Source organism: Silene latifolia, chromosome X (assembly GCF_048544455.1).
Source record: "Silene latifolia isolate original U9 population chromosome X, ASM4854445v1, whole genome shotgun sequence".
Lineage (NCBI taxonomy): Eukaryota > Viridiplantae > Streptophyta > Magnoliopsida > Caryophyllales > Caryophyllaceae > Silene > Silene latifolia.
This window is the reverse complement of record NC_133537.1, coordinates 133160543-133232631: the sequence shown is the minus strand read 5'-3', so window position 1 is coordinate 133232631 and position 72089 is coordinate 133160543. Positions and strand designations below refer to the sequence as shown.

At 38.4% G+C, this 72089-nt stretch overlaps 1 protein-coding gene and 1 non-coding gene across 2 annotated transcripts; both read left to right on the top strand.

The window, feature by feature from the left end:
• Window positions 1–30338: 30338 nt before the first annotated feature.
• LOC141624008 (small nucleolar RNA R71) lies at window positions 30339–30445 on the top strand. The gene has a single exon (XR_012533820.1). It is a non-coding gene; the product is annotated as a small nucleolar RNA R71 (small nucleolar RNA).
• An 18653-nt stretch (window positions 30446–49098) lies between these two features.
• Window positions 49099–50446, top strand: LOC141618369 (uncharacterized). Its single transcript, XM_074435468.1, has 3 exons — window positions 49099–49303; window positions 49415–49719; window positions 50432–50446. The coding sequence occupies exons 1-3, from the start codon at window positions 49099–49101 to the stop codon at window positions 50444–50446; spliced, it is 525 nt and encodes a 174-aa protein (XP_074291569.1).
• The last annotated feature ends 21643 nt before the right edge of the window (window positions 50447–72089 follow it).

Genomic DNA, 72089 nt, shown 5'->3' with positions numbered 1-72089 from the left:
TTTTATCCGTCAAATGCTTTCTATTCTACTTTCCTAGTGCATTTCGTATGTTTTGTAGGAAGGAAGATAATTAGGTGGAAATTCCCGTCTCCCGTGCATATTTAGAAGCTTTTTGATGATATTGGATGGACTGGTATGAAGAGGAGGCAAGAATGATGACCAAGGATGAAGAATAAAAGAGTATATAGAAGGATCATAGGCTTAAAAGCAAGGATGACGAGAAGGAAGCCATTGCAAGAAGAAATTACTCGGAACCCAAACCAAGAGTTGCCCCTTTGGCTCTGAAAGTATGCTAGATGAAACGACGTCAAAAAAATCAAGTGGTCTAGGCTTTTGAATCACTCCAATAGGAGTCCGGATGAGGAAATGACGTCCGTTTTACAATCCGAGCTCAAATAGACAAGTTGTCCGCCAATCCGCTCGTCCCGAGACTCAAGACGCTCGTCTCCTGCAAGAAGACGCTCAACCCAAATCAATTATGACACTAGCATAAATTGAGATAGATAGACTTAGAACCCAAAGCACACCGTCCCATGGATCGACCTCGACTTAACCACTAGCTAGTTGTTTGTTGAGAATGTAAATGTGTTTGATTGGGAGACACGACGACAATCTCTTCCATCAAAATGGCAAAAATCGTTGCCGGGGACGGTGTTATGTGATTAAGTTCTTACTTGTTTGTCTATTTTAATTGTGCTTTAACCTTGAGGAACTTGTTTCTCAAGGTTCGTTTTTACCATTTTATTGTAGTTTTCATGTTTGTAGTTGTATCTTTTTCTTGGTTATGATGATGACCCAAGACTTGACATATGGAGTATGTGGTGGATCTTTTGTGTATGACTATGGGTATGGGGAGTTTAAGGATCAAGTCAACATAAACCTACCTTACAACTCATACAATAAAAATCCTAAGTACTACCCCAAATTTTCCCACCAAAATCACCACATCCAATATCCACAACAACCACCCTCCCAATACCCACTTTACAACCAATTCCAAATACCACAATATGACCATTTTCACACCCACCCACAATAAGATGATGAACCCATTCAAAATGTGATTCTCCAAATGATGGGAGATCAATAAAACTTCTTCAAACAAGTGCTAGAGGAAAGCCGAAATAGGGACAATGTTCTTCAATTCATTATTACCCAAGGTGAGGAGTTGGAGATTCAAATTGCCCAAATGAAATAAGCCCAAGTAACTACTCCTTACCATTCCTTAGACATTGATCATGAATGTGAATTTGAGGTAATGACCTTTGATGAAGAAGATGAGAAGTGGGAAGAGCCAATCTCTTTGAGCTCTTCTGAGTATGAAAGTGTTGTATTTGATGAAGAAGACATGAGGTTGAGTAGGCCAAATACTCTTAGCCTTTATGAGTATGAGGGTGTGTCTTTTGACGTGAATATTGAGATGGTGGAGGAAGAATTATTGAAGAAGAATGAAGCCCCTACCTATGATTCGTATGAAGATAGCGAAAATGACAAGCCTAAGGAAGGAGCTTATGCGGAATATGTGTCTTGCAAGGAGTTATGGAATGAAGAAGAGGAAAGGAGTTGTGAAATTGCCTCACTTGAGGACCCCATCCTTGAGAAGTTTGAGGTATGCTTCCAGGAGGAAGATGAATGTCTCTTTCCTATTGACCATGAAGACCTTTTCGCACCCACCATGGAACCTATAATTATTGGAGATGATATGGTAGACCTTCTCCAAAAGGTCAAAACATCATATAAAGGGTACTTGGTGGAAAAGCTCAAAAACAAACTTGCGAATAAACTTACTTGTGGAGATTTGGCACCCATAATTTCAACTCCAAAGGTACCCCGTCATCAATGCCATGAGAATTCTCCTTCTACTCTTGAAGGATTGATAAATCCAAATGCTATCATCATCACAAAAATTGAAGGAGAAGGTGGTGAGTGGAAGTCTCCGGACGAATATGAACCATACCTTATGTTGACAAGAATCATGGTCTTGCCGGTTTGAAGCATTGCAAAGACTCAAGTACCAAGGGCAAAGTGAAAGAGAGAGTAAGTGACAAGCTCCCTTGGCCAAGTTTTATTTTGAATTGGAACAAACCGTATTCATGCTTGTTTGAAGATTGTGCTCAAGCCTTTGACCGATTATTGAGAGCATTGAGCAACATGGACAACATCAATAACCATGGCAACAAGGAATGAGTTTGGTGGAGTCCTCCCTCAAACCACCATTTGTAAGATACCCTTTCCTTTGACTTTGCATTCACTACAAAAAAAACGTCTCGATGCGACGGACACGATGCGACGGAATAATAATCCGTAGCAAATTTAAACCTGCGACGGACGCTGCGACGGGCCTTATAACCTGCGACGGACTTGCGACGGACTTTCCGTTGCAGCCTATTTTCCCATACCGCCAAATTTTCTGACATGGCGGGAAGGTCTGCGACGGAATTTCCGTCGCTATATTAAAATAATATTAAAATCTGCGACGGAAATTCCGTCGCTATATTAAAATAATATTTTTCCTGCGACGGAATTTCCGTCGCAGACTTTCTAAAGTGTCCAAATTTGCACGTCTAAACAGCCGGAAAAAAATATTTTTATTCTGCGACGGAATTTCCGTCGCAAAATTTAATATTATTTTAATTTTGCGACGGAAATTCCGTCGCAGAATTATTTATACGGGCTGCAAAATAAATCCTCCTTCTTCATTATCACTCTTCAATTATTCGTCTCCCTCAAAAAATCCGTCTCCCTCAAAAACTCCCACCACCACTCCCACCACCACCACTACTCCTACCACCACTCCTACCACCACCCTACTTCCCAAATCACTCCTATTTCTCCTTTCCCTTTTCCCTTTTCCCCTTTCTTCTTTCTTTCCCTTTCTTCTCCTTTCCCCTTTCTCTTTTTTTTTTTTTTTCCACCCCGCCGCCGCTTCATCTCTTTGCCGCCGCCTTCCCTTCCTCCCCGTTCCTTCCTGCCACCGCCACTCCCTTCCTTTGTCTCCTTCTCTTAATTAATATAAGGTTTGTTTAATTAATTTTACTTTTGATTAATTAGGGTTTATGGTTATTGTTTTGATTAATTATGATTAGTTTAGGATGCTTAGTATTATTAGGATTGTTTAGTTTAGTTGAAAGCCAATTTAGGATATTTAGAATTGTTTAGTTTAGTTGAAAGCCAATTTAGGATGTTTAGGATTGTTAAGTTTAGTGAAATTTAGTTAAAAGCCAATTTAGGATGTTTAAATCAATTTTATAATGCTTAATTATGTTTTAGGGAATTATATTTTTGGTTTGCATGAAGTGAGCTAAGTATTTCAAAACTCTTTTAAATCGATTATAGTTGATGGTAGTGAAATTTTGATGTAAATAATTAAATAAAATGAGGCTACTCGACATTGAAGCAATTTTGAATTCATCTATTGCTCATAATAATAGAGAAATAGTTTAGTTGTCATGTTTATTTTTTTTACAAATATTAATTCATCTTATGCTTGTGTTGTGATTGTTAATATATTTATGACCTAGTACCCGTTCAGGGATTACACATTAGGTGTAATTCTTGAATAGTCCCCGTTTTGGGACTGTCTTTGAATCTTTTATGCCATTTAGGTGGTAAATACTCAATTTTTTTCTTGATTATTATGAGACAAAATTTGATTGACATTTCCTTTAATGTTCTCCGAATACATATGTAGAGTGAGAATTCATTCTAAATAATGTATTTGGAGAACTGTAAGGAAGTGCTGCCGAATTTTTGTCTCATTACAATCAAGAAAAAAAATTGGGTATTTACTAATGGTATGAAAGATTCAAAGATGGGTTTAGGTTGGAGAGATAAGGACCCCAGTACTGAAAGTATTTTTTTGCAGGTTGTGGTTGTTGTTGTTGTTGTTGTTGTTGTTTTTGTTGTTGTTGTTGTTGTTGTTGTATGAAAAATTCAAAGATAAATTTATGAATAATGCTCTTACCATTTTTATTAATAATTTTTATTTACTAATATATATGTAGATTTGCAATGAAGAGATTAGAACGAAACTGGATGTATGAAAGGTTGGATTCGGTAAAAAAAATTAAGGAAGGAATTCGTAATAGGGGTTAATAAATTCATTGATTATGTTAAGCAACAAGACGAATTCATTAGAAATAAAGAAATTAGGTGTCCATGTAGTAAGTGCAAAAATAAAAAGTTTTTAGTTGAACAAGAAGTACGAAAACACCTTGGTCTAAAGGGTTTTTGTGACAACTATTATGATTGGGTGTGTCACGGAAAGAAATACCCCGTTGAGGAAGAGGAAATCGCAATGCCCTCTGACAATCCTTATAGGGATATGGTAGAGGATGCGTTGCGCGATAGCATTGATCAAATTAGGGAAGAAGCTCTTAATGCCGAGGTGGTTGATGAATCTCCAAATCCCAATGTATTAGCCTTTTTTCAAATGTTAAAACGTGTCGAGCAACCTGTCTACGAGGGATGTCGACTCTCATTGCTACAGTCGGCTGCAAGGCTTGTCGCTCTGAAATGTGAACACAACTTAGCCCATAAATGTGTAGATGGTTTCACGTCACTCATGGGAGACCTTCTTCCTCAAGATCATATTTTGATGCGTAACTTCTATGAAACTAAAAATGTTCTCAAAGCTCTTCAACTTCCTCATGAAAAGATAGATGCATGTTTTAATGGATGTATGCTTTTTTGGATGGACGACGCTCTTCTCGACAAGTGTAGAAAATGTGGTAGAGCTAGGTACAAAAGTGCAAAGAATGCAAATGGCAAAAGGGTCCCCGAAAATTTCTTAAATTATTTCCCAATAGGGCCACGTTTGCAACGAATTTATGCCACAAAAAACCTCGCGGAACAAATGCGTTGGCATTATGAAAACCCCCGAGTTAGTGGGACAATGTCTCATCCAAGTGACAGTGAGGCGTGGAAACATTTTGATCATCTTCATCCTTCTTTTGCATCTGAGCCTCGGAATGTTAGACTTGGACTTTGCACCGATGGTTTCTCGGCTTTTGGGCCATTCGGGAACACATATTCATGCTGGCCGGTGATGCTTACACCTTACAATTTACCACCCTGGCTATGCATGAAAAGACAATTTATGTTCTTAACATTAATTATTCCTGGACCAAAGAGTCCCAAACAAAACCTTGATGTCTATTTACAGCCTCTAATTCACGAGTTGAAGCAATTGTGGGACACGGGATTGTTTACATATGACGTGTCTAGGAAACAAAACTTCGACTTAAGAGCCGCACTCCTATGGACGATCAACGATTTTCCCGCTTATGGCATGTTATCCGGTTGGTCAACCTGCTGGTGAGAATGCATGTCCATGTTGTACGAAAAAAGAGACTAAATCGACTTGGCTTCAAAGATAGCGAGAAAATGGAGTTGGTTTGATTGTCATAGACAATATTTAGACACTGGTCATACTTTTCGCAAGGATAAAGTCCACTTTCGAAAAGGAAGAATAGAGAACGATGTTGCTGGAACGAGGTTATCGGGCGAACAAGTGTGGGAATGTGTGAAAGATTTACCAAAAATCGTGGATGCGTCTGACCATGAATTGAAGACGGTTAAAGCGAAACGAATTGGGTGGTGGAAACAAAGTATTTTTTGGGAGCTTCCATATTGGAGCACACTACTAATTCGACATAACCTTGATGTCATGCATATTGAGAAAAATTTTTTCGAACAACTAATTCACACGGTGATGGATAGAAAAGACAAGACAACCTTGAACCCAATTGCACAAAAATACATCTTACAACTTTGTTCAAGGTCGCGAAAGGTGGATTCAGTCGTTTTGAAAAAAGAGCAGAAGAAAGTCTTGTGTGATTGGATATGTAATTTAAAGTTTCCAGACGGCTATGCTTCAGATTTGAGAAGATGTGTCGATATGAATGAGTTGAAGCTACATGGCTTGAAAAGCCATGACATCATGTGTTTATGGAGCGTTTCACGGGTTGCTTTAAGGCACCTTCTCCCTAAAAATGAGTGGAATGCCATAACTGAGATTAGTCAATTTTTCAGAGACTTGTGCACTTCATCAGTACAAATTGAAAAAATAACAAGTCTCGAGAAAAATATTGTCGAGATAATCTGCAAATTGGAAAAAATACTTCCACCTTCATTTTTTAACTCAATGGAACATCTGCCAATTCATTTGCCATATGAAGTGAAAGTGGGTGGTCCTGTGCAATATAGGTGGATGTATCCTTTTGAGAGGTAATATTAATATCTTTTACGAAGCCTTGTAAGGTTATTACTTAATTTCATTCATTCTTAACCAATTTTTTTGTAGGTTCTTGAATCATCTGAAAAAAAAAATTGGAAATAAAGCTCGTGTTCAAGGGTCATTATGCAACGCATATTTGCTTGAAGAAATAGCAAATTTTTGTTCTTTTTACTTTGAAGATCATATAGACACAAAGGCAAAAGACCTTGACATAGGTCAGAAAAAGGCGAAGTATTCTACCTTGCCCGAACTATTTCAAGATCATGAGGGCACTACTTCTGGAAAATGTCGTGAAAGATTTTTGGAAGATAACGAATATGAACGTGCACACCTCTATGTTTTATCTAATTGTGATTCTGATGAGTTAAAACGTATGGAAAGGTAGGTGAAAAAATTTTTAATTTTAAACGTTGTTTCAAGTAAAACATGCAAAAATTAATTCAAATCTTAATTCGGCATTTTTGAATAGGTTGTTTGAGGATTACATCAAAAGAGAATATCCTGAGGTTTCTATGGCCGAGGATATTTGGAATAAATTTGAAACAAAATTCCTTAACTGGCTTAGAGGTCAAGTAAGTAAATAATATATATTCTATAATGCTTATTTAAATTATATTATTATTTGGTAAATAATTGGTTCATTATCATTAATTTTAGGTAAATAATTTAAAAGATCCAGTTGTAGTTGCCTTAGCAAATGGACCTTCAAAAAAAGTAAGAACATGGAAGCGTTATTCCATCAATGGATACAAATTTCGAGCTTTCATAGATGGGAAAGATTTGGAAAAGTCTACAATTAACAATGGAGTGTGTGTGAGTTCGACTGAAGGAGCTGACTACTATGGAACCCTAAATGAAGTTGTTGAGTTGTCTTATACTGGCGAGAAAAACCCTTACAACGTTATTTTATTCAAATGTAATTGGATAGATAACTCAGAAAGAGGAATGCAAGTACATAAGGAATATAAACTTGTGGATGTTAATCGGAGCAAAAAATTTCCAAAATATGACCCATTTGTATTAGCATATCAAGTGGAACAAGTTTGCTATGCTCCTTATCCAAACATCAAAAGAGATAAAGATCAGTGGTCAGCAGTATTTAAAATAAAGGCAAGATCACAAGTGGATGCTCCTACTGATGAATCTATCTTTCAAGAAGATGTTAATAATGGTGATACAACATTGACAATAATTAAAATAGAGGATGAGAATAAAAATGTGGAGGAGGAACAAGAAGAAACTCAAGGAGATGAAATGCAAGTACAGAATGATGATATGCAAAAGGAGGAAGATGAGGAAGAGTTAGGAGAGGAGGCTTTGAAGAAGTATTTAGAAGAAGATGATGATGAGGATTTTTTAGAATCGCTTTTTGAAAGCAACGAAAAGACTAATTTAAGTGATGATGATGATGATGATGATGATGATGATGTCTAGGATTTATATTAGTTGTAGATGTTTTGTACCCTTTCTTTCAATCTTATTACTTTGTTGGTACTATTAGTTGTAGATGCCGTATGGCTTAATTTAATGAAATCTAGTTTGTTTTCATTCAATCTTACTTTGCCAATTTCTTATTTGGTAGCTATTATTTGATTATTTGATTTCTTACTTTGCCAATTTCTTATTTTGTTGCTATTATTTGAAGCTTTGATTTCTTACTTTGCCAATTTCTTATTTTGTTGTTATTATTTGATTATTTGATTTCTTTCTTTCCCAATTTCTTACTTTGCTAATTTGTTATTTGGTTGCTATTATTTGATTTCTAACAATGTTGAAGAATTTAGTTGGTTTCTATGGCGTCGAGGAGACGAAGACATGGTAGTAATAGTAATGCAAGAAACCAAGGACAGGGAAACGAGAATGAAGAAATACCAGGCATTGACAAAATTCCTCTTGATTCTCTTGAGCAAGAAGGCGTTTGGTAAGTATGTTATTTTTTCGTAATTAATTATTTTTATAACGATTTATATATATATATATATATATAAATATTTATTATCTTGTCATTCTTTTTTTTCAGGTTCAGTAATGAAAAAGTTGTGAGCTTGATATCGGATAATATTGGATGCAACTACAAAGAACATGCTCCTAATTGGAAATCGGCGTCATCTACTCTAAAGAAGGATTGGTGGAATTGGTTTGAGGTATTAGCAATTGTCATTTAATTTAATACTAGGTATTTTATTTATTTATTTTATATTTATTTACAATAAAGTTTATTTTCTAACTTTATTTTTTATTGAACAGTGGCGTGTTAGTTACGATCCCCGTGACAAGGCAAGGGTTAAGAAGGCTTGGGAAGATGCCATGAAGACCCGTTTACGGCAAATGATTTATCGAGCTTATCATAAGGAAGAGCATGAAAATCCGGATTGGATTAGTGTTGACTTGCACCGTCAATTGAGGAATAGACCACTTGAAGATCCTACTTTCACGCCAAGATCGGAGCAGAATTCGGCCAACCGTAGGTCGGGAAGTGACGAGAAAGGGAAGGCGTTGGCTACTCACGTAATGGGTCGAAAAAACACTTTGCAATATATGGACTCAATGGTAATTTCTTCACTTTTTTTTTTAACTTAGTACCTTTTTTTTTCTTTAACTTTATTTAAAGTTACTAATTATATTTAACAAGTATCAAAATTGCAGATTGATAAAGATGGGAAAGGAGATATTCCGTCCGCTTTGCAAGTGTTGGAGAAGACAAGGAAGCATAGCACAAAAGGATGGTTATCCAAAAAAACTGGTCAACTCTTCGTAAGTTACTAAAATTATTTAATTTTTAACTCATTTTTTCAATCATGATTATTTAGTAGATGGTATCTAATCTTTCGTTTTTTATTGATATAGGGTAAGACCATCTCAAAGAAAACTCAGCTTCAGAGTCAAGGGGTCGAGAACATCGATGATAATGAGATTTATATTGAAGAACATGGAGGATTTGATAAGAAAGGTAGAGTACTTGGCGCGGGAAATGCAGCACCACAAATTTGGGAGCACCACCGCCGCTCGATTGGTAACCTCTTTTCTACTCCTCATACTCCGGGTTTTGTTGGTAGAGTAGCAAAAGAAAATGCCCGACTTAAGCAAGTCGAGGCCGAACAATCTCAAAGGCTTGCGGCAATAGAGGAGTTCTTGAGCCAACAAGGTTTTACCACTCAAACTTGTAACCCCGGAGGTCCATCTCAAACTAGGAATGACTTTGATGATGATGGTGGCGACAATGCTAGGCCTACTCCGACTCCCACTCCCGTGTATTGATGTAGTTGTTTGTTGATTAGTAGTTATCATTCCTATCCCGTAGTTTATGGACTTATTTGGCTTTCTTTGTTGAACAATTATTGTACTAAACGGTTGTAAACCTTTTATTTTAAGTTAATGCGAAGACGTTGTTTGGGAATCTCGTCTTGAACGAGTTGTGAATTTGTCAATTGCTGGATTTTCCGTATGTTTGCGGGACACCGGAGTAATGTAATTGCTTTCAAAGCAATTTGGGCGCTGAAAAGCGCTGTAAACCCACTGGGCATTTAATCCCTGCGACGGAATTAGCGACGGAAAATCCGTCGCAATGTTTGACTTCCTGTTTGACTTTTGGGACACGTGTCCCATATGAACAGTGCTATGCGACGGATTTTCCGTCGCAGGTTTGACCGCCTCTGTTTGACTTAATGACCACGTGGCCTTCAAAGATGAATGATGCTCTGCGACGATTTTCCGTCGCAAGTCACTATTTTGCGACGGGTATTTGCGACGATCGATCCGTCCGCAGTTTTCAAAACCAATGACGGAATTCCCGTCGCAAAAACAGAATTTGCGACGAAATAGAGCGACGGATTAAATCCGTCGCAATTCCGTCGCAAGATCTATTTTTGCGACGGGATTGACATATTTGCGACGGAGTTTTCCGTCGCTATGGAACCTTTTTTTTGTAGTGATTACATTTACGCTTGCATTTAGTTATATACATATATATTTAGCTTGCATTTGTATTATATTGCATTTACATTAGTTAGTTCATATAGTATAGTTGCATTGTAATATATCTCACATGATTCATGTAGATAGTTGCATATAGACTAGAATTCATGCATAGTCACTAATGACCAATCCTATTCTTTTCTACACTAGAAATAGTGCTTAAATCGGTTTGGGGAGATTTGATCATAGGTGACTTAAGCATTTAGCATGCATCATCTAGTATAGTGTAGATTGCATTCATTTGTTATATATGCCATATAGAATTGCATTTAGTTAGAGCATGCATTCATATCATATCATTGCATTTGTACTTCAATTTCCATAAAATCAAAAAATCCAAAAACATGTATTTCCTTTTCATTCCTACTCCTACATGTACATTGAGGACAATGTCCAAAATAAAGTGGGGGATGGGAATTTATATTCCAAAATGCATAAAAATTGAAAAATTTTTGAAAAATACAAAAACATGTCTTTTTGTTTCATAAACATAAAACCATAAAATTTGAAAAAAAAAATTGAAAAACTCAAAAACATGTTCATTTCCTTTGTAGTATAGTCTTGTGTATATATTATGTTTGTATATATTGTGTTTTTCCATCCTTTTTCACATTGATCGACTACGCCACATCCGAGACATGAGGATATTGAAGACCGCATGGAATGATCTTTCCAATCTCCTTTTTCCTCTTTATGTTAATGACTATGTGGCTTTATTTTGATTGATGCGGTATAAACAATGTGATTATAGGATTGCATTTAGATTATATGGCATACTAGTTGGTAGAAGCATACGCATTAGGATGTATATGTGATAGTGCATCATGGCATATAGTTGCATCTAGGAAAAATTTTGTGAAAGCATCTATTTGGAAAACTTGACAAGTGTATATAAGGCCCTTGTAGATACTTTTTCTTCTTAAGACTTTGCTTGTTAGAATACTTGTAAAACACCCTAGGATGTGTCATGCTAGTATCCTTTGACCCATGGATTAAGGCCTAGTCAAGAGTACCTTGTGGTGTGCTAACTCCTTGGCTACCGTTTATTCCAAGGTGACCCTTGAAACCATGCAACAATCATCCATATTCTACCACATTTTGTCATCAAAAAGGGATTGGGCACAAAAATTGTTCAAAATTTGAGTTCAACAATTGAAATGAAAGTCAAAAAGTTTGCAATTGCATCAAATAAAAAAAAGGAGCAAAAAAAGACTCCTAAGCTTCAAAAATAAGCACCCTCCCTACAAATGGGGTAGCTTTGAAAATGTTCAAATGAAAATACAAAAAGTTGAAAGTTGTCAAGTATTGAAATGCCAAGCATCAAAAGGAATGGCAAAAAGAAAGTGTTCTCAAATGTCAAATGCCATAAGAAATTGGGGGGAAACAACAAACTAAAGCAAACTCCCATATGAAACTCAAAACATATTGATCCCTTTTTCCATCGAATCCACTTTTGTGCGTGGTAGAGAGGGGATGACCCTTCTTCTTGTCTAGGCAAGAAGGGGAATTCCGCGATCCTCCAGTGTTTCTAACACCATAGGGAGTCTACTCTTGACGAAAGCATTTAACAATTGAGGACAAAGGTACCCTAGCTTGACACAACTTGGAGGTGATTTGTTGGTATCCTTCTAAGCTTGGTAGTTTGAAGAAAACATATCTATAATGGAGTGTGTACCCTTAGATTGCTTCCCCTTTAGATAATTTCTGCCACTTAGATGAGGAAAGTGGCTATTCTTTTGTAGATGCATCCATTACTTGTTTTGTGTGCTTTAATGCTTGGATGTATCGCCATTTTGGCAAGCCCCACCTTGCCTTACAAGAAGGCATCCTACCTCATGGTTGTCTTGTTGTGATTTGAAGGGGCGGAGTGAGACCCGCTATTTGTCTCACATCGGTTATATTATTAGGATAGCTTAAATAAAGGTCTAGTTTTAGTCACCTCTTTACTCGGGACGAGTAATGGTTCGGTTTAGGGATATTTGATGTGACTCATAATTGCGCATATTTAGTCCCCTAATTGAGCCCATTTTGCATACTATTATAACATTCCATAGCCATTTTATCCGTCAAATGCTTTCTATTCTACTTTCCTAGTGCATTTCGTATGTTTTGTAGGAAGGAAGATAATTAGGCGGAAATTCCTGTCTCCCGTGCATATTTAGAAGCTTTTTGACGATATTGGATGGACTAATATGAAGAGGAGGCAAGAATGATGACCAAGGATGAAGAATAAAAGAGTATATAGAAGGATCATAGGCTTAAAAGTAAGGATGACGAGAAGGAAGCCATTGCAAGAAGAAATTGCTCGGAACCCAAACCAATAGTTGCTCCTTTGGCTCTAAAAGTATGCTAGATGAAACGACGTCAAAAAATAAAGTGGTCTAGGCTTTTGAATCACTCCAATAGGAGTCCGGATGAGGAAATGACGTCCGTTTTACAATCCGAGCTCAAATAGACAAGCTGTCCGCCAATCCGCTCTTCCCGAGAGTCAAGACGCTCGTCCCCAGACTCAAGATGACCATATCCCCTCCAATACGCTCAGATTGTTTGGAAAACAAGAATGAAGAAGAACACTGTCTCAGATCCGAGCGTCTTGTGCTCGATCCGAGCGTCTCCAAGACCCGTGATCCGAGCGTCTTCTCCCAGAGACGCACGGATCCCTTGGCAGAACCGACCGTGCTTCAAGACGATCCGAGCATATTATGGCGGGACTAGCAACGTGATATGCGTATCTCCTTCGAGAGGAGCATTTATCTACTCAACACTTAGCAATGCTATTTACTAATCTACCTGAAAAGTTTATCGATCCGAAATACTCAAGAGGGGGGGGTGAATTGAGGATTTAAAACTTTTGAAAGCTTTTTCGATTGTATGAATGTAATTGATTATTTAAATTTTATTTATTAAACTTTAACTAATCAATTAATGAATGTAAACGAAATAAACAAACAAACGAAAGAACCAGGAGACACACGGTTTTTGAAGTGGTTCAGTTTCACAAGTCGAAACCTACGTCCACTATTCTCGATTAATAAATTTAGTACCTTTCTACGGATTACAAATTTACTAACGCAACTCGTACAACTAACTCTAGCTGTAACTCAATGAGTACCGTTAAATACTCGAGTGACTAACTTACGCAAATAAGAAAGCAATAGTGATTCTAACAAAGGTTCACGTTAATGAACAAGTTAAGAGATCAACTAAGCACTATTATCTTATAACGATAAAAATAAGAACGAGTATACGAATTTAAAACACACGACCTTTCAAAATAACAAATCGGTTTTTCTGCTTAATAACACACGGTTTGCTTTGTAAAATTAAAATCAATTTTTATGCTTAAGGTCTCTACTTTAAATGTTGTAAATAGCAAAGTATTTATAGGAAAGAAAGAGCAAGGCAATTCGGTTTATAGAAACCCTAATTGGCCGAATAGAGGAGATATGTTAACAAATCATATCTTCTATTATCTCTTTCCTAAAAGCCTTAAAAGATAATAAAAAATATTCCAAAAGATAGAATATAATCTATTCAATTATTATCTTTACTATAAATTCTAAGATATGATAAGATTTCCTAAAACAAGAATATCTTTTATCATAAACAAATATATTAAGTAAGATATATAAGATATGTAAAGATATTATTATAGAATAAAATCTTTATCAAATATACCCTAGGTAACACGAGATGTCACGGCTCATAAGCCTCGTGACTCGTGTAAACCCTAGCTCAATATATGGGTTTAGAATTTAGGTTTTAGGAGAGGCTTTGTTAAAAACCTAATCAGTAGCATAGTCCAACTCATAAGTTGACCCATCAAAACCATTGATCAACGCTTAACATAAAGTCAAACTCCGCACTAAATCGGGCTTAATTAAATAAATACTTTTATCAAAACATCTTAAAATAAATGTTAAACAATTTTCAAAACAATTTTTGAAACATTATAAGTCGTGTATAATAAACTCAGCATCTCAATGTTATAGTAGGAGAGCTATAACATTGAGCTCTTTTACTAGTAATGTTATAGCTGGAGAGCTATAACTTTACCAATTCAAGAAACTCATTCTTGGTTATCATTATGAGATAATCACCTATACTATTCTAGTCTTCATGGAGATCTTCGAGTATAGGCTACGTCATCATCCAAGCTTGATTAATCTTTAGACAGACTTCGTCTTCATATAACTCTTGAATGAATCTTTACACCGTTTGAATAGGAACTTGAGCGGGGGCTTGAGCACTTCATGCTATCATCACAATCTTCTTAGTTACTTGCTTGTAATAAGTTGATTCTAAAACACTTAGACAAAAGATTACACGCAACAAGTATATAAAATATAAAACACCTTGACATCATCAAAACATAAACATATAAGCTATATGGTTCAACAAATTCCCCCTTTTTGATGATGGCAAGCCTCCTAAAATTGTGACTAAGAATGTAAGTTCCCCTCAACATAATACCATCATCTTAATAATAAAGATCAACGCAAGATCAAAACGATTTATCAAAAACCGAAACTTTAAGGACTTTAAGAGACAATCGGTCTTGACAAGGAGCAAGCTTAGGTAGATGCTTACTATAGACGTTCTTTCCCCCTCTTGACATCATCGAAAAGCTAAGAACAAAACAAAAATGACTAGAATATTATAAGACGAGACAAGAGATAAAACATTATAAAAATTAATATTATCATACATAACTACAAGCATCAAGAAGTTTAATTATTAAACAAACTTAAGAAAACATGCTTAAAGCCGATGGGCCGAATAGAACACATGTTTAAAGAAATACTTGGACCATAATCCACAAGTGCATGCCAAAATTGGGCCGAATGATAAGTTTGTGAAACACACCATAAGAAAATAAAAAAGAAAGCTAAAAAACGACAGGGCTAGATATGGTGAGGCAAGGGTAGATCAAATGTTGCGGGTTCGGTAAGGGTTCACGTAGTAGGGCCGAATACGATGCTCTAAAGCATCGAGACGATCGAAAGAACTCCGCACAAGTTGAGAAAGAGTCTGAATACTCCTTTCAAAGTTGAGCACTTTCAGGGACAAAGCTTTCGTGGCCTCCAATGTAAGCGATTGATCACTTGCCATAGCCTTTCCGTGCATGACCAACGCTCCACCTTGACTCGTGAGGAAAGTAAGACGGTCACCATGTGAGAACACTTCCCCATGGATTGCCTTCAATTCCCGTTCAAAACCCTCTAACCTCTTATCCACCGCTTCCATCCAAGAATATACCCGAGAAGCATCCAAACCCGACTCTAAAGACCGAGATGGTCTAACCCGTGACAATACCGTAGCCAAGTTTGTTGAATGCTCCTCAAACTTCTCCATTAAACCACTCATAAACCATTCCAATTTCGCCTCCATAGCGCCCAAACCCGAATCACCCGGGCTTTTCTCAACATCCTTAACAAGAAGTAACTCTGGTCCATCAACAACAAGACCCATAAGCTTGATCAACCGATCACACATGCAATCCCGTGCACTTACACCGTAACTATCCCGTCCCACCACTTGCTTTATCTCCAATAACCGAGACACCCACATCCCATATGGTAAGTCGATTGTTGTACTCAACTTTTCCTTGGTAACCGTGAGACTCGTTTGAATGATACGATGCAACACAAGACTTGCCAAATTCACTTTTTGTCCCTCCAACCATCAATAGATTACAATAGCCTCATAACTCAAAACTTTATCACGACCTCCTCTTCTCGGCACAACCGTGTTCCAAAGAAAGTTCAAGAGGAACTTAATTTTTGCCGAGAAAGGACGAACCACAATATTACCTCCGTCCGTCCCAACCTCCTCAAAATACCTTTTAACTAACATCTCCTTTTCACTCGCCACATTAGACCATTCAAGACTCGGATTAACTTCAATTTCGTCATCGGGAACCGAAAAAGCAGAGCAAAAATCCAAAACAGAGACCGTCACATCAACCTCATTAACCACCGCATTCAAGACTCCCTTCTTAATTGAGACACTAGCAAAGAATTGAACCACTTCAACCGGATAAATAGGACCCGAAAACTGACTAATGTGACTCCACCCTTGAAAATCAAGAAAATCAACAAAGAACTTAAGAGCGGGAACATTAATCAACCAAGATTTCAGATAGTACCTTCCTCCATGAATAGAATACCTCAAAACACGATTAACAAGGATGCTTTCGTCATGAGTTAGCCGAACACGATTTAACCCTTCCTTTGTTGTGGCTTTCGAAACATCCCAAAGTAAGGTACGAGCAACACCGTTCCGAACAATAACCTCGGGTTCCTCCATATCTTCACCTTCATCAACAACTACCTTATTTTTCCCTTTAAAAAGACGGCGTCTTTTTCCTTCGGACATCGACTCGTCCCGACCACGAAACAGAGGCGTAGTTGGGTTTGGTTGAGGTGAAGGAAAATTAGTGGAATTATGATCATTAGATGGTAGTGGGGATGATGGTTTGTGAAAGTGGCGACTTTGTTGATGGCGGGTTGAGGATCGGGTTTTTGCATGGTTAGAATTCATTATGATGGTGATAGTTGAATAAAGGAAGTGATGGTGATGGTTGTGTAAAGAGGATGATGGTGATGATGGTAAATATTTTGAGAAGAGAAAAAGTAAGGCAAGTGGGTTGTGGGAATGGTTTACACGGCAAAGGGAGGGGTAATTATAGGACTAGGGTTAGATCAAATATGGCAAGTGGCATCCTAGTCTAGGATAATAAGGGTGTGATTAATATTGGTAAGTGGTAAATAGTGATAGGAGTTATGGTAGGTATAGGAGATTTAGGTGATAGAATTTATATAGTAAGGGATAAAATTTAGGAAGTAGAATTGTATATGGAAAGCTAGCCGTGTAACATGGAAGGTGATTTTAAGGAAATTTGTATGTGATTTGGAAAGATAAAAAATATGGTGTATCATATTTATTTTATAAGGAATTAAGTTTGTCTAGATAATAAAATTCTAAATGAGAAATAGAAATTTATAACAAATATATATTCCTACAAACGAAATTATTCATGCAACGCAATGTACGGACACAATCATACAATCTTAACTTAACTAGTCAGCCATAGGAAAATTGAACGTGTATAGAAACTTAGGTACCACTGATTAAACCAATTTCCAACCGTAAAGTCTCAAATCGTTCTCTAGCTAATGATTTTGTCAAAATGTCTGCCCATTGTTTTTCAGTACTACAAAATTCAAGTTTTATATTCCCCTTCTCAACATGGTCTCGAATAAAATGATGTCGTATTTCAATGTGTTTGGTACGTGAATGTTGTGAGGGATTTTTAGAAATAATGATTGCACTGGTATTATCACATAAAATAGGAATACATCCTACATCAATACCATAATCACGTAATTGTTGCTTAAGCCATAATAATTGAGTACATACCAGTCCTGCAGCGATGTATTCGGCTTCAGCAGTTGAGAGGGCAACCGAATTTTGCTTCTTCGAACCCCAAGTAATAATACACGGTCCGACAAATGTGGCGACACCCGACGTACTTTTTCTGTCTAGAGAACATCCTGCGTAGTCGACGTCAGAATAACCGACTAGATCAAAATTACACTCCAACGGATACCACAAATATAGATTGGCCGTTCCAATTAAATATCGTAAAATTCGTTTTACGGTCGTCATATGCGATTCTTTGGGAGATGATTGATATCTCGCACAAACGCATACGCTAAACATAATATCGGGTCTACTTGCGATCAAATATAACAGTGACCCAATCATCCCACGGTAAGTAGTTTTATCAACTGATTTACCGTCTTCATCCAATGTCAATTTCTTGTTCTCGGCCATTGGAGTAGGCATAGCATGAGAGTTTTCCATCCCGAATTTTCGAATTAATTCCTTAATATATTTCTGTTGATGGATTTTAATGTCTTCCTCAATTTGTTGTATTTGCAGACCTAAGAAGAATTTTAATTCTCCCATCATACTCATCTCGAACTCGGAGGTCATTAACTCAGAAAAGTATTTGCACAAGCTTCGGTTGGTATATCCAAAGATAATGTCATCGACGTATATTTGAACAACTAAAAGGTCAGATTCCTCGGATTTTAGAAATAGGGTTTTATCAATAGATCCTCTACTGAATCCACTGTCAAGTAGAAACTTGGATAACCTGTCGTACCAAGCCCTAGGTGCTTGTTTCAATCCATATAGGGCCTTATCCAACTTAAAGACGTGATATTCAAATTTGCTATTTTTAAATCCGGGAGGTTGTTCAGCGAAGACTTCTTCCTGTAAATACCCATTCTGAAATGCTGTCTTGACGTCCATCTGGAAGAGCTTCATTCCTTTATGTGCAGCGAAGGCTATTAGAAGTCTAATAGCTTCAAGACGAGCGACAGGTGCGAAGGTCTCGTCATAATCTATTCCTTCTTGTTGATTATAACCTTGGACCACCAATCTTGCTTTCTTTCTGACAATGACTCCGGCATCATCTAGTTTGTTCCTAAAGACCCACCTTGTTCCAATGACTAAACGATCTTTTGGTCTAGGAACTAAATGCCAAATCTTGTTTCTTTCGAACTGTTGTAGCTCTTCTTGCATAGCTATAATCCAATCAGATTCAGCAAGGGCTTCATTGATATTTTTTGGTTCGATCATGGATAGAAAAGAGTAGAAGGAGCAGAAGTTATTTAAGGATCATCTTGTTTGAACACCCTTCTTAATATTCCCTAGAATATTGTCCATAGGGTGTGAGCTCTTGTATTTCCACTTTGTTGAAGTACTTGGTTCTTCATCGTTGTTTGAGCTTGTCCCAACTACATTTGGATCGGAATTGGAGGAAGTTCCCCCTGAATCCAATCCGGGTGTTGTATTAGAGCCGATTATAACCTCGGACTCTACACCTTGATTTGGATTCAATGTTATAGTAACATCATCTATAACATTGGTTTGGGAATCCTTATTTTGAGTCAATGTTATAGTATCATCAACTATAACATTGGTTTTCTCCTTTTTATCTTTTGAGGAACGATCAATTTCATCATTCGTTCCCTCAATCTCATTATACTCCAATTCTAGTTCTGGGGGATCGTCTCTTGAGAGACGGAAGTCGGGTTCATCCAAGTCTTCTTCCTCATCCTAGGCAGGCTTATCAAACACATTATCCTCATCAAAGATGACATGTACACTTTCTTCAATACAAAGAGTTCTTTTATTGAAGACTTTGTAAGCCTTGCTATGATCTGAATATCCTATGAAAATAGCCTCATCACTCCTAGGGTCGAACTTACTTAATCGGTTTTTACCGTTATTATGAACAAAACATTTACTCCCAAAACAACGAAGATGAGAGATATTAGGTTTTCGACCTCTAAGGAGTTCGTAGGGGGTTTTCTTAAGAATAGGTCAAATCATAGCACGATTATGGATATAGCAAGAAGTACTAATGGCTTCAGCCCAAAAGTTACGAGGTAAACCACTACACAAAAGCACTGTACGAGCCATATCTTCAAAAGTCCTATTCATACGTTCAACGACACCATTTTGTTGAGGAGTTCTTGGTGCAGAAAAGTTATACCCTACACCATTAACTCTACAATATTCTATGAAAGCTTGATTGTCAAACTCGGTGCCATAATCCGTACGAATAGATACAAGATTAGTCTTATATTTATTTTGAACACATTTCATAAGACAATCAAATTCATCAAACGTTTCGTCTTTTGAATGAAGGAAGATAGGCCATACATACCTTGAATAATCGTCTACAAGAACAAAGACGTACCTGGAACCTCCTCTACTTCTTACCTTCATTGGTCCACATAAATCCATGTGTACTAATTCCAAGGCTTGATTTGTCCTTACTACTCTTTTTGCTTTGAACGATGATCTCACTTGTTTGCACCTAGCACACGTGTCACACATCCTTTCTTGGTCGAACTTGATCTTAGGTAACCCTTCAACCAAGTCCCACTTCTTGAGTTTGTTCAAGGTTAGTGAGCTAATGTGACCAAATCGTTTATGCTATAGACAAGGATCATCAAGAGTAACTTTCATGCATGAAAAAGAGTTAGTAGGCACAACATTTAAATCTACCATATAAACGTTTCTTTTCCTGTGGCCTTCAAGAATAACGTTGCTAGTTCCTTCAATAATAATGCGACAACTATCAGTATGAAAAACTACTTTGTTACCTTTGTCGCATAGTTGAGATATGCTTAGCAATTTATGTTTTAGACCATCCACGAGATAAACGTCACTGATCGCGTGAGATTTAGAGATTCCGATTTTGCCAACGCCAATTACTTTTCTCTTTTTGTTGTCCCCGAACGTCACTTTTCCTCCGTTGAAGGGCTTGAGTGAAAGAAACAGGTTCTTATCTCCGGTCATGTGTCTTGAACATCCACTATCAAGATACCATTGATTGTTTTCTTTCACTACTTCCTGCAGAAAGGATTAGATACAATTTTTAGGTACCCAAGCTAAGTTGGGTCCCTTATGATTAGTTACTCTATATACTAAATCCTTTCAAATCCACACTTGTCTAATAACCGTTTTCTAACCCTTGGTTTATTATGCTTGGGAGGAGTTCTTAGGTTAGGGTTTTCTCTTGATCTAGGAACTTCTCTAGGTCTTTCATGACTATTTCCCTTGTGAATAGGTTTACTAGGTTGAGATCGACAAGGGTTTTGTGAGGTGCTAGGTTTCTTGCTGTAGTCGAAGGCCATGTCATAGAACCAACGAAATTTATTGTTCCTTTCTTCGTTAGGTTCCTTAATGGGGGTTTCATCATTCTCGTCAACCGTGTCAACGGTTTTAGCATGGTCGGCATTTTTTCGTATATCATGAGCCTTTTTGACACAATTGATTTGGATGTGACCCGTATGACCACGGTAATTGCAAATCGTATTCAGAAGATCAAGATACTTCCTTTTTCTGAAATCAAAATCCGAAGGTGTTGATTTGCATTTAGAGTGATCTCTATGGCTGTAGCACTCATGTCCTAACCCCATCTTCATATTATTGTCAGATTGTTCGGTTAGGAAGTTTAGGACTTTTGTGCTACCTTCCCACTTATCATGGACCTTTCTAGCATGTAGAAGTAAGTCTTTTAGGTTTTTAATTTCCTCTTGACATTTCGTGTGATCTACATCATTGTCCTTTTTAAAGTTATCACGAAAGTCTTGGAATCGTTTGTTAAGAAAGAACACAACATCGGTGTATTGTTTCTTAACATTGATCATATCGGTCTTAGATTCCTTTAATTGCTTTGAAAGAGAATCTATCTCTTTCTTTTGGTCTAAGATCACTGCTTCATCAGATGTGACCTTAGTTTCCAAAAGTTCTTTGGCTTTTCTAAGTTCTAAAGTTATAGCTTCATTAGCTATAACTTTGGCTTGAAGGTGCTTGATGTTAAGCTTTAGTTCTGAAGTTATAGCTTCATTAGCTATAACTTTGGACTCTAATTCCTTCTTTTCAGCCATAGTAGAATCTAACGTTGTTGCTTTCTCAGCTATAACCTTAGATTTCAACTTCTTAGCTTTGGCCTTCAGAGTATGATTCTCTTCCGCAATTTCGAGAATCTATTCCTTTAGATCTTTTAATTCCAAGTCCTGTTCGTGACACTTATCAAGAGATTGTTCAAAGAATTCAATTAAAGCTGGTCGGTGTGATTCCCTCATGGGGTTTAGTTTTTCAGTACTTGTCGTTAGGAGCACCTAGACCAAAACACAATTTATAACTTCACAAACAACTCTACAATTAGTAAAGAGGCAAGTAAAGGTCAGATCCCAAGGGACGGGAATTGATATGAGATTTCTATTGCAACTAGCGGTGTCTAAGGGTGTCACAATTGGGGTTTGATGTAGAAGATCACTAAACTAAATAGCAATGAAAGTAAACAAGCAAGATGAATTAAAAGGGATATAAACAATTGATAAAAGGCACTAGGGTGTCATGGGGTCATAGGGGATTCATGGGAATTGATCATACAAACATATTCTCAAGTTATAAGCAAGCAATTATTGTTGTGATGGATCGAGTTGGTTTATATCTTACAATCCTAGGAAAAGTTGGGTCCCGGAGCCGAATCGATTAGATTGTACAACACCTACAAGTCGACTTAATCTTCCCTACTCAACAATATGCATGGTCTAATGAGACTCGAGTTGGTTTATGTCTTACAAGTCTCATTGAAAAGATAGGTGATGGGTAAAAAATGCAAGGATTCATAGGCTCACATTTCATCAAACATAACATGTGCATAAGTTGAGATCACAACAAGCAAGCAAATAAACTATGAAAGCATATTAATTTAAGCATGAATCATTCCCCATGTTGGTTTCCCCTAATTACCCATTAACCCTAGCTAAGGAAACTACTCACTCATTATCATGTTGAACATGCTAGCAAGGTTGTCAATCATACCAACAAAGTGAAACATGATGAATAAATGAAAGTGATTAACAATAATTAAAGAGGGATTAAGAGAATTATACCTACTAATGATTCCAATAATAAAGCAAAGAATAAAAGAAGTACTTGAATGCTTGATTGAGAGGTTGTCAATCTTCCAATAATAACCCAAATAATCTTCAATTACCCAAAATAAAGGATGAACAAGAGAGAGATTAAGGAAATAAAACTTGTATTAAAACTTGATTAAATGTTTGATTACAAGATTAAGGAGAGATTTGATTGATATTAACTACTCTAAAGATTGCTAAGAAGAACATCCTCTTCTAATTAGACTAATGGGGTATTTATAGTGGGGATTAGGTGCATGAATTAGGGTTAACTAAGGGCTTAAATGACGATTAAGTCCCTTGTTGAGGAATCGCCGGTCTCTTTAGGGAGACTCCGGTCTCTAAAAAAAGATGTGCATCCTTCCTTGAAGCTTGAAGAAGACGAAATGGGACTGTCTGGGAATCCGGGCGTCTTTAGCACGGGACGGGCGGATTTGGCAGCTTCTGGACGGGCGTCCAGAAGGGAAAGACAGGCGTCTTTGGGTGGTTTTGCCCGGGCATCCAGCTGAGGAAGATGCACGGGTTGTGGGTGAGGGACGGGCGTCTTCTGGGGAAGACGCACGGATTGTCAGGCAGTTTCTTTCCTTCTTCTTTTCTTCCTTTTTCTTCATAAAATCCTTGAGGATTTCCTCGGGGATGCAAGGATCTTTTCTCATCATTGCCCATCTACTATGGTATGTACAAAGGCCTTCTAATCATGTCTCTCCTTGATGCTTGGTCATTGAATTCAATCAATTTAGTCTCATTTTGCCATGAAAATGCAAGGTTTGCACTCCTTTCCTACCAAGGACATAAAACCTCAAACAATATGCAAAACAAAGAACTAAAGACAATAAATGACCCAAACATGCACTAAAAATCATGGGAACAAGGCTAATTCGGGGACTAAATATGCTCTAATTATAGTCACATCAAATATCCCCAAACCGAACCTTTGCTCGTCCCGAGTAAAGAGGTGACAAAGACTAGGACCATTATTTAAACTAACCTAATAACATAGCCGACATGAGACAATTAGCGGGTCTCACTCCTCCCCTTCAACTCACAACAAGATAACCATGAGGTAGGATGCCTTCTTGCAAGGCAAGGTGGGTCTTGCCAAAATGGCGACACATCCAAACATTAAGCACACAAAATCAAGTAATGGATGCATCTACAAAAGAATAGCCACTTTCCTCATCTAAGTGGCGGAAATTATCTACAAGGGAAGCAATTCAAGGGTACACATTCCTTCATAGATGCAATTTCTTCAAACTACTAAGCCTAGAAGGATACCAATAAATCACCTCCAAGTTGTGTCAAGCTAGGGTACCTTTGTCCTCAATCGTTAAATGCTTTTGTCAAGAGTAGACTCCCTATGGTGTTAGAAACACTGGAGGATCGCGGAATTCCCCCTCTTGCCTAGACAAGTAGAAGGGTCGTCCCCTCTCTATCATGCACAAAAATGGATACGGTGGATAAAGGGATCGATAGATATTTGACTTTCACTTTGGGAGTTTGCTTTTGTTTTTGTTTTTCCCCCCCAATTTCTTGTGGCATTTGACATTTGAGAACACTTTCTTGCCATTTCTTTGATGTTTGGCATTTCAACACTTGACAACTTTCAACTTTTGCATTTCTTTGAACATTTTCAAAGTCACCCCATATGTAGTGAGAGTGCCTTAAATTTGAAGCTTTAGGAGTTCTATTTTTGCTCCTCTTTTCATTTGATGCAATTTTGCAAACTTTCTTTCACTTTTCATTTCATTGAACTCAAATTGGATTTCTTTTTGTGCCCATTCCCTTTGATGACAAAAATGTGGTAGAACATGGATGATGGATGGATGCATGGTTGCAAGGGTCACCTTGGAATAATGGTAGCCAAGGAGTTATCACACCACAAGGTACTCTTGACTAGGCCTTAAACCATGGGTCAAAGGATACTAGCATGACACATCCTAGGGTGTTTTACAAGTATTCTAACAAGCAAAGTCTTAAGAAGAAAAAGCATCTACTAGGGCCTATATACACTTGTCAAACTTCCCAAGTAGACGGTTTCGCAAAATTTTTCTAACATGCAAACTACATGCCATGATGCAACTAACATATATACATCCTAATGCAAATGATTCTACCAACTAATATGACATATAAACTAAATGCAAGTCCTAAGTTCACATTGTTATACCGCATCAATCAAAATAAAGCCACATAGTCATTAACATAAAGAGGAAAAAGGAGATTGGAAAGATCATACCATGCAGTCTTCAATATCCTCATGTCTCGGATGTGGCGTAGTCGATCAATGTGAACAAGGATAAAACAAACACAATATATACAACAATATATACATGACTACACTACAAAGGAAATGAACTTGTTTTTGGTTTTTCAAATTTTTGTGGGCTTTTCAAATTTTTTGATTTTTTTGGATTTTTGAATAAAAGTTAAGTTAGAATTCCCCATCTCCACACTAATATGGGCATTGTCCTCAATGGCCAAAATGATGGGAAATTATGCAAGCATGATGCATGAATTTTACACTAAATGCAAGCTATACTAATCTATACTACATGATGCATGGATTTTTGTTTATGACGGAGAGCGTAATTTAGATTACCTCCTGTTGCGTATGCATGTACTTCCCCAAACCGAGTTAGACATTATTTCTAATGTCCTAAAGTTGGGGTAGTTCATGCACACAATATGCAATGCATGAAACTAAATTGTCATTTTGGATTTTCAAAATTGGGAACAATGAAATAAGAACACCTCAATGGGGCCGAGGTGTTAGTCCTCTATGTTGCTAGGACTCTCCAACTATGATCAAGATAAAGTAAATAAAACAAAGAAAGAAGTAGACAAACCTCAAGAGGGTAGGAGCCTCCAAGGCTTGCTAGTCTTCCACCATATCATCATTGTCATCATCTTCCTCAATAGAAGTGGACTCATCACCACTTCCCTCTTCACTTCCTTGCTCACTTCCTTCATCATCCTCTTCTTCTTCTTCATTAGCCTCTTCATCAATGCTATCATCAACAATCTCATCACCGACAACCTCATCGTCACCCGGAATCTCACCCCTAGATGCACTTGGAAAGAAGACTTCCCTATCCGCCCAACTAGGCAAAGGACATGAAGGATCAAGTAGTCCTTGCCTATCTAAATGAAGGAGGGGTGGATATTGGGCTAAGTATGCATCTTCCCGATCCTTAAAAGCTTGTTTGTGCATCTCTTGCATAAGTAGAGTCATGTAGTCATTGCTTGCTTTAACACCTTCGGGTTTGAACTCTTGATACTTGAAAGGATAGGGTGGTGTGATAATGGAGGAGGAGGGCATTTCAATTTCACCCCTTTGTTGACGGATGATGTATTCGGCTTCTTTTGAGAGGGGAAGAAGGTAGTTGGTCCGATGGACACTCAAACGGCATATCTTGGAAGGCAAAGTAAAAGATCTATCCTCATTGGTGAGCCACCCATATTTGGTGTCAAGAGGGTTATGAGTGACCCACTTGTACTTGTTAATCATGGCATCCATGTCAATGAGATGACTCCCCTTTTTCGCCACATACTTGTTATCCTTGTTGAAATTCGGATCAAAGTACTTAGCCAAAAGAGTGACTAGACCTCCATTTACAATAACAGTGGTGCCTTGCTTTCCACAATCAACATTTAGCCATCTTTCCACCAAAAGCCTTAGAGAATTGTAAGGCTTGGTGAATTCCCTTCCAATATTTAAGGCCGACTCAAGAAGAACACAATCGAGCTTGGTAAAGTGGTTAGTGTCTTTTCTTGCAATGATAGTATTCCCGATGACCTTGTGCCACACTCTAATGCCCGTATGGTGGACTAATAGAGCGCGACTAGCATGATAATTCTCAAATTTCCTCCCGGAAATCGCCTCCCAAAGAGGAGCGGGGTCGTACTTTTCGGGATTCTTGTAATAACTAGGTGAATCACTAAGACCCAATACTTTACCCAATTCATCAAAGGTGATGCACCTACTCACATTAGCAAGGCGGAACTCGATGTTTTCTCTAGTCTCTACCTTAGTAACTTTCAAAGAACTCAAGAATTCTAAGGTAAGGGAGGGGTATGTCAATTCTCTTGTAGCAAACAATTTTCCCAACCCCATGGCTTCAAAGAAGGCTTTTGTTTGTTCAAGGACACCCAATTTATTCAAGGCATCTTCACATATGAATTTGGTGGATAGAAAGGATTTTCTAGCATACTTGGCAAATGTATCCCTATGGGAGTTAGAAATGAAAATTACCTCGGATAGTTTGATAATTGAGCAATTTCCGGAGTTGTTGATGTTGTTGCTTCCAAGGGAGGTTGTTGTTGTTGAACTTCCAAGTTTGAACTAGCTACCACCATAGCCAATGAGGCTTTCTTTGCTTGAAGACTCTTTTGTATTGTTGAGAGTGCCTTTGCCTTAGGTGCCTTTGTTGCTCCTTTTGTCCTTGCCATTGATGATTTAACCAAGAAAAGAGTGAAAATCTTCAATTTCCAAGTATACCCAAATCGATTTTAAGATGAAAGGCTTTGCCTTTATAATTTCAAAAATCGACTCAAAGGTTGAAGATTTTGGTGCTTGGTTTGATTTTTGTTGGAAGATGAGTGATTGATTGTTGTTAAAAGGAAGTTTGGATTTGATTTTGTTGAATTTGGTTGAGGAAATCTTGTTTTGGTGATGGAGAGGATGAGGGTTTTGAGTTTTGGGGTTTATGGGTAGTGTTTTGAATGAAGGAATGAAGAAATGAATGTCGGAGGGGGTATTTAAAATACCCGAAAATTTCAAAAACTGCAGGGGAAGACGAGCGTCTTTCCTTCGGGATGCTCGGATTCTGCCTTTTTTTGTTCAAGATTCTCGCCTAAAGACGGGCGTCTTTCAGCAAAGACGCTCGAATTTATCGGCTGCAGGACGGGCGTCTTCTGCTGAAGACGGGCGGATTCTCAGACAGTGAGATTTCTTGTTTTTCACATGCAAAAAGACGGGCGTCTTTCCTTCCAAGACGGGCGGATTTCTGAAGACGAGCGTCTTCTCTACCAGGACGCTCGGATTCTTCAACAGTCCCAATTTCAAATTTTCAGCTCAGATGGACGGGCGGATTTTGACAAAGACGCCCGGATTGCTTGAAGACGGGCGGATTCCCATGAAGACGCTCGGATTCTCCCTGTTTTACCCGGATTCAGTTCCATCCGTGCACTTGCATATCCCTTGTCATTTTTCATTCTTCAAATCCCGTGTTCTTCATTGTAGGGGCACTACTAGAGCATGAATAGCCTAGGCAATTGCTATCTCCACACTAAGCTAAAGCACTACACATCAATTAAATCATTAGTCTCTCCCTCACTTCTCTCAAAAATGATAATTATCTTGATCAAAGCATAAAAATCCAAAAATGACAAAAATGCAATGTAAGAATTAAAATGCAAGTTAGAGGGTTAGAAATATTTACAAATGGTGGTTTAGGGAGGACTCCACCAAACTCTCATCCTTAGTGAGATGTCATGGGGGCATGTCCAAGGTGTTGTTGATGTTGCTCAACACCTTGAAGAAGTAATCAAAAGCTTGTTCATTATCATGATAAAGATCTTCAATAGACCTTTGCCCTTGTTGTCGGTCTTGATCGATAGCATTACCAATATAGGGATTGAAAATCCCTTCAAACTCATCGTCCCAAAGACCACAAACTTCATCTACTTGATCACTAAAGATCTCTTGAGTTGATAGAGACAACTCTCCCAATTTCTTGTCTTGGCCAATGAGGCCATCCTCTTCATTGCTTGACTTTGGTGAGATTTTCAAGCTCTCTTTATTACAATTCACTTGCTCTTTGAATGGAGCATCTTCAATTTTCTTCTTCCATTGGAATTCCGACTTCTTCCTATCATCCTTCCGGCTATAATGATCAACCATAAAACATGGTTCATGCAAACGGGGAGCTCTCATGGTCTTGTCAAGATTGAAAGTTATGCTTTCATCTCCCACTTCTAGAGTGAGCTCTCCATGCTTCACATCAATCACCGCACCCGCGGTGTGTAAGAAAGGTCTTCCTAGAATGATCGGAATGTTGGAGTCGTATTCCATGTCAACAATGACAAAGTCCACCGGGATGAAAAATTTCCCAATTCTTACGGGAACATCTTCCCATATCCCTAATGGTGTCTTCGTCGATCTATCGGCCATTTGGAGTGTGATATTGGTGCATTTAAGCTCTCCCATCCCTAACCTTTTACTCACCGAGTACGGCATAACACTCACACTAGCCCCTAGATCACATAAGGCTTTGTTGATCGTGGTGTCGCCAATGGTGCACGGTATTGAGAAGCTTCCCGGATCTTTGAGTTTTGGAGGTGAACTCCCTTGAAGGATTGCACTACTCACCTTAGTGAAGGCGATAGTCTCAAGCTTCCGGATCGACTTCTTCTTTGTGAGGATGTCTTTCATGTATTTTGCATAAGCCGGCACGTGATTGATTAATTCCGTGAAAGAAATCGAGACTTCCAAATTCTTCACAATTTCCATAAATTTTCCAAGTTGGTCATCAAATTTGGGCTTGGCTTGAGGACTTGGAAAAGGAAGTCTAATCACAATGGACTCCTTCTCCTTGACCTTGTCTTCATTTTTCTTTGAAATTTCTTCTTTTGATGGTTCTTCATCCTTGGAGTTTTGCACAATTTCTTCTTTGCCACTAGCTTCCACAACTTCATCCTCAACTTGCTTCTTCGGTGCTTCATACCTTGTACCACTCCTCAAGTGAATGGCACTAACCGTTTCATGTCTTGGGGGATTACTTTGAGGTGGTAATTGCTCCTTTTGTCTTTGTGAGCTTGAAGATGCTAGTGGAGTCAATTGGGTTTCCAACATTTTGGTGTGAGCTAGGATGTTGTTGATGGTGATTTCCTTTGCTTGACTATCTTTTTGCATTTGAGTGAAAAACTCTTGTTGATTCTTTTGCATTTGGAGGACCGCTTTTTGAACATCAAAACCTTGGTCATTTTGTTGATTGTATGGAGTTTGATTTTGGTAACCTTGGTTTTGGTTGTAAAAGGGTCTTTGATTTTGGTTTCTCATGGGAGGTGGGGTGTATGTTGGTTGAGGGTTTTGAACATTTTGGCTTTTGTATGAAAGATTTGGATGGAATTTGGTGTTTTCATTGTAATAGTTTGAATAAGGGGTACCACTCTTGTATGCTTGGAAAGCATTCACTTGTTCATTTGTTCCCCTACATTCACTTTCGTCATGTCCCAAAGTTCCACAATTCTCACATATCCCACTTGGGATTGATGAAGATGCCGTCATGGCATTAACATGATGCTTTGGTGATTTTGAGGCTTCTTCAAGTCTAGCCATAGCTTTTTCAAACTTCAAATTAATGGTATCAATGTGAGCACTAAGTTGAGCACCCAATTGAGTAATGGAGTCCACTTCATGCTTTCCTCCTCTAGTAGCCTTGCGAGGTCTATTATATTGTGAGTTATGGACCGCCATTTCCTCAATTTTGTTCCAAGTTTGATTGTCATCAACTTCGGTGAACATTCCATTTGATCCCATGTTGAGAATGTTCCTTGAATCTTCATAAAGACCGTTCCAAAATTGTTGTACCAAGAACCACTCGCTAAGTCCATGATGAGGACATGAGCGACAAATTCCCTTGAATCGCTCCCAAGCTTCATACAAAGATTCTTCATCCCTTTGCTTAAAGCCCGTAATTTGAGCTTTTAGCATGTTAGTCTTTTCCGGTGGATAGAACGTTTTGTAGAAAGCTAGAGCCAACTTTTTCCAAGAATCAATTCCGAGAGTAGCCTTATCAAGGCCTTTCAACCATTGTTTTGCGGTGCCAATTAGAGAAAAAGGAAATAGGACCCATCGAATTTGGTCTTGAGTTACACCGGTTTTAGAAATCGCATCACAATAGTCACAAAAAGTCTCCATATGAGAATGAGGGTCTTCACTAGGCATCCCCCCAAATTGGCTTCTTTCGACTAATTGAATAAATGCGGATTTGGCAATAAAATTTCCGGTTAGATGTTGTGGTGTGGGAGTACCATTGGGTAAGTTCTCCTCGGTGGGTACGTAATGTGATGAAAACTTAGGCATTGTGGGTTGATTTTGTGTTGGATTTTGTGTTGGGTTCTCCTCACCTTCTCTTGCAAAAGGGTTGATGAACTCAATAGTATTTGGTTGAATATCTACAACCTCACCAATACCTCTCAAAGTTCTCCTAGCAAGTCTTCTATTGGTTGTCAAAGTCCTTTCAATTTCGCGATCAAAGGGTAACAAGTCACCTTGTGACCTTCTAGACATGTAAAATATCAAACAGCTCGAAAATAATTAGAACAAACCTTGAGGAGTTTTACTTCCCCAAGGCAAAGAAAGACACAACTAATAACAATGTAAGAAAATCTAAATCAAGTTAACATCGTCCCCGGCAACGGCGCCATTTTTGGTCGGTGTGATTCCCTCGTGGGGTTTAGTTTTTCAGTACTTGTCGTTAGGAGCACCTAGACCAAAACACAATTTATAACTTCACAAACAACTCTACAATTAGTAAAGAGGTAAGTAAAGGTCGGATCCCAAGGGACGGGAATTGAGATGAGATTTCTATTGCAACTAGCGGTGTCTAAGGGTGTCACAATTGGGGTTTGATGTAGAAGATCACTAAACTAAATAGCAATGAAAGTAAACAAGCAAGATGAATTAAAAGGGATGTAAACAATTGATAAAAGGCACTAGGGTGTCATGGGGTGATAGGGGATTCATGGGAATTGATCATACAAACATATTCTCAAGTTATAAGCAAGCAATTATTGTCGTGATGGATCGAGTTGGTTTATATCTTACAATCCTAGGAAAGTTTGGGTCCCGGAGCCGAATCGATTAGATTGTACAACACCTACAAGTCGACTTAATCTTCCCTACTCAACAATATGCATGGTCTAATTAGACTCGAGTTAGTTTATGTCTTACAAGTCTCATTGAAAAGATAGGTGATGGGTAAAAATGCAAGGATTCATAGGCTTACATTTCATCAAACATAACATGTGCATAAGTTGAGATCACAACAAGCAAGAAAATAAACTATGAAAGCATATTAATTTAAGCATGAATCATTCCCCATGTTGGTTTCCCCTAATTACCCATTAACCCTAGCTATGGAAACTACTCACTCATTATCATGTTGAACATGCTAGCAAGGTTGTCAATCATACCAACAAAGTGAAACATGATGAATAAATGAAAGTGATTAACAATAATTAAAGAGGGATTAAGAGAATTATACCTACTAATGATTCCAATAATAAAGCAAAGAATAAAAGAAGTACTTGAATGCTTGATTGAGAGGTTGTCAATCTCCCAATAATAACCCAAATAATCTTCAATTACCCAAAATAAAGGATGAACAAGAGAGAGATTAAGGAAATAAAACTTGTATTAAAACTTGATTAAATGTTGATTACAAGATTAAGGAAAGATTTGATTGATATTAACTACTCTAAAGATTGCTAAGAAGAACATCCTCTTCTAATTAGACTAATGGGGTATTTATAGTGGGGATTAGGTGCATGAATTAGGGTTAACTAAGGGCTTAAATGACGATTAAGTCCCTTGTTGAGGAATCGCCGGTCTCTTTAGGGAGACTCCGGTCAATAGAAAAAGATGTGCATCCTTCCTTGAAGCTTGAAGAAGACGAAATGGGACTGTCTGGGAATCCGGGCGTCTTTAGCACGGGACGGGCGGATTTGGCAGCTTCTGGACGGGCGTCCAGAAGGGAAATACGGGCGTCTTTGGGTGGTTTTGCCCAGGCGTCCAGCTGAGGAAGACGCACGGGTTGTGGGTGAGGGACGGGCGTCTTCTGGGGAAGACGCACGGATTGTCAGGCAGTTTCTTTCCTTCTTCTTTTCTTCCTTTTTCTTCATAAAATCCTTGAGGATTTCCTCGGGGATGCAAGGATCGTTTCTCATCATTGCCCATCTACTATGGTATGTATAAAGGCCTTCTAATCTTGTCTCTCCTTGATGCTTGGTCATTGAATTCAATCAATTTAGTCTCATTTTGCCATGAAAATGCAAGGTTTGCACTCCTTTCCTACCAAGGACACAAAACCTCAAAGAATATGCAAAACAAAGAACTAAAGACAATAAATGACCCAAATATGCACTAAAAAGCATGGGAACAAGGCTAATTCGGGGACTAAATATGCTCTAATTATGGTCACATCAAAAGCGCTTTTAGACAAATTCTTAACGTGTTTTTTAAGCTCGAGATAATTTACCTCTTCATCATCATCTTCGTCTGATTCTCCGAGAAAGCAATAATTTGATTGAGAGTTTGTGCTTTCATCATCGCTGTCTGATAAGGTCAAGACTAACGCTGTTGAGACAAAGGTTAACAACTTCGTCGTCTTCAGATTCCTCGTCATCTTCTGAGTCAAGGTCTCCCCAACACGAAGCCATCATAACCTGTTTGAATTCTCTTTTTGTCTTTTCACGTTTTGTCTTGTCCTTGATCTTCTCCCATGTAGGACAATCCTTGATCATGTGACCAGATTCTCCACACTTGAAGCAGCCTCTGTTTACGAAAGATGACTTTGATTCAGTAACCTTTTTGTTGGATGACTTGTTGTTGTTGTAGGATGATTTTGTTTGTTTGTTTCGAAATATCTTATTTTTGAAACGGCGTGCAAACAGAACAGTTTCATCCTCTAGTTCAGAGTCAACTTCTTCGCTCTTTAAGGCCATACTCTTATTACGGCTTGGTTCAGCGTCATCTTTGTTAATAGTAATTTCATGGGCCATAAGAGAACCGATGAGTTCTTGATAGGATAGGTTTTCAAGATCTCGTGATTCCTCCATTGCAGTGACTTTAGCACGCCACTTCTTAGTCAGGCTCCTAAGAACCTTTCTGGCAATGTCCTCAGTACTGAATTTCCTACCTAGGTTTTTCAGTTCGTTTATGATGCTTGAAAACCTTGCTGACATACTATCTAAGGACTCATTAGGCTCCATAATGAATAGCTCATATTTTTGCATAAGCAAATCTATTCGGTGCTTCCTAACAATGGAAGTACCTTCATAAGCTAGTTCAAGCCCATCCCATATCTCCTTGGCCGTAGAGCATGAAGAAAACCGATCAAACTCTGTAGAAGTCATTCCGTTTTGCAGTAGACTTATTGCTTTGGAGTTCTTTTCGGCCTTCTTGTAGTCGGCCTCGACATAGTCCTCTTCTTTCTTTTCATAGGTAGTGCCTTCCTCGGATGCTACAAGAATTTTGTGCGGTCCGTTTTGGATAATCCTCCAGCACTCCCAATCGTGACCTTTCACATAGTGAGTCATCGTGTTTTTCCATAATCCATAATTCTTCCCATCAAAGACAGGACACTTGAGATATTTGGAATCCATTTATCACGTGATAGGCAGCGGAATATAAAACGATAAGATAAATGAAAAACAAGATAGATCAGCCTCTTTGCGGTTAGGCAATCAAGAGCACGAGGCTCTGATACCAATTGAAGAGTCTATCGATCCGAAATACTCAAGAGGGGGGATGAATTGAGGATTTAAAACTTTTGAAAGCTTTTTCGATTGTATGAATGTAATTGATTATTAAAAGTTTATTGATTAAACATTAACTAATCAACTAATGAATGTAAATGAAATAAACAAACAAATGAAAGAACGAGGAGACACACGGTTTTTGAAGTGGTTCAGTTTCACAAGTCGAAACCTACGTCCACTATTCTCGATTAATAAATTTAGTACCTTTCTACGGATTACAAATTTACTAACCCAACTCGTACAAACTAACTCTAGCTGTAACTCAATGAGTACCGTTAAATACTCGAGTGACTAACTTACTCTAATAAGAAAGCACTAATGATTCTAACAAAGGTTCACGTTAATGAACAAGTTAAGAGATCAACTAAGCACTATTATATTATAACGATAAAAATAAGAACGAGTATACGAATTTAAAACACACGACCTTTCAAAATAACAAATCGGTATTTCTGCTTGAAAACACACGGTTTTCGTTGTAAAATTAAAATCAATTTTTATGCTTAAGGGCTCTACTTTAAATGTTGTAAATAGCAAAGTATTTATAGGAAAGAAAGAGCAAGGCAATTCGGTTTATAGAAACCCTAATTGGCCGAATAGAGGAGATATGTTAACAAATCATATCTTCTATTATCTCTTTCCTAAAAGCCTTAAAAGATAATAAAGAATATTCCAAAAGATAGAATATAATCTATTCAATTATTATCTTTACTATAAATTCTAAGATATGATAAGATTTCCTAAAACAAGTATATCTTTTATCATAAACAAATATATTAAGTAAGATATATAAGATATGTAAAGATATTATTATAGAATAAAATCTTTATCAAATATACCCTAGGTAACACGAGATGTCACGTCTCATAAGCCTCGTGACTCGTGTAAACCCTAGCTCAATATATGGGTTTAGAATTTAGGTTTTAGGAGAGGCTTTGTTAAAACCCTAATCAGTAGCATAGTCTAACTCATAAGTTGACCCATCAAAACCACTGATCAACGCTTCACATAAAGTCAAACTCCGCACTAAACCAGGCTTAATTAAATATATACTTTTATCAAAACATCTTAAAATAAATGTTAAACAATTTTCAAAACAATTTTTGAAACATTATAAGTCGTGTATAATAAACTCAGCATCTCAATGTTATAGTAGGAGAGCTATAACATTGAGCTCTTTTACTAGTAATGTTATAGCTGCAAAGCTATAACTTTACCAATTCAAGAAACTCATTCTTGGTTATCATTACGAGATAATCACCTATACTATTCTAATCTTCACGGAGATCTTCGAGTATAGGCTACGTCATCATCCAAGCTTGATTAATCTTTAGACGGACTTCGTCTTCATATAACTCTTGAATGAATCTTTACACCGTTTGAATAGGAACTTGAGCGGGGGCTTGAGCACTTCATGCTATCATCACAATATTCTTAGTTACTTGTTTGTAATAAGTTGATTCTAAAACACTTAAACAAACAATTACATGCAACAAGTATATAAAATATAAAACACCTTGACATCATCAAAACATAAACATATAAGCTATATGGTTCAACACTACCCTTGCTTAACCTAATGATGTACTACTATATATACTCCATTTGTAATAATCAAGAAAACAAGCCCTCTTAGTAGGAAGTTTTCTTATATTAAATCAATCTCTCTTAGATTAGATTAGGAGTAGATTAGAATAGATTAATCTCAATCATTGCACAAAATTACACATTAATCTTTCCTTAATTATTGTTCAAGTTTATTATTGAGTAATTCAAGTTTATTATTGGGTAATTGAAGATTATTGGGTTATTATTCGAGAATTGACAACTCTTCATCAATCAATCAAGTTTTCTTCTATTATTCTTTCCTTTTCATTTGTTTATCTCAAGTTTGGTATAATTCCTTTACTCTTTACTCTTTATTGTTTATTTCTTCACTCTCTTGTCATGTTTATACTTGTTGCAATGATTAACATCATTAATGACATGTTTCCCACGATAATAAGTGAGTAGTATTTTAGCTAGGATTAATGGGGAATTAGGGGAAACAAACATGGGGATTGATACATGCTTAATCTAATATGTCTTTATAATTAATTTGCTTGCTTGTTTTGATTTCAACTTATGCACATGTTATGTTTGATGAAATACGAGCCTATGAATCCTTGCATTTTTACCCATCACCTATCTCTTCAATGAGGCTTGTAAGACATAAACCAACTCGAGCCTCATTAGACCATGCACAAAGTTGAATAGGAGGAGACTAAGTCGACTTGTAGGTGTTGTACAATCTAATCGATTCGGCTCCGGGACCTAAATCTTTCTAGGGATTGTAAGATATACACTAACTCGATCCCATCACAACAACAATCGCTTGCTTATAACTTGAGAATATGTTTGTATGATCAACTCCCATAAATCCCCTATGAACCTATGATATCCTAGCACTTTTAGTCATTTGTTTACATCTCCCCTTTTATTGCTTGTTCTACTTTATTGCTTGCATTAGTTAGACTCGCCAACTACAACCCAAATCAATTGTGACACTAGCATAAATTGAGATAGATAGACTTAGAACCCAAAGCACACCGTCCCATGGATCGACCTCGACTTAACCACTAGCTAGTTGTTTGTTGAGAATATAAATGTGTTTGATTGGGAGACACGACGACAATCTCTTCCATCAAGAGAGACACTGTCGAGAAGAAACGCAACAACAGTTGCGCCTTCTGGAACAGTCACAGCACTTGTTGCGCCTCTTGCAGAGGCTGCTTAGCTGATGTTGCTCTTCTTCTTCTTCCTCGTATTTCTCCTCTGTTTCATTCGAATGCTTGTTTCTTCTTCTTTATTCCTTTCAAGTTTTCTTTTGTTTATTTACAAATTTATTTTACAAAATACTTTTAAAATCTAATCCCACCTAAATCTCTGGTAATTCGATATTTGCGGGTTTTCGTCATTAAATTCGAACCCGGATTCAAGAGGCCTGATTTGTTCATATCAAGTTCCTCGAATTCGTCTTTGATACATGTTTTTGATTTTGTTGTTCTTCTTTATCTTTTCAAATCTCATCTCTAATCTGAAGTTTGTACATAAACCCGTTTTCCGACATTATATAATAATTAACTTATGATAATTCGTTTTAATTCGTTTTTCTTGCTTTACGACGATCTCTTATGCATATAATACGGTTAAATCACTCATATTCGAGATATGTTTCCCTAATCAACCTTAATCAACCAATGAACCATAACGATTAACGAGTCTGACTTTCACGGTTAGAACCCAACTCAAGAACAATCGCATGAACTGATGGGCCTCTTCTAAGAGACGCAGCAGATGTTGCGCCTGTTCTGAGGTGGCTTCTGCCTCTGAACTCATCTTATTTTGACGTAGATTTTATAATTAGGTTTTAACCGACTATTATCCTTATTATCACTGCTAATTCGACCTATTTTTATATTTCTCACATTCTTTCTATTTATTTTATTTCAAATCCTTTTTTTAAGCATACTCGTGAAGTAGATTCAATTGTTCTTTGTAATTCGATTGTCACTACTTTGTGTCTTGACATGACGCGAACTATTCGAACGGTTCCAATTTTCCATAAAAATTGGTGGCGACTCCACAAATGCAGGCTTGTCAAACCTTTCACCGGTTTCAATGCTTTTAAAATCGGCAACGGCCCATGACGTGCCTCGGCCCTCGCGCTGGAGTTCCGTGGGAGAAGTGTCGCCGCCTCAAAATAAACGCGCGGGTGCGCGCGGTGCGGGTGGCTGTGTCCACACTTCGACAGACGATGTCATGAATGGTGGAGCTAGTGTGAGATGGGGCCCATTTAAACCTCCCACTGGTAACCCTCAACTAGGCAGCAACAAGAGCAATTGTATGCAGGAAGCTCCTTTGAAATCTCATATGTCGGAGGAACCTCAAAACGGCCAAAACCCAATGATTCAAAAGACATCATCAATCCCAAAACACCATAGCGTTAATACAAAGGCCACTACATCTAACAAACGCAACCCATCCAGACCTCATAATGGATTTATTAGTGTTTCCCCTAGTAATATCAATGAAAGCTCACTACTTAAAACCACAAAACCTGCACCTATTTGGAGATATCCTGTAACTGGAGCATCAAACAAAAAGATTTCAGTCATGGGACAGCAGAGATCATCGCTCGACAAAGATTTTGAAAAAGGGAACGCATCCAAGGAACATGGGCCAATGATGCTTCACAAACAGGCACATATGTCAAAGTGTTCTCTACCTCCAGTGGCTCGTTATTCTCAGACTCATTCTCAAACTTGTGATCTTGGGCTCAATCGTCATAACAAAATTTCCAACAACCATTCTAATGATGTAGAAGTGGGCCCAAAGGATGAAGAATCACCCATTTGGAGAAATCTTGTAACCGGAGCATCAAACAGGAAGATTTCAGTAATGGGACAGCAGAGATCATCACTCCACAAAGATTTTTAAAAAGGGAACGCATCCAAGGAACATGGGTCAATGATGCTTTACAAACAGGCACGTATGTCAAAGTGTTCTCTACCTCCATCGGCTCGTTATTCTCAGACTTGTGATCTTGGGCTCAATCGTCATAACAAAATTTCCAACAACCATTCTAATGATGTAGAAGTGGGCCCAAACGACTAAGAATCACCCATTTGGAGAAATCATTTAACCGGAGCATCAAACAGGAAGATTTCAGTAGTGGGACAACAGAGATCCTCGCTCGACAAGGATTTTGAAAAAGGGAACCCATCCATGGAACCGGATCCCAAGATGCTTCACAAAAGGCAGTCTACTGCCTCCCCATCAATTGATATCCAGTCCTTTTTTAGCCCTCGGACACATGATGCTTCTCTGCCTCCATGCACTCATAATAACAAGGCACATTTGTCAAGGTATTCTCTTCCTTCATCCACTTATTATTCTCAAACACGTGATCTCAGACCTAATCATCAAAACAATCAAAACAGAACTCCCAACAATCTCTTTAATGATGTGGAAGTGATTCCAAAGGATCAAGAATCACCAAATGCACCCAAAGAGACTTTCAATTTAGAGAATGGTGAACCAAGAAGATCCAATAATGTCCAGGAATCGTTCAACCCCAGGCGTCGTAATCCAATGCCTGATTGGCCAGATGAAGTAGAATTTGACGAGGAGGAGGATGTTCTAACAATTGGTAAGGTTCTCCAGATTTTAGGTTGGTTTTTATAAATACTACCTTCGAGTCAATACTTTCAGTTTGCGTTTTATTTTGATACTTTTTGTATGCATTTTTTTGTAGATGCTGAAGGAAATTACGATTTCGTCAGTAACTTAATCCATCCTCATTATGTTTGTCATGTTAACGGCGTGAAGTACTTTGTCACTTTTAATGAGTTTTATCAACCGCTGAAAAAAGGGGGGCATATTCTTGTTAGATTTATTAGGGATGTTGCAAAACATGAAAAGTTTTGTCCAATTAGAGAAACAAATTGGCATCATGTTAAAGGACACTTCAAAGTTGAGATTGTTAAGCTGATTCGAGTAACCATTTATCCTAATCTATAAAGTTTGATCTATTTTTACGAATTGGTTAGTGCAGGTTAAAATTCAATGTTCTTTACTATAATGTCTTTATTTATTTATTTTCTTCCAAGGCCCGTTTTGTTATATCCGATGGTGATTTCTATGACCAAGGAATTCTGAAGCGCACGGGTAAAAGCTTGAGACAATATCGACATTCCTTAAAGAAGAAGCTTTTTAAACCTACGAGATTGACGAAAGAACAGATATACCAATCTGCACCTTCCGGACATCCTCTTGACAGTTGGATCGATTTGGTTGATTATTAGTATTCCGGAAAGGGAAAGGTATATACCAAAGAACGGTGACATAATGGTGTACTTAGTCGCATATGTGCCTGATGTTGAATTATTTATGATTTTAATTTGGATGCAGAGGTATTCAGATTATGGAAAAGAAGCATGTGCACTTCAAAATCATGTTCATACAATCGAGGCTAAAAGCTATGCGAATATACGAGCTTCTTTTGTATGATTTCATCTAATTTTAAACGTCTATAAATTATATTTGCTGGTATAATTAGCCATATCATTTTGTTTATTTTGTGTTTCAGGAGGAGAAAAATAATAGGGAACCAAGTGTATTGAAAATGTTTAGGAGTACTCATCAAAACAAAGACGAAACGTTTGTCAAAGACACATTAACTGGAGACCTTTTGGTAAACTTAAAAACTTGTGATGTTTCTTGATCTATCTTCTTTGTAAATGTTGCTATAATGAGCTCTATACGTTTTATTTTGTCGCATGCAGGACGATGTAGACGCTAATGTTCAGACAAAAATTGATATCTATTCAAGTACAAAGTCTCGTGTACAAATTGAGAATGAAGCTTTTAACAAGCTAATGTATGAGGGAGACATCCCCAAACGTCCCGTTGATTATGGATTTGGTGTGAAACAAAGTGATGTATTTGGCGTTCCTGGTATATTAAGGAAAGAGAAGTTCCATAATGGCGAAAATGACAGGTTAAAATTATAAAATATGGACAAGAAAGTGGCTAATTTGACCGAGATAAATGAAATGAAGGGCTGATTAAGCAAAATCAAGATATAATGAAGATACATAATACGAATAAAGACTTGCTGAAGAAAGTGCTGGAGTTCTAAGTACCGGAACACGATCAACTCAGGTCTTAAACCTTGCAAATAACATCTTAGATGCAACCAATAGACAAGTACTTTTTTACTTCGATGTCCTATCACCATGTGTTTATCTAAATGTGAAGTCCGCTGCTACTGGGTAGAGGGCCATGGTGCTACAACTGAAGTTTCACTACTTTGGACACTTGATGAATGGTTATATATGGCCCTTTGTTAATGTAAAAACGCATGTGCAGCCAACCTAAGTTTTGAAACGAAGGTACTGGGGTCATGGCTTGATTTGATTGTCCAACCAATCTTTGTATCTATTAATTTGGGATCATGGCTTGATTTGCTATAAAATAATGTTATAAGTGCATAATTTACATAGTTTTACCCCTTAGATTAGCTCAATTTTACATGTCATTTAGCACTTATCATACTGTTTTGAGCTAATATTTGTTATTCTAGTTGCAATTGCTTGTTTCCACATGTTTTGTAGGAGTTTAAGCTTTTAGGAGCTAAAATCCAACAAAGATGCAAGCTAGAGTGCAAAAGCTAAGCAAGAGCAAGTATTGGACTAAGTGTATGCAGTTGCATGGGTTTTTGCATGAAGATTTAATGGATTGAAGTAAGAATTACAAATGAAGTCAAATGCAAAGTCAAGCCCAAAATGAAAGTCCAAATTAAGGTGGAAGCTTTGGATGCTAAGATTAAGAAGCATTATCGGGTGATTAAAGGAGCATTAAAACATGAACATTGGATTCCTTGAGCATTAAACCAAGAATTGAAGAGAAAGAACTCGGATCATTACGTTCCCGATCGGGGTTGAACGGTCCATGGGTGTGTTCAATGCTCCATCAAATGCATACGTTTCCCTTATGATCTCCTATAAATAGAGGCCTCGAGGGGCGACTTTCACACAACCTATACACATATTTTTCCATCTAAAATTCTCTCTATATATTAGTAGTAGCTTAGCTTAGATTAATTTAGATTACCTTAGTTTGTTTACATTTTCCTTAGGCGTTTCAATTTATAATACAATTTCCATTCAAGTCATATTCAATTTATATTTCAAGTATTGTTCTTCCAAGTTCCATTTCCATTGCCATTGCAAGGTATTCCTATTTATATTTTCATTATGTTCATCATTTCATTTGTCATTAGTTTAGTTTGCATTTACATTATGCTAGAGTAGTTTACCTTGTCTAGGGAATGAAGGGAGCCATGCATAAAAAGTATTTGTAACATGATAAATTAGGATGTTGTAGTAATCACATAATTGTTTCCATCACACGTTTGTATGGTCATGTTTAATCTTTGTTTAAAGGCCTTATTCATTGATTAAGTTTGTTAATTCGTTCTATAAGTCGAGATGCACGGAATCGGATTAGACTAAGCATGTGAAGTAGGACGACCTAGTCATAAACGAGAGTTTCTCTAGGACCCGGTCTATGGTTGACACTAATATCGTGAGGTGGGTGTCTCTAAGCCTAAAAAATTAACGATTTATCAATTCTTATGTTTAATTTGAGCATTTACATAATTTTCATGTGTGACCCGATCTCCCTAGACTATTTCTTTATCATTATTGTTTTCTTCCATCATCCAAACCAACCAATCATACGATAACCAACCTTGATAAATTTCACTCCATAACAACTAATTAACAACTCCCGTCTCCTTGTGGTTCGACCCCTACGTACTACATTCATTTATTTTGCTAGGGTATAAATATTATCTTTGCATAGGTGTGCGATAGGCTATCATAATGCATTTGACAGCATATTTGGGTATTTTACTACACTAATGTTTAGAAGAAAATGAGTCACTGACTTAACATTAACTAAGTCATTCTATAAAGGTGGTGTCCTCGTACATGGTATGATAAATACACATTTCATTTACATTTAGTTTATTTGGTAACTGTGATTATTTTAATCATTCAGCTGTTTATGGTGTGTGTCTAGCTGTCTGGTGGTGGTGATGATAAATAATGATGGTATAATTGTTGATGGTATCTACTATCTAGAGACACTTTTTGACTAACCATTATTGTGTTACAATGGTTGTGTTGGTGTGTCTGTTATAGTATATGATAGAACTGTTGAATGTGACGGCTTTTTTTGTAATTGAAGAGTTGAATGAAATCTCTAACCACCGATTAGCTTTTAAAACCATTGTTAGTGAAACACAATGTAAAATGTTGTTATTTTCACGAGGTTCTCCCCGGTATAAAATATTGAATTGATCAGTTTACTTGTTACTAGTAAACCTGATACTAAATCAACGCGCTCTTTTGAAATTTGTAGGTTTCAGATGGTTAAATCGTGGCTGAATGATGAGACGAAATTCTAATCCGCTACAACTATCATGTGGAGTTAATTTATCAAGAGATTTTTTGTTCCAGCTATTGCCAGCTGAAAACTTTAGTTTTATTTAATATGTATTTTGGATTAAGTTCATGTACTGTACACTCTTTCTATTTTAATTTGATATGGTAAAATAATATAATGATCTGATTGTACTTCTGGCAGCCAGAAACATGTTACATATATATTATTATCTAGTTTTCTAAGTTATTAATTATGAGATTTTGTTACAATTTGATCTCATTCGACAATGTAAGAACTTTTATATATGTCTTATTAATTGTATGTACGTTTTCGTAATTGATTCTTACAATAGTATGTTATTGAGAAAAGCTAAAAGCTGACGCTTAAAAGCGCCAAGATTATATAATTTTTGACGACGTGTTATGCCATAAAAGTGACACTTAAAAGCGTACTTTCTATTACTGACGCTTAAAGGCATCATAATTGGTGACACAAAAAAAAACGTCAAAAAATACCGACGGCCAAAATTTTGACGCTTTTAAGAAGCGTCGAGAAAATAATTATCGACGCTTTTTTGCGTCGAGAGTTGGCCTTATAAGCGTCGAAAATGTAAGGGATTTGTTGTAGTGGGTGAGGGTTACCTGTTGCGATGGGTAACCTGGCAGGGCTACACACTTAGGTGTGTAGCCGGTTATTGATTACTAATGGAGTTGGAGAATGATACTACAATTGGTTGGTTGTATTGATTGTGTTGTGAATTCTTATCTTGATTATACATTTGACTGACCCCGTTTATTGTTTTCAAAACTATGGTGATCCATTCGGGGATTGTGAGCAATTGATTGAGCAGGTATAGCTATGGATAGCTTGCGGGTTTGGATGGAGGTCGAGTCATCAACGTTCGCTTAGTTAGCTTCCGCTGACTTTTATACTTTAGTATTTTTTGTTGTAAACAGTTTTGGCTAAACTTTCATTTGTACCTTTGTTATACATTTCGTTATCTTTTAATAAACGTTCTTTGATGGTCTTTTTTAATTACTTCGCCTTGGAAAACCAAGATGGTAGTATCTTGATATGCTAAGGTGGTCATGGTAAGGCACCTTGGTGTATATGGGTGTTACAAAGTGGTATCAGGGCGACGATTTTGGAACCTAAAACCAATGAACAATATGAACATAGGGTGTCTAACTAAAATGAACCCGGGTAGAAGTTGTTTGAAGCTACCACAAAGGCTTGGGAGACGTCCTAAGGCCGCAATTTGGCCCTTACGACTTTGAGCTGGTCACTATAGGGTATCAATGGAGTCTTTGTATGTGTTGTGTATGTTCTTATAATAGTGTTGGATGGAATGGATGGTTATGTGAATTGGATGATCTTGGAGAAGTGGATGAGTTAATGTGATATAGATGGAATGGGGCATGTATGAGTGTTATTACTTGGCTTTTGTTTGATAGTAACATGTTTAGGAAGTTGTATACGTATATGTGTGTTGTTACGTTAAAGGGTAGATCATCTTTGGCATGATTTAGCCAAGCTTGCCAGGTACTCAACCGAGTAGCGAGTACTCGACCGAGTAATCAGTCACTTGACCGAGTGAAGGGAGTTGTGTTTTTGGCAGTAGCTACTGGAATATGACCACTCGGCCGAGTAGGGGAGATACTCGACTGAGTGGGGCGTACTCGACCAAGTACGTAAGGTACTCGACCGAGTATGCTTTATGTGTATTTTTTATCAGCTACTAGAGTCAGAGTACTCGGCCGAGTAGTCAGCATACTCGACCGAGTACCTCTTTGGCGGATGTGATATTTGTTTTGAGCCGTAGGCTATATGCTTCCATTTGTCTTGGTTATATCACCTCAAAATGTCGCCAAAGAGATCAGCTGCGTATCTTTAGGCCTCCGAGATGAGCCTCAAAGAGGTTGCTAGGATGATTGAGCAGCAAGAAGTGCTCATGGAGGCACTCAAGAACGTGGGGAAAGGGGAAGAGAAACCGATGGATGCATCTCATCTTAGCACCACCATTTCTCGCTTTAACCCTACTACTTATGAGGGCACTAGTAAGCCTAAGCTGCTTAACAACAGGCACCGGGAAATGGAGAGTGTGTTAGAGGTGGTTCGTTGTCCGGAGGAGATGATGGTGGAACAGGCTGCGTTCTACCTAAGGGATGACACTGGGGTCTGGTGGCACAACGAGAGGGAAGGAGCTCGGGCATACTATAGGGGTCTGGCCACCTACAATCTTGTGGGCAAGGTTCAAGAGGGCGATGAGGGACCACTTCGTTCCAAAGCACATCCGTGCAAAGTTGAGGGCTGAGTTTGATTCCTTTCCTATGGCCGACAACATGTCCATCACTGAGTATTATCAGAGGTTTATTGAGTTGTCACGCTATACAGAGGACATGTAGTTGAGTCAATGGAGTTTGGCTCTTCGCTTCGAGAAAGGGTTAGCACTGACGATCATGGAAAAGCTACCGGCCGGGGTAATCTCTGATCAAAAAGATGTTTATGCAAGAGCGGGACACGCTGAGAGGTTGGTTGATATGGCCAAGAAGGCCAAGGATAAGAGAGCTGAAAAGAGAAAGGCGGAGAGTGAGGGTGGCCACCAATCTAGCCAGGAGAGGGGTAATCACAACCAAGCGAGGACTTTTTCTAGAGGGTATAGCTATGGCGGGGGATCTCGTGCTTGGGGAAGAGGCAGCCAGAGTACTAGTGAGAACTCCACTCTGCAATGCTTCAACTGTGGTGGAACAGGTCACAAACGGTTTGAGTGTACGAGCGTTGGAAGGGGAGGAAGAGGCTTTCCAAGATCATATCAGGGGAATTACTTGCAAACTGCGAGCCAGAGTTTGGCAAGTAATAGGCCAGTTGGGTCATGGACCAACCAAGGAGGCCAAGGTAATAACAATGACGGCTACTACCGCAATAATGGAGGGTCTTATCAGCGTCCGAACAACAGTGTGACTCAGAACTCGGCGGCTACGCCTACTACTTCAGCGACCACGGTCCAGGGTGGAGGTTATAAAAACAATGGCAAACTCTTTATGATGGGAAAGCAGGAGGCTGAGGAGGATTCCCATGTGGTCACCGGTACTTTTCTTGTTAATAATACGTCGTCTTTTGTTTTGTTTGATTCAGGGGCAATTCATTCGTTTGTGTCTAAGGGTCATACCTTATCTCTGGGTTTGGGGGAGTATGAGTTGGGGAAAGATAACATGTTTATACCATCGGGAGTGTCAGTGTCTTGCAACAAGTTGTATAAGGGAGTGTCTATGGTAGTTGGGTAAGTGGATTTACCGGTTAATCTGCTTGAGTTTCCTCTGGATGGGTTTGAGGTCATCGTCGGGATGGATTGGTTGGGTAAGTATGGGGCCAAGATAGACTGTCGACAAAAGAAAGTGTCTTTAAAGGGTCCTAAGGGAGTCAAGGTGTCATATAGGGGGTTTGTTGTAAAACCCAAGATGAAGTTGATTGCAGTGATGACTTTAAAATCATGTTTAAGAAAGAGGTGTCCGTTGATCCTTTGCCCTGTGAGGGATACTCGGGTAGAGGAGCCATCATCAGCAGAGATACTAGTGGTTAGTGAGTTTGTCGATGTCTTTCCGGAGGAGATACCAGGGTTACCTCCTAAGAGAGACATTGACTTCAGCGTTGAGCTTAAATCGGGGACGGGACCTATATCTAAGGCTCCGTACCGTATAGGACCAAAGGAGTTGGAGGAATTAAAGAAGCAGTTGTACGAGTTATTGGATAAGGGATACATTCGACTTAGTGTATCGCCTTGGGATGCACCAGTTCTGTTTTTGAAAAAGAAGGGCGGTAGTATGAGGTTGTGCATCGATTACAGAGAGCTAAACCATGTTACCGTGAAGAACATGTATCCTTTGCCGAGGATTGCTGATCTTTTTTACGAGTTGAGTGGGACTGGGGTGTTCTCCAAAATTGATCTGAGATCGGGTTATCACCAGCTGAGGATTGCAGACGAGGATATTCCTAAGACAGGTTTTCGATCATGGTATGGTCATTATGAGTATGTAGTGATGCCTTTTGGGTTGACTAATGCACCGGCGGTATTCATGGATCTTATGAACAGAATTTTCAGCCCGTTTCTAGATAGGTTTGTGGTGATTTTCATTGATGACATCTTGGTCTATTCTAAAACTAAGGAAGAACACGAGGAGCATCTGAGGTTGGTACTGCAAACCTTGCGAGATAATCAGCTATATGCCAAGTTATCCAAGTGTGAGTTCTGGTTGGAAAGAGTGGCTTTTATAGGTAATGTGATTTTAAAAGAGGGTATATCGGTGGATCCTAGTAAGATCGAGGTGGTGTCAAACTGGGAAGCACAAAAGAATGTTGCTGAGATCCGAAGTATCTTAGGCTTAGCTAGCTGCTACATGAGGTTCGTGAAGGATTTTTCTAAGATCGCTAGACCTATGATAGCTTTGATGAGGAAAGAGACAATATTTCATTGAGATGAGAGTTGTGAGACGGTATTACAAACATTAAAGGAGCGTTTGACTACAGCTCCCGTCCTGGCTTTACCCCGAGGGAAGTGAGAACTTTGAGGTCTATACCGATGCTTCGAAGAATGGGTTGGGTTGTGTTTTGATGCAGAATGGGAAGGGCATTGCCTATTCTTCGAGGTAGTTGAAGCCGTATGAGGAGAGCTATCCTACTCATGACTTGGAGCTGGGTGCGGTGTTGTTTGCTCTAAAGATTTGGAGGCACTATCTGTATGGGACAACCTTTAAGTTGTTTTCAGATCATAAGAGTTTGAAGTACATCTACACTCAGATGGAGTTGAACATGCGCCAGAGACGGTGGATGGAGCTGATTGGGGACTATAATATGGAAATCGTCTATCACGAGGGAAAGGCCAATGTGGTTACAGATGCTTTGAGTAGAAAGAGTGTGCATTCGCTATGCACTGTCATGTCACTGATGATACTGAGGGATGAGATGAATAAGATGGGGATTCATATGATTCGCAAGGGAGATGACATCGGTGATTTGATTATCGAGCCTGAACTATATGATGACATAAAAAGGAAACAGGAACTTGATCCCAAGATTCAGGAGTAGAAAATAATGGTAGGAGAGGGCATAGTTTCGAGATTTTCTATCCACACAGATGGGAGTGTTCGCTTTGATGGGAGGTGGTGTGTTAGTGACATTGACTTGAAGAAGTTGATCATGATGGAGGCTCATTGCACTCCTTATTCGGTACATCCGGGTGGTGACAAGCTCTATAAGAACTTGAAGAAGACGTTTTGGTGGCCCGGTATGAAGAAAGATGTTACAGAGTTTGTGGATAGGTATTTGACTTGCCAGAGGGTAAAGGGAGAGCAACGAAGACCACAAGGTAAGATTCAGTCACTTGAGGTACCGGAATGGAAATGGGAATCGATTTCTGTGGATTTCATCGTGGGGTTACCGAGGACTTAACATGGTAACAACATGATTTGGGTGATCGTCGATCGTTTGACGAAGCCAGCTCATTTTATTCCAATGAAAGATACTTGGAGTAAGATTCAGTTGGCTCTTGGGTACAGGAAGCATGTGGTACGGTTACACGGGGTACCAAAGGTTATAGTGTCGGGTAGAGATGCGTTTATATCATGGTTTTGGAAGGAGTTGCAGGAATCGATGGGGACTACCTTAAAGATGAGTACATCGTTCCATCCTGCGACAGACGGTCAAACTGAGAGGACTATCAAGACTTTGGAAGATATGTTGCGAGCTTGTGCTATGGAATTTTGTGGGAGTTGGGAGGATAGACTGGATCTGATAGAGTTTTCATAGAATAACAACTATCACACGAGCATTGGGATGCCGCCTTTTGAGGCGTTTTACGGTAGGAGGTATAGGAGTCCAGTGTGTTGGGATGATAGCGCTGAAGCTGTGATTTTGGGACCACAGATGGTACAAGATATGGTTGAGCAAGTGCACTTGATTCGACCGAACATGAAAGCAACTCAAGATCGGCAAAAGAGTTATGCAGATCTACATCGTAGAGACATAGAGTTTACGGTAGGTGACAAGGTGCTCTTGAAAGTGTCACCTCTGCGGGGTGTTATGAGGTTTGGCAAGAGAGGGAAGTTGAGTCAGAAATTCATAGGTCCTTATGAGATTTTGGCTTGGGTAGGTGAAGTTGCTTATCGACTAGCTTTACCACCATCTCTTGATCGGGTTCACAATGTGTTCCATGTGTCACAACTTCGTAAATATGTGAGTGATCCGTCACATGTGCTCGAAGTTGAGAATATTGAGTTAGATGAAGCTCTAACTTATGCGGAGGTACCAAAAGAGATATTGGATCGTAAGGTGCACAAGACAAGGAATTGTAAAACCGTCTTGCTTAAGGTGCTATGGTCTAACCACAATGTGGAGGAAGCCACTTGGGAGCCGGAGGAGGCTATGAGGGAATGCTACCCACATCTTTTTGAGCAGGTATGTTTGATTACGGGGTCGTAACCATTGTCTTTTAGGGGGGGTAGGAGATGATCCTATGTGTGTTTCGAGGTAGTTTGAGGTCGGTATGGTTGTGTTTCCGGTTGGTGTGAACAGTAGTTGGTTATAGTTGAGTTTTGTTGGTGTCTTTTGAGTTGAGTTTTGTGGGTGTCTTTTGAGTTAAGTAGTTGGTTTTGCATGTTGTTTTGGGTATGGTATAAACTTCGGGGACGAAGTTCGTTTTAAGGAGGGAAGACTATAATACTACAGTTTTCTGGTCCTAGCTTACTCGGTCGGGTAGGTTGTCGAGTGTTTTTAAACAGGCTACTGGTTGGGAACACTCGGCCGAGTTGTGAGATACTCGGCCGAGTACCCCAGGTACTCGACCGAGTACTTGGTCTGACGGGATTAATTTCCGCGGTTTGATTAAGGTGATTAGAGATTATATATATTTCGTATTAACAGTTACTAATTCATTTTATAAAAACCTAAACTACGTTCCTCACCTCTCTAATCACCCTAATCACTCGCAAGGCTATTGATCGATCGTGAGTCTACACTTTTTGTCTTTTCGTACCAGTTTTATTGGTAAGTCTCTAGTGCTTGTTAAGCGATTTGTGGTTGTCTTTTAGGGTTTGCCCTAATTGATTAGGATGGGGGTAAAGGTTGATTAGTATAGTTTGTGATATTGTATTGTTGTGATTCTTGCTAGGTGACAGGTTTGTAGAGGAACAATTCTAGCATCCTTATTGTTGTTGATTCATATTTGCGAATAAGGTAGAGTTTCCCTATCCAGTCGATTGCATAATTAATTTGAGATTGTTTGTGATTGATTGATTAATATGCTGCGTTGGATTGAGATTGGTTGAGTAATAGTGTGATTTGTATTGTTGTGATGGGACCATGTTCGGGAGATGGATCCAACCCCATGTTCGCCTCTTGTGTCTCCCGTCACAAGCGGGATAATGCGCTGGGTGCGCTCGTTGCGATGAGCGGTGTAGATACCTCATTTCTACACCTCCCGCAAACCACCCGGTGATGATTAGACCGCATGTTTGGTACGCGGAACGATTTAAGACAGTTCGTAAGTTTATCGTCAAGTAATAGCTCAAATACTCGTGTCTACCCCTTGGTTGTCATCTACGCGCCATTACGGTCGTTTTGACAGTAATTAGAGTACATTTGGAGTCCGGGTCAAAAATCGTCTTCATTTTCTAATAACCGTTTAAAATGACGAGTCAGAATATTCTGGAATGTTCCAGATATTTCTATTCCATATTTCAATCTCTTAATCTTTTGGTAAAGTATTTTCCGGAATTATATTTTAAAAAATAAGGAAATTAAGATCAAACCGCAATTTCATAATAGAAACGCGGAAAATCTTTCTTTCGCAGGAGGAAACCCTTGGAGAAAGGACGCAGCAGGTGCTGCGCCTCTTCCAAGAGACGCAGTGATTGTTGCGCCTCTTCCCCAGCTCCTTTATGCGTATTTTAAGATCTTTTCGAGATTTACTTCCAAAGTTTCTCCGAAACCCTAATTCCTTCGTATGATTAGTATAAATAGGGACCTTCGTTCCTCATATTTCTCACGCGAGTTTCCGCCCTTCTCTTCTCCCTTTGCATTCTAAGACCACGCTCTTGCTTTTTGGCGTCTACGTGCTTGAACTTTCGACCACGTAAGCTCGGATCCTTTTGAGTACCAGCCTCGTTTTGCATGACCGACCAATTTGACCAACTCCACATCAATCAACTTAATCAATTTTGTTCATTTTCCTCTTAGAGGGCACTTTCTTCGTACATCCGAGTCGAGCAATCACTAAACGTTAACTTAGTTAATCTCGTTTCGTCAAACATGTAAGTCTGAGGGTGTAAATCCCATCTTTTATTATTGTTTTTATTTTTGTTGTGACACCCTTAAAAAAATAGCATAATCTAATTACTTAAAGGCGTAAATTCTCCGGAAAAACTGGTAGGATATGTTTGTAAATGGTTCAACTAGTCCAAAAACCTGCAATTTCAAAAAAATTTCTAACTAAACCATTCACAACCAATTCCAACTCAAGAAGAGTGTCAAAAACCCTGCAACAACTGATAAACTAATTTACATACATAACTTAAGACGCGGAAATATAATGATACAAACCCAAAATAGAAAAGGGAGACATATGTCCCTTCGAATTATATACAAATCAAAAGTGTAAAGGGTTTACTAATAGAATAGCCAAAACTAGGTCCAAGGTTCCTTGCTCACTAGCTCGTCTGTGACCCCCAACAAAGCATCAACCACCTGTCAATCGCATTTTATACAAACACGAAAGCCACAATTCAGTGGGGAGTAACTTCGAGTCCTCCCAGCCACGAATCGTCAAAATTAATGTACATGTAGTAAAACATGTAAACAAGATGATAAAGAATTCAATTATCAATTATTCTAACATATGAACCCTAAACTGACCAACTAAACTAACATGTGAAACATTTAACAAATTGTAATCCAAACTCTATCAACCATAGCCGGCTTGCATCTCACCTTCTATGATTCATAGAATCATCAAACAAGAAAGGGCAATATATCAAAGACAGGCATAAGTTCTTAGTACGGTCAATAGTCACTTTGTAACTCGAGTCTATACCACGAGGTAGGGAAGGTAATCGAACCGGTATCTTGGCTCAGCGGTTACTATTAAGAAAACATGGCCAAGAGACAACACAACCCTAGCCTAAAATCTGCGCAGACCTAGACATGCGGATACACATCACCGCACCCAAGACCCACAACCTTTTTTTTAAAAACAAAGTGAAGTGAGTACCCTAAGGACACCACCGAAGGGTTGGCTAGTACTTAAGCTGACCCCATACTATCAAAATAAGTACCTGAGGTCATGCCCCAACTTGGATAAACATCCACTAGTCGGAACACAAAGGCTATCAAGCAAAGAACATATACTGTCGAGACTATAAAGACCTATCTATGATGAAGGCCGAAATACTCACCTAGGACCTAGTCCCAGCTAGTCCCAGCTTGAATATTTTAGCCCACACCACACATGACTCACCACACAAGTCAAGTAAGACACCCACTTAACCTTAAGAGGGCAAAAAGTCCTACTTATCAATATAAATTCTAGCATTCTATCATGTGAAAGGCTTATAATGTCTATTTACAGCATACAATCCCAACAGAATCCTCAATAAGTATTCAATACTAATTTCTAATTCTAACAATAGTAACCATATTAAAGGCTTCAGGGGAAACTAGGGCCATTTCTACAATACAAGTCACTATTAAATTCAATAAGCTATACATGTGAACAAAAGCTTGATAAATGGCCTAAAACAAGAAAAAGGCCGATTATCTAAATCATTCAACCGAATTTTTACCCGCAACCCACCTGCGGCAGTGCGGTCAAATTGCGGCCGACCAATCACTCAATTAATCGACATCGCATCATCAAAGGGACTAAGGCTCGCAGACAATCAACAAAACATTACAATTATAGCTATAAAATTCATTTTGAGCCTCTATTAATTACAATTTCCTTTTGTGAACTACCCTAACATGTGATAACTATTAATATAAGCACAATTTTACCAATAACATAATTTTTGTTACTATCAAAATACTACCCATTTGTTACTTATACTATTCTAACCTTAATTAACCCGAAATGACCAATATTGTACGAAAATCCGCAAAACAAGCACGGTCCAACCCGGCAGCCTGGCCGCTTTGCCACGGCTGTTTGCCGTCCCCTACACCACCTTATTTTTCCATTTTTGTTTAGTAAGAGACCGTCTGAAAATTAATTAATCGTCCCCAATTCAACTTTGATAATTTAAACTAATAAAAGGCACAATTTAAACATGCATGCAACAATTTTTACATGTGATAACTACTATTCAAACAAAAATTCACCAAACATACAAAAATCAAAAACATGTGACGATCTTTCGTCGAGTAACTCGAAATATGTTACCTTAAGCTAGAAAATGAGCAATTAGCACCTCAAAACCGAAACCCTAACCACAACTAGCCGCTATCCTCTACAATATATGAGTCCCCGAACTCGTCTTCCAATCCTTCACCTAAATGAACAATTAAAACACAATAATAAGCATATAAAACCGAAAATACCGAAATTTGGTCTTAAAACAACTTCAAGAAAACTGAAATTAAATTGTACCAAGTTGTAGATCGCGACGAGAGGATTCCGGAAAGGTAAATTATGCGAAAAACGGACTAGTAACGAAGAAATTACGTCGATTTTGAGCTTGAAATTATGTTAATGGTGTTTTTGGTCTCTTTTTAGAAGATGGAAGAAGGTGATAGAGAAAAATCAGAAAAATAAGAAAGGGAGGTGGCTGGTCCGCGGGAAAGGGAAGAGGAAAGGAGGGAGTGCGGGATTTTTAGTCGGGATTTTTATGAGTCGGGTTTGACTTGTTTCAATAATAATTAAATCCGTAAGTCAAACGCAAATTCCGTCAAGACCAAAGTTCTTAAACACGAGATTACAATAAAATTGAGTATTCATACGACCCATTTTCAAATTCGTTTACCCAACGTTCAAAAGAATTGTCATTTCCCCCCGATACGCCCTTATTTCGAAATAAAAAGTTTTACACGGTTTAAACTATTTTTAAACATCTCGAAACTATCAAAATAAATACTTTTCTTCAAAATATAATAAAATTATATTTCTTTGAATTATTTTTACTTAAAATACATTAATGTCAAATTTTACTTGATTAATTAATTATTTTCAAATATATTAACGATCCAAATTACGGGCGTTACAATCACCCTCCTTTTTAAAAAGTTTCGCCTCGAAACTTAGAAGGAGAAATTATAGTTATAAGAAAATATAGGTATCTTTTCAATGAAACGGTGATACTCTTGTTGATCAGACAAGAACATCCATATTCATATCAAGATATAAAAATATTTCTACACCAATAAATGAGAAAACCCATTATTGGGACGTCACCAACAACGAGATTCAACATTGACTAATGTTAAAACCATTGAAAATCATAAAAGCATTTTCAAACTTTTAGTTTAAAATTCTATAGTAAGAATAATAATCAAAGGAGCTGTATAAATTTCATGAGGTAAGAATTGAAGCCGAACCTAAATGGGTGTCAAAGACGGAGTTTCATAGGTTACCAACATCAAACTTATGAGAGGAGTATGATGAAGTAAGAAAAAGAGGTATGAGCAGTAACGCTCACGATCAAGGAAGAAGGAAAATCAGACAACAAGGAAATGCCAAACACTTTTATCACAAACTACAACAACACCCAAAACGGTTCCAAATCCTCAAACATTCCGAAACAACTTCCACAAGACTAAGGTCATAGCTTCCAACAAGGCTATATTCATATCCAACTAGTGTCAACTATGGTTTCCTCAAAAAGTAAACCTTCATTCAAGAATCCCAATACCAAGCTATAAACTCCAAGAGAAAGTTCCTCAAATATTCCACAAGATTCTCATTTCAAAATAAGGTAGTAACATACCAACCCCAAACTCTGAAAAATCAATAGGATCTCAAGTTTTCTATCCTTTTGCTTATTAAGGATTGCCAAAAGCGGATCTACACTCAGCTACAACATCATCCCATCATCTCAAGTACTCAATGCGACCTCAAGGTCTATAAAACTATAGGATTAACAAATTCTTCTCAAGACTAAGTCTCTCTCAACTCAAGAACGCACAAGAGCCAACTAATACCAAATTACATCACCAATCAATTCTGGTCATCAACATCCCCAAGGAGTATTCTTTCAAATTTGATATCCTAAACTTACTTACCATCAAATTCTCAAGGAACAAGGTCATACTTGTAACAAAACTATATCACCTTAGAGTTCCTAAAACCATTAATTGAAATTATGTTCCTTAGCCTAACAATTGGTGTCAACCATACCATTACCTCAATAGTAATCAATATCGCTCACTAAGACCAACTAATAATCCCACCTTTAACATATCTCACACGGTAACATATATATTATCAAACCCTCATCTCCGAAGTGATTATGAAAGCCCAACCCAAACTCGGCTACTTAGTCAAACCTATATCCTCAAATCACATCTCACAAACTCTGTAAACATGGTCAACAGGGTACCAACTATACTAAGGAGGTAAGGAGTGATAACGGAATAGAGAAACAAGAAAACATTTACGAAGGGTGCATGCATCGACAAGTTAGGAAACTAAGGAGTCGGACCGTAAAGATAACGGTTGACAAAAATAAGAGGTATTCGAGTTAAGAGGATATCTCGGGAAAGAAGAAGTTACGTAAAATTTAGCATAAAAACAGGGTTCAAAGATCGTTAAAGAGAAGGAAAGGAGAACAGAAGATAATGGAAGGGTTACTTGCTTAAAAACACTCATCAAAGCTTATGATCGACATGATAAGGTTACATCACTAAGGTGCTCAACAAAGCCCCAAAAGTCTACCAAATTATAAGACTAACAAGGATTCCACAATGGTAGATATTCCTCAACTCAATTGGTTCTAAGAGCCAAAATCAATTCACCACACAAATTCATTTATTACCACCCATGTCCCAAAATATCTCCTTTACAATTCTCGTCATTGAACTTCACTTACTATGTCATCCCCAAGTACCATAGCTTGTCTACTCTATCATCTCACCACTTAATACTTCTAGTCTCCGATACCATAAATTGGAATCACATCCTTGAACTCATGAACTACATCGAACAATATTCCACCAAAATTCCCAAATCCAGATATGATTAATAAGGTCAACCATGTGTTCTCAAATTTCGAAAGGTCAACAAGGCTACTCTATACTAGATTTGGTCAACTCAAAAGGTTTAACAAACTAACTAATTCCAAAGTACGATACCAAACCATTAAGCAACGTCAATGTCCTATTGTATTCCTTTCAAGGCCTACAAGGATTAGGGCTAACTATCATTCCTTTAATTCTCCATAAGAAACATCGAGACTCTCAAATGAAGTAGCTCAGGTTCATTCCATCTTATGTGCTAAGGTAGTACCTCATACTCAATCATCTATAACAAACAAGCTCTCAATAGACACAAATCCAAAAGTGTTCCTAAACTCACTAGGCTCTCATATCATGCACAACTAACAAGTCTAACCAAAGGATCCCAAGTTATATTCTCCTATACCACTCAAACCTTAAACAATCAATTTCTCAACTCGTCCACGCCCTCCAATGATACATTCACTCACCCCAACGTACGAGGCCCAGTTAAAAACATTCTCTCAAAACCGGGTTCTCTTAAACAAGGGGACTATCCTGCGGAATAAAAGGAAGGTGTCCACATGGACTTTATTATAAGAAGAAAATGAACCTATGATAAATCGGGAGAAAGAATTGAAAGGTAGTTACCAAGGCGAGAGAAGAGGAATTGGAAAGACGAATAAACAACGAGATTGGAAAACTAAGGTAAGATTGCATTATCTACATCTATTGGAGAGCCATCTTACAAAAGAGAAAATCAATTAGTACCTAACAATTAGCAATCACAAACAGACTACCACATAAAATCCTAACTCTACCCATCCTACCCTTCTCTCAAGTTTATTATTTAAAGGTCAAGTGATTCTAAGTGGGGTGCACAAACGTGCGTCGGGAGCAATAAGCTCTGATACCAACTGTGACACCCTTAAAAAAATAGCATAATCTAATTACTTAAAGGCGTAAATTCTCCGGAAAAAACTGGTAGGATATGTTTGTAAATGGTTCAACTAGTCCAAAAACTTGCAATTTCAAAAAAATTTCTAACTAAACCATTCACAACCAATTCCAACTCAAGAAGAGTGTCAAAAACCCTGCAACAACTGATAAACTAATTTACATACATAACTTAAGACGCGGAAATATAATGATACAAACCCAAAATAGAAAAGGGAGACATATGTCCCTTCGAATTATATACAAATCAAAAGTGTAAAGGGTTTACTAATAGAATAGCCAAAACTAGGTCCAAGGTTCCTTGCTCACTAGCTCGTCTGTGACCCCCAACAAAGCATCAACCACCTGTCAATCGCATTTTATACAAACACGAAAGCCACAATTCAGTGGGGAGTAACTTCGAGTCCTCCCAGCCACGAATCGTCAAAATTAATGTACATGTAGTAAAACATGTAAACAAGATGATAAAGAATTCAATTATCAATTATTCTAACATATGAACCCTAAACTGACCAACTAAACTAACATGTGAAACATTTAACAAATTGTAATCCAAACTCTATCAACCATAGCCGGCTTGCATCTCACCTTCTATGATTCATAGAATCATCAAACAAGAAAGGGCAATATATCAAAGACAGGCATAAGTTCTTAGTACGGTCAATAGTCACTTTGTAACTCGAGTCTATACCACGAGGTAGGGAAGGTAATTGAACCGGTATCTTGGCTCAGCGGTTACTATTAAGAAAACATGGCCAAGAGACAACACAACCCTAGCCTAAAATCTGCGCAGACCTAGACATGCGGATACACACCACCGCACCCAAGACCCACAACCTTTTTTTTAAAAACAAAGTGAAGTGACTACCCTAAGGACACCACCGAAGGGTTGGCTAGTACTTAAGCTGACCCCATACTATCAAAATAAGTACCTGAGGTCATGCCCCAACTTGGATAAACATCCACTAGTCAGGAACACAAAGGCTATCAAGCAGTGAACATATACTCGTCAGAGACTATAAAGACCTATCTATGATGAAGGCCGAAATACTCACCTAGGACCTAGTCCCAGCTAGTCCCAGCTTGAATATTTTAGCCCACACCACACATGACTCACCACACAAGTCAAGTAAGACACCCACTTAACCTTAAGAGGGCAAAAAGTCCTACTTATCAATATAAATTCTAGCATTCTATCATGTGAAAGGCTTATAATGTCTATTTACAGCATACAATCCCAACAGAATCCTCAATAAGTATTCAATACTAATTTCTAATTCTAACAATAGTAACCATATTAAAGGCTTCAGTGGAAACTAGGGCCATTTCTACAATACAAGTCACTATTAAATTCAATAAGCTATACATGTGAACAAAAGCTTGATAAATGGCCTAAAACAAGAAAAAGGCCGATTATCTAAATCATTCAACCGAATTTTTACCCGCAACCTGCGGACAGTGCACGGTCAAATTGCGGCTGACCAATCACTCAATTAACTGACATCGCATCAGTCAAAGGGACTAAGGCTCAGTTTTCGGCACAATCAACAAAACATTACAATTATAGCTATAAAATTCATTTTGAGCCTCTATTAATTACAATTTCCTTTTGTGAACTACCCTAACATGTGATAACTATTAATATAAGCACAATTTTACCAATAACATAATTTTTGTTACTATCAAAATACTACCCATTTGTTACTTATACTATTCTAACCTTAATTAACCCGAAATGACCAATATTGTACGAAAATCCGCAAAACAAGCACGGTCCAACCCGGGCAGCCGTGGGCCTGCCACGGCCTGCTGCCCGTCCCCCTACACCACCTTATTTTTCCATTTTTGTTTAGTAAGAGACCGTCTGAAAATTAATTAATCGTCCCCAATTCAACTTTGATAATTTAAACTAACAAAAGGCACAATTTAAACATGCATGCAACAATTTTTACATGTGATAACTACTATTCAAACAAAAATTCACCAAACATACAAAAATCAAAAACATGTGACGATCTTTCGTCGAGTAACTCGAAATATGTTACCTTAAGCTAGAAAATGAGCAATTAGCACCTCAAAACCGAAACCCTAACCACAACTAGCCGCTATCCTCTACAATATACGAGTCCCCGAACTCGTCTTCCAATCCTTCACCTAAATGAACAATTAAAACACAATAATAAGCATATAAAACCGAAAATACCGAAATTTGGTCTTAAAACAACTTCAAGAAAACTGAAATTAAATTGTACCAAGTTGTAGATCGCGACGAGAGGATTCCGGAAAGGTAAATTATGCGAAAAACGGACTAGTAACGAAGAAATTACGTCGATTTTGAGCTTGAAATTATGTTAATGGTGTTTTTGGTCTCTTTTTAGAAGATGGAAGAAGGTGATAGAGAAAAATCAGAAAAATAAGAAAGGGAGGTGGCTGGTCCGCGGGAAAGGGAAGAGGAAAGGAGGGAGTGCGGGATTTTTAGTCGGGATTTTTACGAGTCGGGTTTGACTTGTTTCAATAATAATTAAATCCGTAAGTCAAACGCAAATTCCGTCAAGACCAAAGTTCTTAAACACGAGATTACAATAAAATTGAGTATTCATACGACCCATTTTCAAATTCGTTTACCCAACGTTCAAAAGAATTGTCATTTCCCCCCGATACGCCCTTATTTCGAAATAAAAAGTTTTACACGGTTTAAACTATTTTTAAACATCTCGAAACTATCAAAATAAATACTTTTCTTCAAAATATAATAAAATTATATTTCTTTGAATTATTTTTACTTAAAATACATTAATGTCAAATTTTACTTGATTAATTAATTATTTTCGAAATATATTAACGGTCCGAAATTACGGGGCGTTACATTTGTAATCATTATTGTAAAGTTTACGTCGAAAATATATTCAAAACCGATTTACAAAACCTTTATTCAAAACCTTTTTTAACGGATTAACGGGAGACAGATGTCGAGAAGGAACGCAGCAACTGCTGCGCCTCTTCGAAGGGACGCGGCACCTGTTGCGCCTCTTCCTGAGGCTGCCGCAGTTCATCCTTTCCTTCTTCTTCCTTCGTCTTTTGTTTAATTCGACTGTTTATCCTGTTTTGTCCTTGCTTGTCCTTATTTTATTAGCATGATAATTTTGACATATGAATCATCATTAATTTATCATCTTTTAATTCCCGACTTAAATCCCAAGTAATTCATATTTGCGAGTTTTCGTCATTAAATCAAATCCGGGTTTTAGAGATTCGATTCATCCATATCAAGTCTCTGAAATTCATCATTTGTATATTTTCTTCTATTAATTATCATCATCATCATCAATAGTTTAGCATTAATAACCTAACTAGTAAGTTTAATTTATAATTAACCTTGTAATTAATCTTGTAATTCATTTGTTCTAATTAGTTTCATCTCATGTTTTATCGTTTTTATGACCAATTTGCATGTAAATAATATTTTAAATCACTTTCATCCGAGTCAAATATCAATAATCAATCATTAAATTACCAATGAATATTAACAATATGCAATTCCGGCTTCACAACCAGAATTCACCTCAGGAACAGACGCAGTGAGCACTGCGCCTCTTCCAAAGGTCGCAACTCTGCTGCGCCTGTTCCAGGTTGAATTCTGTCCCTGAACTTCCGTTGTTGCTTTGACTTAGTTATTAGCTTACGTATTAATTAACTATTACTCGTATTATCACCTAATAATCTGTTCGTTAATTTATTTATTTTCCCTTTTTTTCCTCAAATTATCCGTTTTAAATGTACTTTCGACGTAAATCATTAATCATTGTAATTATTGTAATTTTAATTATCGTATTTCATTTATTGTACTCTTTATTATTGTTTGCTTGTTTTCACATGTAATTAATCTAAACCCTAATTCGACATAATAAGTGCTAAATTGTATGTTCACCGACTTAGTCTAAATTCACATGCTAGGATTAATCTAATGGATGTTGCATAGCATGCATATAACCTTCAACATATCGAGTATAGACAATTTTCCCTAATCATTAGTAGAAGCCGCTATCGAGGCGGGCGGGATTAGGTGTTCGATCAAAAGAACTTCCTAATACGTACCCTCACCCCTTACTCCAGATCTCTGTGAACATCCGTGTTCTTTGGAATCCACGAGAGTCATTCTAGACATAGAATGCTAAGGGTAACGAGTTCTTGGTGTTCATGTCACTACTTTGTGTCTTGACATGGCATGAGGTATTCGAACGGTTTCCAATTTTCCACAATAAATTGGTGGCGACTCCACAAATGCAAAGCTTGCTCGTTTTCACCAAGTGACCCCCGTGGGCCCGCGTCCACAGTTTGGCGACTTCACTGGGGATAATACACTTACGTGTAGCCAAGGGTGAAACTTGAACAAGGTTAGGGAATAGTTTGTACAAGACAGTTGTCGGTTTTCATAACTCGGTCTTCCTAGATCGTTTATTCGGCCTTCCTAGGCCCAACCCAACCCATTCGACCAATCGTCCCGTCTAGACGATCCAAATTCTTATTTGGGCTTAAAGATGGATAGCGATTGACGTCAACCATACCATGGTGCTTACTCCTGTTTGTATCAAGGACTTTCACTACTCGAGGAAATGGACTAGGAATCGGCCTTACTCCTGTTTGTTATGAGCCTCTCCATAGACGCCGGGTTTGATTGTTCGGTATGGCAACCCACCCTTTAAACCAAAACCCTTTTAAATGCACTCAGTATCCCGTTATAATACCTGTATAAATGCTTGTATTATATGTGATCACCATTTTCTAAACGAAACCATGACAAATTTTGTAAAATCAAAACCTCTTTTAAAAATGTAAATTTTCGAAATAGGCCTAATATTAGCGCAAAACCAGTCAAAACTTTGTCCAATTTTCGAGTCAAAATTCGGGCCTCAAAGCCCATTTCAAAACCGCACTTCGAATCCACTCCTATAACTACACTATAGTTGAATAGGACCAACATTTCAAAACTTTGTCATTTTCAAACCTCACTGACACAAGTGGCACACTCCCACTTCCCGAGTCGAGTCTTTTCTTTAAGTGTGCTAGAATGGTCGATCGTGTTTGGATTCGTCATCGATCTCTTGTTCAGTTTCCAAGATGCCTGACACTAGCACCACAAGCAACAGTCAACCCTAGAATAGTAATGATCAAATCCTAGCCGCGCTCGCTCCTCTACAAACTAGCCAAGACCAAGTATATGATCGCCTCAACACGATCGAGTGCCGAATTGTTGCTGTAGAAACTAGTTTGTCTCCTGCAGAAAGTGAAGTGCCTAATGATTTTGTGAATGATTTCGTGAATGATAATCCTCCACCTTTTGTGGGAGCACAAGAAATCAACCCTCCCGTAGGTCTGACTGAAGCTGAAAAACGACTCCAATATTTGGAAGAACAATTGATGTACCTCAAAGGGGATGATATCTATAGGGAAAACAATCGCAAGTACGAGGCCGTGGGTTCCAAATTGTCAACCAACTTCAACATGATGGATATCCCGAAATTCAAGGGGCATGAAAACCCTTTGAACCATATCCGTGCTTTCAAGGATTACATGTTTATCAAAGGCATTAAACCCGAGATGTTCTTAAAGATCTTTCCTTCATCTCTTGATACCATCCCGAAGCAATGGTTCTACTCCCTAGAACAAAAGAAGATCGCCACTTGGGATAACGCCGCAATTGAGTTCGCTAAACAATATGCGGATAATGCTGAGATCCAAGTCAATATGCGCACTTTAGAGGTTCTTACCCAAAATGAGAAAGAAGGTTTCACCGACTTCCTAAGTAGGTGGAGGAAAACTAGTACCCAACTTGTCGAGCGTCCAGATGAAGCTACCCTCGTGGAAAAATTCGTGGACAAATTGAAGCCTATTTATGAAAATCATTTGAGGTACCAAAACATCAAAACCTTCAAGGACTTAACTGTACTAGGGACAAGGATCGAAGATGACATCCGTAAAGGGCTCTTGTCCAAAACGGTAGGTCATGGATATCAAGGCTCAACAAGTCTTTCTTACGGCTCTACTAGCAAGACTGATGAGGTTAACCTTCTCGAACCATCAAAGAAGAGTAACCCACAAAGGAAGTTCACAAATATTGGAGATACATACTCCAACGCTCTGAAAAGATTGATGAAACAGGGTAAGCTCCAACCCATAGGGCCTACACCTGAACCAGAAAAGAAATCCAAATCCTGGGACGAAAATTCGTACTGTGAATATCATAGAGGTAAGGGACACGATACAGAAAAATGTTACAAGCTAAAACATGTACTTCAGGACATGATTGAAGACGATCGCCTACCAATACCGCCTGGAGGTAAGCCTAACAATACTCAGAATCCTCTTGGAATTCTGATGATTATAAGTGAAGAATCTACCCTAGATTGTTCACACCTCATTTCTCCAGTCGAAGAAGGGATCCATGCAATAGAAAATGGAGGGAACTACTCCACCATTTCCCCTACTATCACCGACTTTATCGCATGGGCAAAGAGTGTGAATAGACAAGTCTCAGAACTAGAAAGTGTAGTGGCATCCCTACGTAATCCAAGTATAACACCCAAAGAACGTGCGCCACTAAATCTCTCTCAAAATGCTTCAATGCAAGAAGTAGTAGCTGTGGTTGATGAGCTAATCGACCAAATCATCTAATTGGAAGCCGAAATCATAAGGTTGAGAGAACTTGCTACTATCAGTGGAGTATAGGCCGATGATGATGAAGATGAGTACCTCACCGAACACTACCTAGTCAAAATCAGTGAGGAAATAGTCCAAAACAGTGAGGACCAAGATATAGACCACCTTACTCGTTCGGGGCGTCCATATCAAAAAGTTTCTCAAAATGGTCCCATAGCAAATGGTCCAATCACCAATAGCAACGTTGTCACGCCAAATGATAGCGAGGATACCTCTACAGACCACTTACTAAAGCAACTACAGAAGACAAAGGCTGATCTTTCAGTCTGGCAACTAGTTGCAAGCTCATTCCCACATCGCCAAGCTTTACTGCAAGCTTTGGCCAAATTAAACGTGGCACTTGACTCCACACCTGATGACGTAGTCAACTTGGTCTTCCAAGATTCAACTAAGCTAAGCAACCCAGTTACTTTCTCGGACGAAGATTTGCCACCTTTCAGCGCCAATCACAACTTGGCTCTATACATTACTGTCATTTGCTTAAAGAAGAACGTGCCAATGACTTTGGTGGATGATGGCTCGGCGGTCAACGTCATACCGTTGAAAACAGCATAAAAATTAGGCATGAAAGAGTCGGATTCGACCCCTACCAATCAAGGTGTTCGCGCATATGATGGTACACGACGAAGAGTGGCAGGGCTAGTCAACTTTACCATAGCCACAGGGCCGATCGAACGAATGGTTAACTTCCAAATAGTGGACATGGAAGCATCCTTCAACATACTTCTGGGAAGACCTTGGATTCACGCTTCTAAAGCGGTAACATCTACCCTCCGCCAGAAAATCAAGATCCCACTAGATGGAAAAGTGGTGACGATCACTTCGTCACCCATCAAAGCGGTAATAGAAAAAAGGTCAAGCAACCAAGTAATTGCAGATCCAGTATATGAACTTGGGGGCTTCCATAGCATAAACCATGTAGAGAGTGAGTTGGCACCTTTGTACTTCGATCCCTACTCTAACTTATGGGTCAACCACATGCTCAAATCTCAGGGATACTTCCCGAGAATGCCATTGAATCCTGTCCAAAGAAATACCTTTGCACCTTACAAAGAAGGTAACTCACAAAGGATACCACTAGGACTAGGGTACAAACCCACCAAGGAAGAAGCTCTAGAAATGCTCACTCAATTCCAAAACAGCAAGAACGTGGGAATCCAAATGCGACCCTATCTCCCTTCCCTAAATGGATACTTCGTTAGAGAGGGGAGTCAAGAACGCTTTCACGGCTTCCCTGAGCCTTGGCATTACATAGGAAAGCAACTAGCTGGAATCGAGATCTTTCATGATTGCTACTTTATTCCTACGGAAACGGTTCCTACCGTCAAGACTCGTCAAGCACCTTGCTTAGACGAACAAGCTGTTAGCCTACTGTTTGGAGAAGATCAATTTGTTAGAGCCACGCAGGATGAGATCATTACCATGATACTTCAAGACGGTCACTTCAACCCTACCGCATTGATCACAGAAACTAGTTCAAATCAGCAAAAAGGATGGAGAAAGTCGATTGGTCGGACTAAATCTTTTCGGTAACTTGTCGTTAGGAGCACCTAGACCAAAACACAATTTATAGCTTCACAAACAACTCTACAATTAGTAAAGAGGCAAGTAAAGGTCGGATCCCAAGGGACGGGAATTGAGATGAGATTTCTATTGCAACTAGCGGTGTCTTAGAGGTGTCCCAATTTGGGTTGATGTAGAAGGTCACTAAACTAAATAGCAATGAAAGTAAACTAGCAAGATGAATTAAAAAGGGTTGTAAACAATTGATAAAAAGCACTAGGGTATCATGGGGTCATAGGGGATTCATGGGAATTGATCATACAAACATGTTCTCAAATTATAAGCAAGCAATTATTATTGTGATGGATTGAGTTGGGTTATATCTTACAATCCTAGGAAAGTTTGGGTCCCGGAGCCGAATCGATTAGATTGTATAACACCTACAAGTCGACTTAGTCTTCCCTACTCAACAACATGCATGGTCTAATGAGACTCGAGTTGGTTTATGTCTTACAAGTCTCATTGAAAAGATAGGTGATGGGTAAAAAATGCAAGGATTCATAGGCTCGCATTTTATCAAACATAACATGTGCATGAGTTGAGATCATAACAAGCAAGCAAATAAACCATGAAAGCATATTAATTTAAGCATGAATCATTCCCCATGTTGGTTTCCCCTAATTACCCATTAACGCTAGCTAAGTGACTACTCACTCATTATCATGTTGAACATGCTAGCAAGGTTGTCAATCATACCAACAAAGTGAAACATGATGAATAAATGAAAGTAATTAGCAATAATTAAAAAGGGATTAAGAGAATTATACCTACTAATGATTCCAATAATAAAGCAAAGAATAAAAGAAGTACTTGATGCTTGATTGAGAGGTTGCCAATCTCCCAATAATAACCCAAATAATCTTCAATTACCCAAAATAAAGGATGAACAAAAGAGAGATTAAGGAAATAAAACTTGTATTAAAACTTGATTAATTGTTGATTACAATATTAAAGAGAGATTTGATTGATATTAACTATACTAAAGATTGCTAAGAAGAACATGCTCTTCTAATTAGACTAATGGGGTATTTATAGTGGGGATTAGGTGTAGGAATTAGGGTTAACTAAGGGCTTAAATGACGATTAAGTCCCTACTTAAGGAAACGCCGGTATTTTTGGAAGGATGGGCATCTTTCTTGAAGCTTGAAGAAGACGAAGTTGTGCTGCCTTGGAATCCGTGCGTCTTTAGCACGGACGGCGGATCGTGGGTCTCTGCCCGGGCGTCTTGGGGAGAAGACGGGGGTCTTCTGGGATTGCTGCCCGGGCGTCTTGGAGTGAAGACGCACGGATTGTGAAGGTGGAGGACGGGCGTCTTCAGGACAATCCGCACGGATTGCTGGACAGTTACATTTCTTCTTCTTTTCTTCATAAAATCCTTGAGGATTTCCTCGGGGATGCAAGGATCTTTTCTCATCATTGCCCATCTACTATAGTATGTACAAAGGCCTTCTAATCTTGTCTCTCCTTGATGCTTGGTCATTGAATTCAATCAATTTAGTCTCTTTTTGGCATAAAAATGCAAGGTTTGCACTCCTTTCCTACCAAGGACACAAAACCTCAAAGAATATGCAAAACAAATAACTAAAGACAATAAATGACCCAAATATGCACTAAAAAGCATGGGAACAAGGCCAATTCGGGGACTAAATATGCTCTAATTATGGTCACATCAAATATCCCCAAACCGAACCTTTGCTCGTCTCGAGTAAAGAGGTGACAAAGACTAGGACCATTATTTAAACTAACCTAATAACATAGCCGATATGAGACAATTAGCGGGTCTCACTCCGCCCCTTCAACTCACAACAAGACAACCATGAGGTAGGATGCCTTCTTGCAAGGCAAGGTGGGTCTTGCCAAAATTGTAATACTACGGTTTTATGAGGCTCTGGGTACTCTATCGAGTAGGCCTTACTCTGTCGAGTAAGGGTGTGTTGCGTTTTAAAATAGTTTCTGACCTGTTGGGTACTCGATCGAGTAACGTAGATACTCGATCGAGTAAGGGGGCACTCGATCGAGTACCTTAGCTACTCGATCGAGTAGCCGGTTTACGGGGAATATTTTGACGGGTTTTGCTAATAACGCGAGTTTGATATAAAAGGTTTCCGCCAGTTTATTTAATCACATTTAACCTTTCTAAACCCTTCAAAAGAAAAAGAGTTACGTAGTTCTCTCTCGTCGCGTTGTTGGCAAATCCCCAAGGCTAGGAGTGTCAGATCATCTTGTTCTTTGCATCATAGTGTTCCTTGCGTCAAGGGTAAGATCTACATACCAATTTTATACTATTTCTTTGAGTTTGTTTAAAACCCTAATATGGGGATTTGGGGGTTTTGTGTAGATTGTGATTTGCTAGTGTTTATGTGTTTGTATGATAGGAGGAGGTTTTGTAGAAGAGGCTTTTTGATACAGCTGTTGATACCGTCTGATAGTTGTACTTTCCAGGTAGGATTTCCTACTCAGTATTAGTCCCATAATGTGATGTTGATGTGTTGTGGTTGATTGAATGATATAGTAATTGTATTGTGACGGCTGTGATTGTGATTGTGATTGTTTGTCTATGGTTCTCGAGATGCGTTCTCGGCTGAGTGGAGTCACTTGTGGGAGTGGCTTCACGCCCTAGTTTCGCCCTTCGTGGAACCCGCCACGGAAGGGGATATGCACATTAATGGACAGGGTTATCGCTCAATATGAGGAGCGGGGATTTGGTGGGTACGGCTGCGGTCCTCCACTGGCAGGGCTGGTCTAGTGGACAGTCGGTGATTGAGATTGATGGGACTGGTGTGATTGAGTGTGTGTGACGGTGTAAGCTGTCTGTTTGTCGTATTGTTGTTATATATAAGTTGTGTGATTAGTACTGACCCCGATTGTTGTTTTGTAAAACCTGCGGTGATCCATTCGGGGATGGTGAGCAGTAATTGAGCAGGTTTGAGTTGAGTTACTGGGATAGCTGGGATGTGCCACCGTCTGACGATAGAAGTCTTCCGCTGTAGCTTTACTAGTTTTATAACATTTCAGTTAACTCAATAGACAGTTGGTTTTGGGAACATGTATCGTATTTTGGTATTTGGTTTCAGTTGTAACCTTTCACTAAACTTATATTATTTAAAGTTGTTTCGTTATTGTCTTATGAATATCATGCCTCGGGTAACCGAGATGGTGGTATCCTTATACCTGAGTGGTCCTGGTAAGGCACTTGGAGTATAGGGGTGTTACAAATGGTATCAGAGCGACGATCCTGAAACCTGTAACCAATGAACCCAATGAATATAGGGAGTCAATTAAAATGAACCCGGGGTAAAGGTTGTAGGAGATAATGCAAAGACTTGGGAGACGTCCTAAAGTCGCGAACTCGCCCTACAATTTTGAACCGATCACCATGGGATATGAGTCGGGATCGCTATGTGTTTATCCTGTGAATTGTGCTCCTATATGGTGATGTGTGGCATGAATCAGTGGATGTATGTATGTGGAGAATGGGGAATGTGTAGAAAAGATGGTGATAATGTGATTTCGTATGTTGTTGATTGAAAGCATGTTGCATGATAGTTGGTTTACAATGTTGGTTGGAATTGTTAGAAAAGTGTATGAGAATGATGAGTAATCTGTTGGAAATGGATGAATTGATTGGAAAAGATGGAGTAGCAATTGCATGAGAATATGAATTTTGTGATTATGAATATGTTTAGGTGACGAAGTGTATTTGTAATGTTGTTGTAATAGTAACATGGAAATAGGATTTGTAATGTATGAGAATGTTGTGTTACGAAAAGTTATAAAATTTAAAGTATGCGGTTAGTACATGACTAATGAGTTAAATAATATATATGCATGATGGGTGTTGTTGCTTGATTTTTGAAAATAGTAACATATGATTATGAATACTGGTTTTATGAGTTTTGGACTGGTTTTGTTTGCTTGGTTGTTGTTTAAGTTGTTTGGAAGTAAAATCAAGTAGTTGTGTTTTTCGATTATAAAGAGGTTGTCTTTAAACTGTTATAACTTGAGATGCATAAATGATTTTGATGTGATTCCAATTGAGGTGATAGCTTGTCCTTTTACGATTCTAACGATAGGTCACACGCCCAAAACGACCAAGTAATGAGTGAGTTATGACTGTTTTACTGGCCTGGACAGTCTTTGAGAATTGGGGTACTCGATCGAGTAACTAGGATACTCGATCGAGTAAGGGGGCACTCGATCGAGTACCTTAGCTACTCAATCGAGTAGCCCTGGTGATTTGTTTTACGTGCTTCTGATCTTCACCTACTTGATCGAGTAAGTCCCTTACTCGATCGAGTGGCCTGTACTCGATCTAGTGACCCCTGTTTTGGGTCATATGCTTATCTTTTGAATTCGTTGCATATTATGTTTAATTCAAAGATGTTATTTTACTTCTTTATGCATTGTTTCACATGTATGTTGGTCTTGATACGTAAGTTACCCAATCTTATGGTGAAGTGAGTGGCACCTGTGGTGAGTAGGAGTTCGGTGGGAGGACACGAGTTATATGTGTTGTGATAGATAGTGGAAAAAAAAAAAAAAAAAAAGACAGATTGGTATGGTTTATTGAGACATAGAGCATGTTTTGTGAGATGAGATGAGCGATATGTTTGTATGTTGAGTAATGCAAAAGTAATTGAACGTGGGCAAGGGATGACGTGAGTTTATGGAACGTGAGAATGAAAAGATTGAAATGAGGGACGCAAATGGCGGCAGCTTGAGATGTGTAAAGAATCATGGAGGGGGATGGTTAGGAGTCGTGTGGGTTAAGAATATACACAGTGAAAGTTCGTTTTAAAGGGGTTGAGAAGAGTAGTATATAGTGAACTTTATGGAGACATGTTGCGAGGTGGATTTGTAGACAGTGAGTGAGTTTGGGAGATTTGGTTTATTAAGAGGTGAAACTACGTGTGATTTCTTTGGGCATTTAACGGCATGAAATGAAGTTTTTTAAACAGTGAACGTTGATTTTATGGATAGGTTAGTGACAAGTGTGAGCGATAGCATAATAAGAGAAGATCCATGGTAAGAAAGAGTGAGATGATATCGACATGAAATAATGGGATTTGAGCTTTGGCGGAATGAGAAGGTAACCGGAGCACTAAAGAATTAGATAGAAGTAATAAGGAGTTAAGCTATTAAATGGTATTGTTGAATGTGAAGAGAAAAGAAGAGTAAAAAGTAAGCTAAGGAAAATTTTCACCGGAGTTATGTGATATAAAGGTAAGGAATCATCGAAATGTGTGATATTATCATGAGGATGTTAGTTAATGGTTATATGGGAGCCTCAGGACAACATGATTAATAATGAGTTTCGAGGAATTAAGGGAGTAAGAGTTGGTGGAGTATTTACACGATATGAGATTTTTGGTGGAAAGTTAGATGACGATACAATTAAGATAGTATTGGGAATAATGTTGAGGTAATTTTGTTGATGGGTTTGATGTTCTTTATTTGGGGATGTTAACCAAAGATAGGAGAAAAACCGTGTTGTTTTGATACGAGTGTAAGAGGTTTGATATACGAGCGGTGGTGGTATTGTGGTGTTGTCACTAGTGGTTAAGGGTGATGATAGATAAGAAAGACAAAGATCTAGAGAGGTTGATTTTACAAAGGTCGGATTGATATGTATGGTTGTAAGGGAGTATAAGATGTGGTTATATGAGGCGAGCGCTAGTGGTTGAATATTAATGGTATGGCATGAGGTGATGGTTATGCGAATGGGAAAATATGTTATGAGGGGCATATGAGTTAAGCTCGGGCGACAGGTAACCTTTATCGAGTGGTAACTTACGTGATCAGGATTGACTAGTTGGATGTGATTATGGGTCTATGATGTGTATAAATGTTTGTGTGAGGTTCTGACCTCACGAGAAGCGGTATGGTGTGATAGTTATAAAGATGTTATATGAATGTTTGTGATATATGTAGGGTACGATAATTTGATGGAATGAGGCTAAAAAGGTAATAATTTGATTGATTTGGCATGGCTAGTTATAATTTTATGTGTATTGATAACACATACGTATTCCGTGAAATGGTAGAGATGATGTTCATGAGGTGCTTATCTGTTTATCCATATAATATGTTGTGTTATGATTTAGTAAAGTGGATTTGAGTAAGTTTTTCTTGTCTGAGAAGCTATTCTGAGTCAGTGTTTATGGGAGTTGTATGCAGTTGTGATGTCTATCGATGTGGTTGTTGTGCCTCGGGTGGTGATTCGGGCACGGTACATAGTGTTGTGATACGGGTATTTTCGCACAGCGGTGTGGCTGTTGGTGGCGGTGTTGCGATGCCATCACCGGATGTAGTGGAGTAGGCGGGATGATTATGATACGAGTTTTCAAAAGTACATACCAGTCATACATAGATTGCTGTTTTGTTTACTGTTG

Excerpts from the sequence above, each read along its gene's own strand:
- LOC141618369 (XM_074435468.1), top strand. The coding sequence starts at position 49,099 with ATGCCGCCTTTTGAGGCGTTTTACGGTAGGAGGTATAGGAGTCCAGTG. Across the intron at positions 49,304-49,414 it reads AGACATAGAGTTTACGGTAG|GTGAAGTTGCTTATCGACTA; the intron begins GTGACAAGGTGC and ends TGGCTTGGGTAG.